Here is a 72,089-nt window from a genome sequence, read left to right as displayed (position 1 = left end):
AAAGGTTAACAGATTTTGCCAAGAGAATGCACTGGTCATAACAAACACCCTCTTCCAACAACACAAGAGAAGATTCTACACATGGACATCACCAGATGGTCAATACCAAAATCAGATTGATTATATTCTTTGCAGCCAAAGGTGGAGAAGATCTATACAGTCAACAAAAATAAGACTGGGAGCTGACTGTAGCTCAGATCATGAACTACTCTTTTGCCAAATTCAGACTGAAATTGAAGAAAGTAGGGAAAACCACTAGACCATTTCAGTATGACCTAAATCAAATCCCTTACAGTTATACAGTGGAAGTCAGAAATAGATTCAAGGGGTTAGATCTGATAGACAGAGTGCCTGATGAACTATGGATAGAGGTTCATGACATTGTACCGGAGATAGTGATCAAGACCATCCCCAAGAAAAAGAAATAGAAAAAGGCAAAATGGTTGCCTGAGGAGGGCTTACATATAGCTATGAAAAGAAGAGAAGTGAAAGTGAAGGTGAAAAGGAAAGATATACCCATTTGGATGCAGAGTTCCAAAGAATAGAGAGGAGAGATACGAAAGCCTTACTCAGTGATCAGTGCAAAGAAATAGAGGAAACCAATAGAATGGGAAAGACTAGAGATCTCATCAAGAAAATTAGAGATACCAAGCGAACATTTCACGCAAAGATGAGCACAATAAAGGACAATAATGTGGTCTGGACCTAACAGAAACAGAAAATATTAAGAAGAGGTGGCAAGAATATACAGGAGAACTATACAAAAAGTATCTTCATGACCCATATAATCACGATGGTGTGATGACCCACCTGGAATGCAAAGTCAAGTGGGCCTTAGGAAGCATCATTATGAACAAAGCTAGTGGAGGTGATGGAATTCCAGTTGAGCTATTTCAAATCCTGAAAGATGCTGCTAAGAAAGTGCTGCACTCAATATGTTAGCAAATTTGGAAAACTCATCAGTGGCCACAGGACTGGAAAAGGGCAGTTTTCATTCCAATTTCAAAGAAAGGCAATGACAAAGAATGCTCAAACTACTGCACAGTTGCACTCATTTCACAAGCTAGCAAAGTAATGCTCAAAATTCTCCAAGCCAGGCTTCAACAGTACATGAACATCAACTTCCATGTGTTCAAGCTGGATTTAGAAAAGGCAGAGGAAACAGATCAAATTACCAACCTCTGTTGGATCATCTAAAAGCAAGAGAGTTCCAGAAAAACTTCTACCTCTTCTTTATTGATTATTCCAAAGCCTTTGACTGTGTAGATCACAACAAACTGTGGAAAATTCTTCAAGAGATGCGAATACCAGACCTGCCTCCTGAGAAATGTATATGTAGGTCAAGAAGCAACAGTTATAACTGGAAATGGAACAACAGACTGGTTCCAAATCAGGAAAGGAGTACATCAGCACTGTATATTGTCACCCTGCTTATTTCACTTATATGCAGAGTACATCATGGGAAAACTTGGATTGGATGAAGCACAATCTACAATCAAGATTACTGGGAGAAATGTCAATACCCTCAGATATGCAGATGACACCACCCTGCAGAAAGTGAAGAACTAAAGAGCCTCTTGATGAAAGTGAAAGAGGAGAGTGAAAAAGTTGGCTTAAAGCTCAACATTCAGAAAACTAAGATCATGGCATCTGGTCCCATCACTTCATGGCAAATAGATGGGGAAACAGCAACAGATTTTATTTGGGGGCTCCAAAATCACTGCAGATGGTGATTGCAGCCATGAAATTAAAAAGATGCTTGGTCCTTGGAAGAAAAGTTATGACCAACCTGTATGACATATTAAAAAGCAGAGTCATTTCTTGGCCAACAAAGGTCCATCTAATGAAAACTATGATTTTTCCAGTGGTCATGTATGGATGTGAGAATTGGACTATAAAGAAAGCTGAACATTGAAGAATTGATGCTTTTGAACTGTGGAGTTGGAGAAGACTCTTGAGAGTCCCTTGGACTGCAAGGAGATCCAACCAGTCCATTCTAAAGGTGACCAGTCCTGGGTGTTCATTGGAAGGACTGATGTTGAAGCTGAAACTCCAATATTTTGGCCACCTGATATGAAGAAGTGACTCGTTGGAAAAGACCCTGATGCTAGGAAAGATTGAGGGCAGGAGGAGAAGAGGACGACAGAGGATGAGATGGTCGGATGGCATCACCAACTCAACAGACATGAGTTTGAATAAATCCCGGGAGTTCATGAGCAGGGAGGCCTGGTGTGTGGTGGTTCATGAGGTCGCAAAGAGTTGGACATGACTGAGAGAATGAACTGAGCTGAACTAAAGGGAATGCTTCTCTTAGAACATATAAAACATACATATCATCAGTAAGTTTGGTGCATATAAAAAGCATTCACCTAAAAGTCTTAATTGACAGAAGAAAAAGATATTCCCTTACCAGAGTAAAAGTAATATTCTCCCAGATAATTCTCTCAGCTGGATGCATGCACAGCGTGAAAGGATGTTATTTAAGCAGCTGGCATATGATGAGTTCAGATGGGATATTTGCTTAGAGAACAAACTAGTTACCAAGGAGGAGGGAAATGGGGGAGGAGCAAGATAAGGGTAGGTGGATTAAGAGGTAAAAACAACATGTGTATAAAGTAAATACACTAACAGTATATATTGCACAGCAAAGGGAATACAACTGATATTTTATAACTTTAAATGGAGTATAATCTATAAAACTACTGAATCACTATGTTGTATACTTTAATACATTTGATTGGCCAAAACGTTCATTCAAGTTTTTCCATAACATGAATTTTTTGACCAACCCAATTGTATTTATTGTAAATCAACCATGTTTCAAAAAATTTCACTAAGCAGATCAAGAACACAAGACCCCAGGGTTCTGAGCTGCCAAGATATTTAAATGTGAGCAGACCAATGAATTGTAGTAGACCAATGAAGATGGCAATAGTCTTCCAATGAGAACTGAGGTTAGCCCTCCAACATGAAATAACACAAAATTAGTAAACTGTGGTAGCTTTAAATTCATTCATTCTCATATTTAATCATTCCACAGATATACATTTTTCATGAACTATAGAGTCTTGCATGAAGTTTGGGGGATAATTTTATGGAAAACAAATCAGGGGTCTCTGTCCTCAAGGAGCATGCATTTTTCTAGCTGAGAACAAATACAAATAGACTAGATGATGATGAATTATATGAAGGTAAAAGGTGTACAGAAGGGGCTTAGAGCGTGCAGCCAGGAAGTTGAAATTTTCAGTAAAGTAGATAGGGATGCCTCACAGAGAAGAAAATTTTAAGACAACTGTCAGAGAATATGAGGAAGCAAAACGTACCAATGTTTGACAGAAGACCTCTCCAATTAGAAGGCACAGCAAGCACTAAGACACTGATGTGGTCTGGAATACAGAGGAGTACCACGGGAAGAAGGGTATTGGGAGGTTAAAAAAAAAATGGAGGTGTTTTTAGGGGCCTCTGGAGGAATCTGGATTTTACCCTGAATGAGACAATAGATAGCAGAGTGTTTACAACCAAGGAGTATATGATCTTCCATGATCTATACCCCTGTTATCATCAGTTTCTGTCTCATAAAATAGTACAGCACCAGGTGGCGCTGGTGGTAAAGAACCTGTCTGCCAATGAAGGAGGTCTAAGAGATGCAGATTCGATCTCTGGGTTGAGAAGATCCCCTGGAGGAGGGCATGGCAATCTACTCCAGTATTCTTTCCTGGAGAATCCCACGGACAGAGGTGCCTGGAGGGCTATGATCCATAGGGTCATAAAGAGTTGGACATGACTGAAGCAGCTTAGCAGCAGGAGCAGCAGCAAGAAATTCTGAAACGGTTTCAAATTTCTGTGCTTGAACTACCAACAACTTAATACATTGTCTGTCTATGTTTACATATCTTGATTCCACAGTGAGCTATCTTAGAAGGGGCACCACTCCAATGAAATAATATTTTACATATCTAAAAGCAGTCAAGATCTTTATGAAATACATCCCATAACAGAAAATACATTCTACTTGTAGTTTGCAGAAAACGAACATCTGGAAACAAGATGTGGGTCATTACTTTGGAGTTTCAAGCTAGTATTAATAATAAATGTTAATAAACCTTGGGAACTTATTCTATTCTAGGTACTACACTTAGTTTTTTATATACAAATGTCATTTAATCCTCACATCTCTGAGGTGGGATGTGTATTGAGCTTTCCACACTTTATGAAAGAAGAGGTTGATGGCTGAATAGTAAATTTTTCCAAATTGCATAAACAGATAACTGTTAGAGCTGGGACAGGAATCTAGTTGGTCTGAATCTAGATTTTCATTCCCCATCATTCCATTCTATCACTTACAAGGATAGAGAGAAATAAATCCAATAAAGAAGCATTGACCTTGACAATAATGACAAACATTATACATCCCTTACTCCTCTCTGTTAAACTATGTTACTTCCTTTCCGGTATTTTTAATTCTGTGAACTTCTACTTATCAGTCTCACCTTACTATGAAAACGAATACATAAGGTGCATATGAGTGAATCAGTAAATTCTGTAAAAGAAACAGGAGATGAGACTAGAAAAATTAGGCAAAAAATTTGTGGATGACTTATATGCCGTGCTAAGATGCTGAAGCAAATGTCCCATCAGGAAATCTTTCTTGTGCACACAGAGGAGCATATCCATTGTGTCTCTCCCTGCTGCTGCTGGCCCAAGCCACTGAGTCTGCCCTTGCATGTGTAACCCTGGGCCTACTGCACCTTCTGTTACTACTATATTTACCTCTCATCTCCCACGTTCTGATTTGGGGGTTCGCAGCATGTGGGATCCTACTTCTCCGAACCGGGAATCAAACTCTCACCCCCGGTATTGGAGTTTCAACCATTCCCTGGACCATCAGGGAAGTCCCTGGATGAACTCTTGGCGTGCTCCATGATAAGTTGCTTCAGTTCAGTTCAGTCGCTCAGTCGTCTCCGACTCTTTGCGACCCCATGAATTGTCGCTCGCCAGGAGAAAGCAATGGCACACCACTCCAGTCCTCTTGCCTGGAAAATTCCATGGACGGAGTAGCCTGGTAGGCTGCAGTCCATGGGGTCGCTAAGAGTCGGACACGACTGAGCAACTTCACTTTCACTTTTCACTTTCATGCATTTGAGAAAGAAATGGCAACCCACTCCAGTGTTCTTGCCTGGAGCATCCCAGGGACGGCGGAGCCTGGTGGGCTGCCATCTATGGGGTCGCAAAGAGTCGGACACAACTGAAGCGGCTTAGCAGCAGAAGCAGCAGCAGCAGCAGGCCTCCCTGTCCATCATCAACTTCCGGAGTTCACTCAGACTCACGTCCATCCAGTCAGTGATGCCATCCAGCCATCTCATCCTCTGGCGTCCCCTTCTCCTCCTGCCCCCAACCCCTCCCAGCATCAGAATCTTTTCCAATGAGTCAACTCTTTGCATGAGGTGTCCAAAGTACTGGAGTTTCAGCTTCAGCATCAGTCCTTCCAAAGAACACCCAGGGCTGATCTTCAGAATGGACTGGCTGGATCTCCTTGCAGTCCAAGGGACTCTCAAGAGTCTTCTCCAATACCACAGCTCAAAAGCATCAATTCTTCAGCGCTCAGCTTTCTTCACAGTCCAACTCTTACATCCATACATGACCACTGGAAAAACCATAGCCTTGACTAGATGGACCTTAGTCGGCAAAGCAATGTCTCTGCTTTTGAATATGCTATCTAGGTTGGTCATAACTTTCCTTCCAAGGAGTAAGCTTCTTTTAATTTCATGGCTGCAATCACCATCTGCAGTGATTTTGGAGCCCCCCAAAATAAAGTCTGACACTCTTTCCCCTGTTTCCCCATCTATTTCCCACGAAGTGATGGGACCAGATGCCATGATCTTCGTTTTCTGAATGTTGAGCTTTAAGCCAACTTTTTCACTCTCCTGTTTCATGTTCATCAAGAGGCTTTTTAGTTCCTCTTCACTTTCTACCATAAGTTGCTTCAGTCATGTCCAATTCTTTGCAACCCCATGGACTGTAGCCCACTAGGCTCCTCTATCCATGGGATACTCGAGGCAAGAATACTGGATTGGGCGGATTGGGCTGCCATGCTCTCCTCCAGGGAAATCTTCCTTACCTAAGGATTGAACCTGCATCCCTTACATCTCTTGCTTTGGCAGGCATATTCTTTACCACCAGCACCACTTGGGGAGCTATTGAATGAACTTGAAATAAATAAAGTTCTAAGTAATTATGATATTTTTATGTTTTTGGTATGTTATGTTATAATGAAAATGATAATAATAGAAATCTCAAAAATAACTGTAAATATCATGCTTGGAATGTGTTGCCTCAAGTCATGCTCCCTGCCACTCACTGCAAGGTTATGAGTTCACAGTGCTTAATTAATTCATTCAAAAATTGCTTATTGAATTCCTATTTTGTATAAGACACTGATATTTTAGAATCAGTGATACAGTGGGAAAAAAATAAAGATGTCATTTTCATGGATCTTATGTACCCTGCCCTATGAAACAATTTGAAAAACTACGAGTGAGGTGTAAGATGGGCTTTAGAAAGAACTCTGTAGAAAAGAAGAAGAATTATATGTGAAAAGACAGGCAAGAGTCTATTACAATAGTCCAAATGCTGAAAACCCATTAATCTTCAGTTCCATAGTGACTCCAATATTAAAAGTGTGATCATTTCAGTATTAAACCTCTCTTGCTCCTTCATTCTCTCTGAAGTCTGGTTGATTCACAGTGAATGTCTTCCTGTTATTTTAGCTCATGATGTTTTTTATTTATCTCCTGTCACTTCCTCCTAAAACCCCTGTCACTCTTTCCCTTACTTCTTTACATTCACTCACATGTACACACATAGAACCCATCTTCATCTTAACATTCTTCCCAGTCATCCTTCAGATGTCACTCCTTCCAGAAAGGCTTAGGCCTTCCCATAATATATGATCTTACTATTCTCAGAATAAGAAATATCAAACTGTGTTATAACTGTCGAATGGATTGACATAGATTGTACATATGAGAGAAGAGTGACCATCTCCATCTTTTATATCTTCATCTCTGTGATACTGGGTGATAACTTATACCTAGTAAGCAACCATTCCATAAGTATTTGTGTCACTAAACCAAACTGGGGTAGAAGCACCAACAATATCATTGGTCATGAAAATACAAGTTAAAAAGAAACACTAATGCATAATGATTGTAATCAAAAAATATAAATAAAGCCATCTTTGTAAGATCATTTAATAGTTACTTTTAAAAAGGGGAATTTTAACACAGAGATAATTTTAATTGGGAATGTGTGGAATTGCCGCTGCTGCTGCTGCTAAGTCACTTCCGTCATGTCCGACTCTGTGCGACCCCAAAGACGGCAGCCCACCAGCCTCCACCATCCCTGGGATTCTCCAGGCAAGAACACTGGAGTGGGTTGCCATTTCCTTCTCAAATGCATGAAAGTGAAGTAGCTCAGTCGTGGCCGACTCTTCGTGACCCCATGGACTGCAGCCTACCAGGCTCCTCCATCCATGGGATTTTCCGGGCAAGAGTACTGGAGTAGGGTGCCATTGCCTTCTCCGTGTGGAATTGCTAAAATAGTACAGTTTCAAAAGGAAAAAAGTAAGCACTTGGAGATACTTCTTGTTCAATCCAGATCCTGTGGATTGTGTTCCAAAGTAATTCAGCTGTAGCCCTGGATTGCTTATTTTTTGGTAACTGATGGGATGATGAACACTGGAAAAAGAGCTAGCACTTCTCAGAAGGTGAACCCAATAGCTGAGTGGATCCAAGCGTTCCTCAGTAGCATCTGAAGCGTGGACATCTGCCACCACAAGAAGGATGACAGAGATTGTAGCCATACCACTCAGAGTCACAGCTGTAAATCACCATAAATAGCCAAGCCAGCCAGTACTGTACCTATAGCCGAAACCATCGTAATAGTAACCTAACAGAACCTGGTGTCAGGAGTGGAGGGCTAATTTTAAGAACAGAGTTATTTCCCGGGGTTTGAATATCATCTGCATATGACCTTTTATATGCTCAGTAGTGGTTGCAGCAAAACACAGACACACCTAGTCTCCTTATGGTAAAACCTGAATAACTCATTATTTCTAAATTCTTCTTTCCTGCCTTAAACAATTCAGCGTGGCACGTTGTAACATCCTGACATCTTAAAATACTATACAATCTTTCTATTGTATGCATTTGCTTATATTCTTGTCTCATATAGGAAACTATGAGCTACTTCAGGGCAAGAGCCTATATTACTCATCCTTTTACCCCACTGTCTCACAGGTGGTTTGACACAAACAGATACTTAAATGTTTGCTAATTGAATTAATAGATGGATATATGGAGGAATAAATCAATTTGCATAAATTGTTAATTTCTCAGAATGGTTTTGGGCAAAGATAAGTTACACTGGATAGCTCCAGTTTGATCCCAGGGTCTGGAAGAAGGAACAAGGGCATGGCAACCCACTGCAGTATTCTTGCCTGGAGAATTCCATGGACTGAGAAGCCCGGAGGGCTATAGTTCATGGGGGTCACAAAGAGTCAGGTACAACTGAGCGACTAACATTTTCACTTTCAACTCATACTAACAAGTTTCTATAGTACAATTCTACCAGTCCAATCATGCCTACAATGAAATTATTTTCCTTGATTAAAAGTCATAGTCACTTAGATTCCAAATTTTAATCCATTACCAACTTGCACACAATCACATGTAACCTGCTAACCCCATTTTGAGCACTTTGCTAATAATATTTGAGATAGAATCAGGTCACAGTTTAGAGCACATGTTTTATTGGAAGTTCAAGGGAAGACATTCAAAGGATAATCTGACAGCTTTGTTGTCTTAGGACAAAAATTGTTCCACAATCAATTCATTAATCTCCCCTCTTATACATTTTAGTAGGTATTGACTGGTTGGCCTGAATTCTACCTATGTGAACTAATCTTTCCAGAGGGTAGGGATTGGTCAAAGACCTAAGTGGCCAATATCTTTACACAGTAGTCATATTTTTTTAGGAATCCAGCAATGCTGACAATGCCATGTCTGTCAAAGGCATCTTTGTTATTGCTGTGAGTATTTTATGGTACTATTTCACGTGGATAATAACATGTTTAGATAAAAGCATTACCTCATGCTCCCAGATCTTGTTCTAAGAGGAAAGTAAGAAGCAGGTATTTGTGCAGCAACATCTGAACAGCTTAGACACTTCAGTAAGTGTTAAGTATAATTATAGAAAAATAACCAGAGAAATAGTGTTCGATGGGTTTTTTAATAAAAATAAAGCAACTTTTAAAAATAAAAGCCATATTTTTTCACTATTTTAAAGTGACTAATAATTGACAAAAAAAAGAAATGTCCAGGATCAATGTAAATATGATTATCATCACATATTTGTTCAATCTTTTCACTCTAGTCTATTTTCTGTTAGCTTCTTAAAGAAATATTCCTTCTGATTCTAACATGCTGGTCAGAATACAGATTTCTCTTCAACCTAGTTACTATATTTACATCACCAAATTTTACTAAGTATAATTCTGTTCTGCAAAGAATTTTCCCTCCAGAGGTATCCACACTATGAGGCTTTGCTTGAATTTATCACTGAGCACTTTCAGCCTGCCATTGTCTTCAGCAACCTCAAGTGACAAGGTAACTCATTCTGGCAAAAAAAAAAAAAAAAAGAGAAAAACGATCTTTTGTTTTAAGAAGTAGGACATATGAGACATCAGACATACATTTGCATTATGTTGTTTGTAAATATAGAATCTTTAGCATAGCTTTTTATACACTCCACAAAACTCTAGCTCTGTGATATTCTCCCACTGATGATGCATCAATATCAAATTAAAACTTATCTATCAATTAGAAGTGGTACAGAAGTGATGCTAGTGGAGCTGACATGCCAGTTACAATGAATCTCACTATTCAGTTGGTTTTGAACTTATTAAGAACCTTTATCAACATTCAGAAATTTAGGGAAACTAACATTTTGGGGCAGTAGTGTGGTGCTTCCCAGGTGGCACTAGTGGTAAAGAACCCACCTGCCAATGCAGGAGACATAAGAGATGTGGGTTCGACCTCTCCGTAGGGAAGATGCACTGAAGAAGGAAATGCCAACCCACTCCAGTATTCTTGCCTGGAGAATCCCATGGTCAGAGGAGCCTGGTGGGATACAGTTCATGGGATTGCAAAGAGTCAGACACAACTGAAGTGATGTAGCACACACAGATTGTATCTTATCCCATTCAGTTCAGTTCTGTTCAGTTGCTCAGTTGTGTCCGACTCTTTGCGACCCCATGAATGCAGAATGCCAGGCCTCCCTGTCCATCACCAACTCCCAGAGTTCACCCAAACTCATGTCCATTGAGTCGGTGATGCCATCCAGCCATCTCATCCTCTGTCATCACCTTCTCCTCCTGCCCCCAATCCCTCCCAGCATCAGTCTTTTCCAATGAGTCAGCTCTTTGCATCAGGTGGCCAAAGTACTGGTGTTTCAGCTTTAGCATCATTCCTTCCGATGAACACCCAGGACTGATCTCCTTTAGAATGGACTGGTTGGATCTCCTTGCAGTCCAAGGGACTCTCAAGAGTCTTCTCCAACACTACAGTTCAAAAGCATCAATTCTTCAGCACTCAGCTTTCTTCACAGTCCAACTCTCGCATCCATACATGACCACTGGAAAAACCATAGCCTTGACTAGATGGACCTTTGTTGGCAATGTAATATCTCTGCTTTTGAATATGCTATCTAGGTTGGTCATAACTTTTCTTCCAAGGAGTAAGCGTCTTTTAATTTCATGGCTGCAATCACCATCTGCACTGATTCTGCAAAACTAAAGTCTGACACTGTTTCCACTGTTTCCCCATCTATTTCCCATGAAGTGATAAGACCAGATGCCATGATCTTTGTTTTTTGAATGTTGAGCTTTAAGCCAACTTTTTCACTCTCCTCTTTCACTTTCATCAACAGGCTTTTTAGTTCTGCTTCACTTTCTGCCATAAGGGTGGTGTCATCTGCATTTCTGAGGTTATTGATATTTCTCCCAGCAATCTTGATTTCAGCTTGTGTTTCTTCCAGTCCAGCGTTTCTCATGATGTACTCTGCATAGAAGTTCTATAAGCAGGGTGACAATATATAGCCTTGATGTACTCCTTTTCCTATTTGGAACCAGTCTGTTGTTCCATGTCCAGTTCTAACTGCTGTCTCCTGACCTGCATATAGGTCTTATCTCATTAGAATGCCAAAAATCCACAGTGACAAAAGTGAAAGTGAAGTCACTCAGTGTGTCTGACTCTGAGACCCCATGTTCTGTAGCCTACCAGGCTCCTGGAATGGAGGGTACTGGAGTGGGTTGACATTTCCTTCTCCAGGGGATCTTCCCAACCCAGGGATCAAACCTGGGTCTCCCACATTGCAGGCAGCTGCTTTACTGTCTGAGCCACCAGGGAAGTGCAGGCATACTAAAAATCAGTCTTAGATAAGGGAGTGCCACTCTAAGTGTGGACAAAAAGGCAAGCAGGCCAGATAGAAAACCATGAGACACATCCCACTTTTTTTAAAAAAATCCTCTTAGAGTTGAAGAAAAATAGCCAAAAGAATGTGAAGCAGAAAGTGTGCATTATAGCCATGGAGAAGCTCAGTATTAAATGATGTGACAGAGCTACAGTGACGGAAAAAGATCCAAAGGTCAAAAATCAGGGGTGGGGGTGGGGGGTGGGTGGAAATGGAGCTACCGTTTTGGACAACTGGTTTTGCTATGACTAAATGAGGTTTAAAGTTTATCATGATCAGGGATGAGAAAATGTGAAAGTGAGAAAGTGCTAGTTGTTCAGTCGTGTCCGACTCTCTGTGACCCCATAGACTGTACCCCACCAGGCTCCTCTGTCCATGGCATTCTCCAGGCAAGAATACTGGAGTGGATTGTCATCCCCTTCTCCAGAGGATCTTCCTGACCCAGGAATTGAAGCCGGGTCTCCTGCATTGCAGGCAAATTCTTTACTATCTGAACCACAAGGGAAACCCAGTGTCAATTACTTAAGTACCCTGCAGAGCTTGCTTCTTAGCAATGCACATTCTGTGGAAAACAACCTTTGTCCATGCATTGGTTTTTAGCTGCGTCATCATCAACAACAGCATCATCACCCTCATTATATATCTGTATAGACATGCTTATGTATATAACTTTTTTGTTTTCTTTGCATTTATGTAGGAGACAGATCTCAGTTATGGAAACTTTGCTGATGATTAGAAATAAGCAAGGCAAAACAAGACATTTAAAGAATTCATAATCACTGTACATATTTCTTGAATAATCGTGTTGTTTGTATATCTATGCCGCTTTATATGCTACTTCCTCTGCCTGGAAAGACTTCTCACCTTGTTTTTGTCTGGATCTTTCATCATTGTCATGGAACACTCAGCCCATGTATCCTTATCTCTGGGTAATTTACCTTATCATCAGCTGGTGTCTGTCTTTTATGCTCCCATGATACCCCTGTGGCCAACTCTCTTGGAACTTCTAAGTATAATGTAGACCCAACTGTCTACTTCACCAGGCTCCAAGCTCCTTCAAGGCAGGAAATAGGTCTTATTTATCTTTTTATGATAGGTGTCCAGTTTATACAGCATATGTGAATTAATGAACTAATAAATCTTATAGAGGTAGACCTAAAGTAAATAGCTACAAAATAAATAGTAAGTCCTATAGTAAAGAAAGTTCAGGTTCTTTGGATGATAAGTACAGAGATAATCTAGGTCTGCCTGACATGACTAAGTAGGTTGTGTGGGAGGTAGACAAGGAAACTCAGATGATGCACTGTTCAAGTTGAGAGTTAACATTTGATTTAGATACAGGCTGGCAGACAGATGGAAGAGGCATTATCACAGATGGCATGAGTTATCCACAGATAAGAAGGTGTAAGAATGCATGTCACGATCAGCAAAGTATAAGAAGGAAACACAAGATAAAATGGCTATTGGTATATGAGAGAATAACTGGGAATAGCATTAGACACTAATGTATCATGAAAGAATTTCATATCCTGCTCATGAAATTAGATTTTGTGTTTTTAGTGATGGAGCCAAAGACCAAGGATGGATTTCCAGCTCCCTCACAGGTAGCCTGATAAGAAGCACCATGAAAGCAAGATAATCAAATTGGGAAAAACATGTAATGGAAACCACGGAATGAGGTGGTCATCAGTGCCAAATGCTGCAAGATAGAGAGGACAAACATGAGGCACGTCAAGGATAATGAGTATTTAATAGGTTGTTGGTGACCTGAGTAACAGTGGGAGGCAAGGTTTAGCGAAAGTAGGAGACAGGTTAGAGTGGATTGAAGACAGAACAAGAAGCACCAGAGGAAACCATTTAAAAATCTTAGATGTCAAAGAAATTGAGAAAAAAACCAGTCAGGGCTGATCTGGTGTTGAGATGGGCTTTTTAATTTCACAAGACTTGAGCATGTTTTGAGACTAAAAGGAAGGTGTCAGTGGAAAAAAAGAAGCTGAAAATATATTAGACAGAGGGGATAATTTTTCAAGCTAGGTGTTGAGGGAGATGGCATTAAAATCAAAGTGGAAGGATGATTTTTTGGACAGGAGGGAGGACATGGTTTCCCTGGAGACTTAGATAAAAGGCTAAAAGACAGGTGCAAATGTAGGTAAGTGTGTGGGAAGGGAGTTGATAGAACTTCCCCCTGATAGATTCTCTTTTCTCCATGAAATAAAGCCCAAGAGTTACAGACAGAGGAGGGAAGACGCAGAAGTAAGCTCTGAATAAGAGGTTTTTGTGATACTTGTGAACGGTTGGCATTGATGCGGTGAAAGTAAGAAATAAAGAGACCTGAGAACAACCAAGAGGATTATCAAGCAACACTGAGGACTCAGCCAAAATGAGGATGCTGAAAATTCATGATGGCACCACTCCATACATTCTGGGATTTTCTCCAGCAGCTGTTCCGAGCCCGTGTTTGGAATAGAGGAGATTGGAATTAACGCAGATGAGAGTTTACAGGGTAGAGGGCTAGAAGGAGAAAAGAGCTTGCCGAAAAGAGTGTGATGGATAAAATTTACAGTAAAGACAGAGGTCTATATATATCATTTATTGTCCAAATTAGTACCCTTGAATGTTAAAGGTGGCATTATTAATAATCATGCCAGGACAGTGGATATACACCAAAGAACATATAGGAAATTAAGTGAATAACATAATAGGTTTTTTAAAGGGAGGTGTTTAAGGAAAAATTGATTTTGTTTGTGTACTTAAAATGGCAGAGCTGTAATAGACCTGTGAGGACCTGGGAGAATAAGAAATGTAAAGATATTGCACTTCATTTTTAGAAAAAGAACATCTTCTAATCTTGACACGTGTGGATCTGGGAGTTGTTTGCTGAAGTAGAACAGAGATGATGGGGGACCAAGGAATTTTGAGTCAGAAATGCTTAAATTAATTGTCTACATAATTCAATATTCTAAATATAAGACTATAGTTTAGTACTCACTGTCATAGTCTTTAAAGCTTTTGAAAAGAGATTATGATGGTGGTATAATAACAGATATCAGAAAGTATGGAGAGTTGCTGGATCAAAAGATTGAGGAATCAGGGACCTAGAAGGGAAGTCTGATGTTTCCTGCCAGGAGGCCAATCCAGAGATGCCAGCTTTGACAATCTGCTAAGTATGGAAAGCACAAAGGCAAACAGCCAAGTAAGATTTCTCTAACCTCTTCCTTAAACTTGATTCAGTATGGGAGCAAAAAAAAAAAAAAAAAAAAAAAAAACCCAAAACCTGAAACAGCTAGTAAACAACTAAAAAGGGTAGCTTCAAAAGTAGAAAATACAATCCTTATCCTCTATCTCCCTTTTCTACCCTAGGCTGCTAGTCTAATTTTTTACTAAGCTGTTTCATCTAAATCATTGTTTCTACATTTGCCCTTTGTTTTTTGCTTACCTGTAAAATGAAAAAGATATTCAAATGCACATTATAGGGTTATATAAGATAGCAAATAGGTTTATATCTGTTAATCACTTAGAGATATGTACAGTACTTTTGTAGGCGATAGTATTCATCACCACTATCAGCATATCATCATCATGTCATCAGAAGCTGAGAGCAGAGTCTCAAAAAGTCTTTCCCTCTCACTAACCTGAAATTTTGCATCTGCTACTCACATTGGGAAGTGTGTTTGAATATCAAAAGTCAGTGTAGAAAGGTCTAGAAGATAACCAGGAGGAGGCAGAGAAGAGACTGAGGAGCAGTGGAGGTTAAGAGGATTGAGACGTTTGCTCCATAAGTGGACATGAATGAAGCTCCTGTGTAAACAAACGCCTCACCACTGTGCAAGGGCATTTAGACGAAACTTTCACCAGGTCAGCATCAATGACAGCCCAGAAAGTTGCAGTGTGGTGAAGTATATTCTTATTCCCTCTCCTCTGTAAAAGGATTATATATTTCCAATTTCAAAACTCAACATTCAGAAAACTAAGTTCATGGCATCTGGTCCGAATACTTCATGGAAAATAGATGGGGAAACAGTGGAAACAGTGACAGACTTTATTTGGGGGGCCTCCAGAATCACTGCAGATGCTGACTGCAGCCATGAAACTGAAAGACGCTTACTCCTTGGAAGAAAAGTTATGACCAACCTAGACAGCATATTCAAAAGCATATTCAAAATTTTGCCAACAAAGGTCCATCTAGTGAAAGCTATGGTTTATCCAGTGGTCATGTATGGATGTAAGTGTTGGGCTATAAAGAAAACTGAGCACTGAAAAACTGATGCGCTTTTTTTTTATTTTATTCTTTCCATGTTCTTTTTAATGTATGATACATTTTCTAAAAATGGTCGTATAGTGTACTAACCTTCCTTTTTGAACTTTTTTTTTTTTTAATTTTAAAATCTTTAATTCTTACATGTGTTCCCAAATATGAACCCCCTCCCACCGCCCTCCCCATAACATCTCTGTGTGTGGTGTTTCAGAAGACTCTTGAGAGTCCCTTGGACTGCAAGGAAATCTAACCAGTCCATCCTAAAGGAGATCAGTCCTGGGTGTTCATTGGAAGGACTGATGCTGAAGCTGAAACTCCACTACTCTGGCCACCTAATGCAAAGAGCTGACTCATTTGAAAAGACCCTGATGCTGGGAAAGATTGAAGGCAGAAGGAGAAAGGGACAACAGAGGATGAGTTGGTTGGATGGCATCACTGACTCAATGGACATGAATCTGAGTAAACTCTGGGAGTTGGTGATGGACAGGGAGGCCTGGTGTGCTGCAGTCCATGGGGTCTCAAAGAGTAGGACACGACTGAGCGACTGAACTGAACTGAATTCCACTGATATCGGGTTTGCTGCATGATGCATGTGGTCAAGGACTACGTGTATATTACATTGCTTTAGTCATGTCCAACTCTGCCACCCCAGGGACTGTAGTCTGCCAGGCTCCTTTGTCCATCGGATTCTCCAGGCAAGAATACTGGAGTGGATTGCCATGCTCTCCTCCAGGGAATCTTTCCTACTGAGGGATCAAAATTGTGTCACTTATATCTCCTGGGCTGGCAGGCAGGTATGATGACCCTGTGATTTACATCATATGTGAACACTCTATTTCAGAGAAATGACAAGTTTTGACAGTGATTCTGTTTTTCTTTCCTCTTTCCAACAAAAATGTTCTCAAGAGGTGTCCTTGTTTCTGCTTAGATTCTGAATGAGAAAACATGAGCAAGTAGACTCAAGGCTGTTGACCCAAACCTGGAAAGGGAGAAAAATTATGATTTGTTTTTGTAATGCACTGTGATGTGAAATGTTCACCTTGGCAAAGCTGACTGCTAATCGAAACTGTTAAAAGAAATAGCATGTTAATCTGTAAAAAGTGAAACTGCGTGATTGGATTCAGCTGTAGGTTGTGGGTAAAAGGGAAAGTTATCAGTGGAGGATGAAACCATGAGACCTGTGTTGTGGAGTGTGAAAAATTATTGTTTGCAATAATTTGGAAGACAGAAAATAAATTTGTGTCTTCAGAGGAAGAGGTCGTGGAGCAGAATGGATTACGGGTCTGTTTTTCAGATTAATCAGCTTCTTTGCAGTGTTTCAGAAATACAAGGAAAATAGTCAATAATAATTTTCTAGAAATGTCATGAATTATGAAGAATTAAATTAGAAAAAAGTATATAATTAACTTCATGTTTGCTTTATCAAATAAAATTCCTTATTTTCTATACTACTATTTCTTATGAAATGGGGGTGAGAGAATATATGGACCACGTACATTTTAGTATCTAAATATTTTTTAACTTAAAATTCCTGAGGAAAATAAATATAAGAAAGTAAATACATGAGTGAAAGCTGACATCCGTTTTGCTGAATTCAGATCATATCAACCGAGAAACTGGTATACAATCAATAGGAATGATCTCACTGAGTGGAGTGAGACCATGGTTCTTCCTGGAGTGGCATGTGTTTTAATTTTAATTCAAATAAACAATTAAGGCTGATTTAGGACTGCTGCTGCTGCTGCTGCTGCTAAGTCGCCTCAGTCGTGTCCGACTCTGTGCGACCCCATAGATGGCAGCCCACTAGGCTCCTCTGTCCCTGGGATTCTCCAGGCAAGAACACTGGAGTGGGTTGCCATTTCCTTCTCCAATGCATGAAAGTGAAAAGTGAAAGTAAAGTCACTCAGTCGTGCCCGACTCTTAGTGACCCCACTACTTTGTCTCAAATGATATACTTTAGAATTAGTAAAATAGTATAGCTTTATTTTAGAAAAATGGAAAATAAGCAAGAAAGAAAGCCTTTACAAATTGACATCAACTTACAATATTCAATACTGGTAGTATGATGTTTATCCTTTGTATATTAAAAATATTATTTTAACAAATTTGAAATTATTTAAAATCTTTGAAAATTATGACACAGCTTTTTTATTGTACCACCTGTTTGGTCTTATTTACATGGTATTTACTGATAGAATCAATTTTTTCTAAATTATCATGTTAGTGATGGTATAGAGTTCCCAAACTATTTCATGTTTGGAATATGAAATACATGTTTCATGCATTTTCATGTTTTTAAATCAATTCTATATTGTGGAACATCATTATGTCTCAGGCCATAAGGAATATCCCTCTGGGAATAAAGACTTACTGTCATCATACCGGGCCATGTTTTCCTGCTTCATTTAAACAGATGAACATCTGTGACAATTTTCTGCTGTTGATTACCCTGCTACCTCAAGATGTGTTTGTCCTTCTCCCAGAAGATAGAAGACAATGTAACACCTGCAAACTAACTTTCTTTTTCTATTAGAGAATTTTTTTAATGCCTCTTCGAATACCAAATGAAACAAGAGTGGTGAAATTTGATGTCAACAAGGGCAGGCAGCATCTGTTCTAAGAGAAGGTAAGGAGAAGGGTCTGACAAATGCCCTTTTTTTTAAAGGAGAATCACTCACTAAACTTACAGAGACTCAGCTGCACAGGAGGAAAGCTTTTCCATTGAGAGACTAACTAGTAAAAGATACATGCTGTTCCTGGACACATTTGGAAGAGCCAATCTTCATGCAGAGTTCTGGGTGTAAAGGTCAAACTAGCTAAATATTGATGATAAATAATGTATTACAGAAAAATTTAAAAAAAAAAAACCTTTGACTTCCCCTCTCTTATTCTAGGAATCACATCTCATAACCATTGAAGAAAGCAATCATTATATTACATCGCAAGAAATGTCAAAGATTGCCTGATTTTTCTTTGCAAAAACGAGATGATTATATACATTATTATTACTCAACTTGTTTTTTCACTTAAAATGCAATGTGATTTTTTTAAAATAGAAATCTATCTCATCATTTTTAAATGTACATAGAAGAGACGCTTTTTCTTCCACCTGTGTCAGAGTAACTAGTATTGGGTTTGCCTTCCTATTATATTAAACTGAAGAAAATATCTGAAACAACCGGTTTCAGAAATTGTGCACTGTACAAGAAATAGTTCAGGATCACAGTGCCTTAAGAAAAGGAAATGAACTATTTAAGGCCTACTTTAGCTTTTTGCCTATTAAAAAAAAAAATCTCTCAGGCCAACAGTTCAGGGAAGAGAACTCCAGGAGATCATGAGGTTAATATTGTGCTGAGTAAAGAAAGATCAAATTTCAAAGTTGAGTGAGAATAAGGAAGAAAGGTGAGCCATGCAGAGAAAGAACTTAGGTATTTTCATACGGTGCTCTTTTGTCTGCTTTATTGAACCCCTAGACATGCAAGCATATAGTGAAATTCCTTGAAGAGGGGCTAAGAACCACTGTACATCTGTAGCTAAATAATCCCCAGAGATCCCACAAGGCCAGGAAATACATGAGTTCCAAAGTAGCCTCTAAAAGGAAAATGCTTTAGTAGTTGGGTAAACTAGCACTGAAGACTCTATTACGTCCATGAAGTAATAAAAAAACTCAAGGGATATACAAGTAACTTAATTGCCTACCAAAACCAATGTCCACACTATATAAAGAAAGGCGACGAAAAGCACATTCACAGCAACATATCCTTAATATTTTATGGTGTGTATTTTAAAAATTACTAGACAAGGAAAGAAGCAGAACAACAATGTGATTAGCAAACAAATTAGTTTAAAAAAAAAAGAAAAAACCTAAGAAATCACAAAGATAATGGAGTCAGTCAGTCAGTCAGTCAGTCAGATCAGTCGCTCAGTAGTGTCCGACTCTTTGCGACCCCATGAATCGCAGCATGCCAGGCCTCCCTCCCCATCACCATCTCCCGGAGTTCACTCAGACTCACGTCCATCGAGTCCATGATGCCATCCAGCCATCTCATCCTCTGTCGTCCCCTTCTCCTCCTGCTCCCAATCCCTCCCAGCATCAGAGTCTTTTCCAGTGAGTCAACTCTTCGCATGAGGTGGCCAAAGTGCTGGAGCTTCAGCTTAACATCATTCCTTCCAAAGAAATCCCAGGGTTGATCTCCTTCAGAATGGACTGGTTGGATATCCTTGCAGTCCAAGGGACCCTCAAGAGTCTTCTCCAAAACCACACTTCAAAACATCAATTCTTTGGCGCTCAGGCTTCTTCACAGTCCAACTCTCACATCCATACATGACCATAGGAAAAACTAGAGCCTTGACTAGACGGACCTTAGTCGGCAAAGTAATGTCTCTGCTTTTGAATATGCTATCTAGGTTGGTCATAACTTTCCTTCCAAGGAGTAAGCATCTTTTAATTTCCTGGCTGCAGTCACCATCTGCAGTGAGCATAAAATCTTAAAAGAGATGTCCAAATGTGATCAAGAACATAAAGAAATACATAAATAAAAGGCAATAACTGAAAAATAAAAAATGGAAAATCAGCATCTCAAAAATAAAATGTGTGAGATTTAAAAAATCACTGGATGGTGTTAAAAATCAAACTTAACCAAAAAAATAAGAAGAAAACTCACTACTAAGAGAAAATATTTGCAAAATACACACCTGATACACCAAATATCCTTTGCCTCGCCTGACTCCTGCTCCAGCACCCCCTGCAGTGGCTGTTCTCTCTGGCCTCCACCCACTTTCTCGCATGTGTAACTTGAGAATGGCTCTTTTTTGGCCAGAGATTATGCCTCTCACCTCCAGACCACATGGTATCCTATCAGTGTTGAGATGTGAGCTGGTGAAACAGAACCTATGGATATGTACCTGAAAGTACAGAAGTGTCAATGCCCCCTGGATCAAATCTAAATTAAATTTGATCACATCTCATAAAACAGATTCATTCAATTTGTAGATTACCTCTGTTTTCTTACAATTGTCTTGAATAGCTGGAGTCAAACCTTGGACAGAACTACTGAAAAAAATTATTGCTTCTGAGAAACATGAGCTTTTGAAAAATGAGAATTGCTGTGGTAATAAGGCCCCAGAGTCTGTGTTGGGTGCTTAACCCATTTTTGGTAGCATATAAATGTTCAGGGCATGGGGTGATATCCATATTTAGAATCTTCTCTAGCGAATTACTGAATCTGCACCTCTAGACACCACGTGTTCCAAACTACTTCAGAAATACATGTGCTAGCTTTGGCCATGGCAAACTGTTCTGGATATGGCTGTATCATGGTCTGTGGATACATGTCTGGTTGTGGTTCTGCCTATTGTAGATAAGGGTCATTTCTGTATGGATGTTTCTTGTAACTAGAACATAACTGCAATGTTTCTTTTCTTCTAAAGTCATCATCCCAAAGTCACTTTGGTTTCAATGTTTCGTAGTCACACCAGATCCCACCAGATCCCACCAAACTGAGACCTATAAGAGCCACTGGGAAATTGATTGTTCTGAAATTCCTGTTTGTAACTGAGGGACCTGAGTTACTCCATAATGTTCCTGAAAGACTGAAGATCTCAATTTGTTCATGACTCAAATATAAACCCACTACTTTCTTAGTCTGTGTTTCTGTATTGGGATTATTTTCCAAATAAACATATTTTATTGACCCTAAATAAGTTGTGTATCTTTTACACCAGAAATGCTACTGACTCTATTTTTGTATTCTATTTCTGTGCTTTCCTCAGAGATTAGCAGGGATAATTCTCAGTTGTCTATTTCAATTGTGTATGTATCCCTGGCTTCCACTCTGATTGGTCAGTACCCATGACATATTGAAAGCTGCATATCTGGAATTTCACCCCCAAAATAATGGCTTGTTATTGGCTGAAACTTGTGGTCTTAATTCAGTCTTTTTAAGAGTTTGTTGGAAGCATTTGTTGTCATGATCCTAGGTCTATTCATTTTTTTCTTTCTGTATTAATCATTACTCAGATACTCATCAACACATGCACACATGTACACACAACAGACAAATGTCTTAGAAAAAAATCTTGGGAAAACAGTAATGAAAAATGTAAGTTGGAAGGAAAGAAGCAGAGGTCTCAATATTTTTTTGTTGTCATTGTTCAATCACTAAGTCATGTCTGACTGTGATCCCATGGACTAGGGAGCACACTAGGCTTCCCTGTCCTTCACTGCCTCCCAGAGTTTGCTCAAATTAATGTCCATTGAGTTGATAATTCTATCTAACCATCTCATCCTCTGTTGCCCTCTTCTCCTTTTGTTTTCAATCTTTCCCACCATTGGGAACTTTTCCAGTGAGTTGTCTTTTCATATCAGGTAGCCAAAGTGTTAGAGCTTCAGCTTCAGCCTCAGTCTCAATATTCAGGAATATAAATAACTTGGAGACTGGCTAACTGATCCTGAATATAGATGATGCCATAGATAATTTTTAAAAATAGAAAAGCATCAGAGAGGTTGTGAAGGTAAAACCTATATGACCTTAGACATCAATTAGCAAAGGAGAATAGATAAATATCTAGTTGCCATTCCCTTCTCCAGGGGATCTTCCCAACCCAGTGATTGAAGCTGGTTCTCTGCATTGCGCAGATTATTTACCATCTAAGCCACCAGGGAAGTCAAAACATGTAGAGGAGATAATTTCTAAAGTATTTATTTTTTTCTTAGAGCTTAGAGTTGTGGGGCTGGAGAAGGCAATGGCACCCCACTCCAGTACTCTTGCCTGGAAAATCCCATGGACGGAGGATCCTGGTAGGCTGCAGTCCATGGGGTTGCTAAGAGTCGGGCACGACTGAGTGAATTCACTTTCACTTTTCACTTTCATGCATTGGAGAAGGAAATGGCAACTCACTCCAGTGTTCTTGCCTGGAGAATCCCAGGGACAGGAGAGCCTGGTGGGCTGCCATCTATAGGGTCGCACAGAATCGGACACGACTGAAGCAACTTAGCAGCAGCAGCAGAATTGTGGGGAATCAGAGTAGTAGACACAATTGCATATTTGAAAGACTTGTATTGCAAAATTAATAATACTGGGATCTCAGATGTATTCTGTGTCTTTCTAAAGACACTAAATGAGTTTGGGGAAAGGATGATGATGACATAAAACATTTTCAACATAAGAGCTCTTTCAAATATGTGACACCATCTGAAGCAAGCATGAATCCCTTATTCAGTGCTCTATCACTAGGTATATCTAAATCCAGGAAGGATTACCCACTGCTAGAATTATGTGGCAGGGCAGGGGGGTAGTGAGAAATTACAAACTCAAGGAGAGGGATGAAATTAACTGATCTTACGTATCCAATCCCATCCCACCCTATTCTAGGAGACTACAAGTTGGAAATGAATTTGAGTTTTAGAGTCTGAGTAAAAATGGTGATGTTGATACCAGGAAAATACAAAACTGAAAATGTGTATGTTGCTGTGTCTGGGAGGAGAGGCCAGTTACAATATGCTTTGGCTTTAGAAATCCAATCTTCATATGGTCTATAAAAAGGCTATAGGAACTGGATCAAGATTCAACCACCCATGGCTAAGTTGATTTATTGTTCCTAGAATCCCTTGAACCTTGAAAGAAATTTCAGTCTTGAGAAGAAGAGTAAAAGGAGATAGATGAAGAGAATGATTGTTATTCTTGAAGGAATAGAATCATTTCCTAAGAATTAGATAATTAGTCATCTCATTCATCAAACACTTAACTTTTAACAGAAGATATTTCATTATATACTCAGAACAGAGAACTTGAAAGACCTCTTGGTTTTAACTGTTAAGAATAAAGTTACCATTAACCACTGTGTGCAAGGGTTTTTTGGTGGACTTTCCAGTTCCTGTGGGTTGATACCAAGGAGTGAAGTTGCTGGACCAAATACTATTTCGATTTACAAAGTGTGAGAAAGACAAAAAATTCACAAGCTACCAAGATCAACATATTACTATAACTTTTATACATAAAGTTTGTGAAATAGAAAAGAAGAGGAGAGGCCAGAACTAACAGAAAGTAGAAAGAAGGGTTAGTAGAAAGAATCTTTCTGGAAAAAGACAAACTTGTAGCTGAAATAGGAAGAATGAATAGGAGTAGATCAATTACAGAAGAGGAGAAATAACTTTTAAGGCAGAAGAGGAGAATTATATTTCAGAAAATGTCCAAATGCTAGAATCTTATTGCAGTAGCTATCATCTATCCTGGAGAAACTATAATTACTGGATGGGCTTAAGGAATAAATTCACAGATATGACTAGGCAGTATTCTAAGATGATCCCCAATGACATACCCCCTTGTCAGATCCTTTTCCCTTCAGTGTGAGAAGGACCTGTAACTTGCCTCTAACCTTGGCAAAGGTGATGGGATGTCACTCCGGTGATTATAATTATATTTGAGTCCTGCACAGAAAATTCAATATAGATAAATCTGAATTTCAGATTTAAAAAATGACTTCTATTTTCTTCATGCAAAATCTGGGCTGTATTTGCAAATCTAGAAACACTGGTTAATTTATACAAAAAAGATATTTTGAATTATCACAGAATTGTTTGTTAATTGGCTATACCACAATGCACAATAAAGAATTTAAAAAAGAAAAAGAAAAGATATTTTGCAGATGTCCTGGCTGATACTTTGTCTGCAATATTGTGAGATGTTGAAATAAGATCCCAGTTAGGCTGTGCTTAGACTTCTGATCCACTATGACCCTGCAGTCCTAAATGGGTGTTGTTCTGAGCTAATTTTGTGGTAATAATTTACAACGGGCTTCCCCTACTGTTCTCTAATATATCTGGAAAGAGGTGTAGTTGATTTGATGACCAGATGTCATACCCACATGGGAGCAGAGACTAGGAGACTCCAAGGATAGGTCACTATGGAGTGAAGGTGAGAGGATCAGAGGGCACTGGAAGCCAGGCTTGATGGGAGGGGCATGTGAACAGAACACTGAGACACATTTTATTCAGAACCCTAAATGACATGGAGAATAATGAGAAACTCCGAAACATGGGTGCATTTTATAGCAGGGTAATTTCAAAATGAAATGGGTTGTCATAAAAAAAACAATAAGCCCCTTATGACAGCAACTGTTCACATCTTCGATGATTAGAAAGGGGCACTTTATGCAGCATAACAAAGAACAAATATTTTATCTTAGTAATGTATTTGCTGTGGTCTTTTAGTAAATTTCCTAACCTCCTGTTATTAACATCTCAATTTCTTTTGTGCATATCCATTGGGATAAAAAAGATAAAAAATTTCTGAAGGAAATTTGTGATTTACAAAATATACAACTGCTATTGTAAAAGATATTATTTTTTGTTGATGCTCTGGTTTGAACTAAATAACAACATAGACATAAAATTTTATTGAGGAATGGTTCTAGGGGTAATGTATTATCAAAATATTATATTCATGGGTATTTGAATTCATAGGAACTCTGCAACAAAAATGTTAAGGACTTTCTCTATAGAGAAGTATTGTATTCCAAAGAAATTCCCTATAAGTAAACTAGTAAAAGTAATTAGTCAAATTGGCTGTAATAGATGCATTCAGAACATAAAATCCCCTACCTTTCCCAGAGCCTTGCTGCTTAAAATATGTTTTACTAATCATATGTTCAGATGATTAGATCATCGATGGAAACTTTCCTTATTGATTTATACTTGGCTTTTATCTTGACAATAATCAGACACTATTTGATATGCAGCAGATTCATAGCTATGAATTTGATATGAAGCACATGTCTAGCTATGATATGACAAGTCCAAAAATTGTCAATTGAGAGCAGTGATTTGCACATATTAAATATTAAATAAATATTTATCACCTAAATGGCAAAATTGATGGTGTACTCTGGCCCTCCTCAACAGTATATAAAGATTTCAGGGTAGTAGGTGACATTTAAGTTTCAGAAACATCTTTCTGTATCTCATTTGAAACTTCACCTTCTGCTACGTGTGTTTCAACTATTAGGGAAACTCCTATGCTGACTGTGGATATGGTTTCAGCTAAAAAAAATAGCTATTGCTTCTTTATATTTTATTTTAAAAATATGATTAATAAATTATAATTCAGAATATTAATAAATGAACAGACTAAAGATGAGAAGTCACCACAAGAAACTTCGTTAAGAGGCACCTAAGATTGCTGCGCCCTCTGCCAGGGGATCTTCCGACCCAGGGGTCAAACCCATGTGTCTTATGTCTCCTGCATTGGCAGGTGGGTTTTTTTTTACCACTAGTACCGCATGAGAAGACCCAAATTGTTAATATCAGCTGTAAAAAAAAAAAAAGTGAGAGTAACAAAGTATCACAGACTATTTTTCTCCCAATTGTTGGAAAATCCCACCAATCAATGCAGTTATGATTCACAGCAGTCAAAGATTAGATTTTGTCAAATTTAGACACACAAAAGCAATATTTGTATAACATTTCAAGAGTGAAAATTCCATTTCTTTTATGGAAAAATTTGCATTGATATGATCAAAATATATTTACTAACAATGCCTCTTTAAGAAGGACACAGTAACATTTTGTCATAATAATGTATTTAAATATTTTGTTACTAAAAGCATACTTACATGACACATAGACAGAAAATAAAACATTTTAAATGAATAAAACATTATTTCATTTATCAATTTGAATATATTAAAATCCTGTTCCCTTATTTGAATTTCTTATCAAGGCAGATGATATCAGAAAAATAAATATTTTGTGTCCTCATATTCATTCAAATATTATTACCTCTGATAATAAGGTGAGAGCTTATTAAAATGCAGACGAACCCCTAGATTATATTTATGCTTTACTTTGATCTTCACTTTAATTCTATAATGTCACCACCATTACATAAGTAGGACATCACTGTTTGGGCTAAAATAAGAGTTAGAACTATGTTATGGGAGGGTGCAAAATTTTAGGAGGTCAAGAACAAAAACGAATTATTTGTGACCAACTGTTAGTCAAATGAAACAATTGAAAATGCTCCCTGTTTATGTAATATCTGATAATAGAATGTTAAAGTGAAGACTTGTTATGAAAGATAGTTTTATAAGTGTGACTATACCATCTTATTAAAAGACTTCAGTTGGTTACAGCAAACCTCCATAATACCTTAAGGCATTATGTTCCAGTCTTGAAACAACACACTAACTATATTAGTCATAAAATTAGCCCACCCACACCTCTGGCATAAAAAGGCTGTGGGCAAAAGGAAATGTCCAGAATAAAGGAATTAACCCTCCTTTCTTACCCAAAGTGGAACAAGCAACACCATGAGTGGCCACTACGGAAGCTACTGTGGGGGCCGCGGGTATGGAAGCTGTGGCTCTGGAGGCCTGGCTGGTGTCTCTGGCTCTTGCTGTGTCTGTGGCTCGGGCTATGGCTCTGGATTTGGCTACCACTATTGAGGTTGCAATGGAAGACGCTCCTCCTGTACACCTGGACATCAGGACTCACCAGTTCTGAACCCTTCATGCTCTGTGCCTTTCCCTTGGGTCATGATAACCCTGTATCATGGAAGTTTAGTGAAGCCTGTCGCTAACCTACCATCTAACCTATACATTCCCTGAATTTACTTCATTAAATGAGATACAGTGAAATTCACCCAAATTCAGAATTCTTTCCTGTTGCTACCTGTTAATCTAATGGGTCTAATGTGTCATTTAGCACCACTGTTACCTAATCAATTTTTTGTGTAAATGATCTGTCCATTGACATAAGTGGGATATTATAGTCCTATTTTTATTGTATTATTGTCATTTTTCCCTTTATGTCTTTTAATATTTGGTGTATGTATTTAGCTGCTCCTATATTTGTTGCATATCAGTAAGCAATGGTATACCCTCTTATATCGATTATATTATCATGAAATAGTGCCCCCCTTTTGTCTCATCTCATGTGAGTAGTTTTACTCCAGTCTTTTGTTTCTATTTGCATGAGATACATTTTTCCACCCCTCACTTTCAGTTACTGCATCTTTAGCTCTGAAGTGATTTATCTTGTAAGCAGCATGTAGGCGGGTCGTGAGGTTTTTTGTTTGTATGGTTTTATCCATTTAGCAATCCTGTGTCTTTAATTGGAACATTTAACCCATTGATATTTAAAATTATTATTAATAAGCATGTACTTGTTATTTTGCTACTTGTTCTCTAGTTTTTTGTAGCTCTTTTCTGTACTTTTCTTCTATAAATTTCTTCCCTTATAGTTTACAGTTTTCATTAGAGATACATTTGTGTTCTTTTATGTCTAGTTTTTGTGTATATATTGTAGGTTTCTGATTTGTGGTTACCATGGGATTCATATATGTTGACCTATATGTACTTGTTTTAAACTGGTAGTCATTTAATTCAAACACATTTTAAAGATCTACATTTTTGCTTACTCTCCTACCCCATATATTGTGTTTCCATCATATTTTATATCTTCATGTTTATCTATTAACTGTTTATTGTTTTTATAGTCTATTTTACAAATTTCTGTCTTTTAATCTTTGTTGTTACTTATTTAACTGTTTGACCCATATACCCTTACTATATATTTGACTTTACTAGAGAGAATTTTATTTTCCTACAAATTCTTACTTCTCATTGTAACCTTTTCTTTTCCGTTTAAAACTGACCTTTTAATGTTTGTTTCAGGGTTAGTTTGTTAATAGTATTGATGAACTGTTTTAGATCTTGCTTGTCTGAGAAGTTCTTTATCTCTCCTTTAATTCTGAATAATAATCTTGCTGGGGAGAGTGTGCTAGGTTGTATGTTTTTCTTTCCAGCACTTTAAATACATCATGACACTCAGTTCTGGTCTACTAAGTTTCTGCAGAAAAAAATCAGAAACTGACAGCTTGCAGCCATATCAGGTCTCCCTTGTACATCACATTTTGTTTTTGCCTTGCCATCTTTAGAATCCCCTCTTTATCTTTAACTTTTGCCATTTAATTACGATATGTCTTCATGTGGATCTCTTTGAGTTCATTTTGTTTGGGACTCTGTGCTTCCTGTGCCTGGATATCTGTTTCTTCATGTTTAAGTATTTTTCAGTCATAATTTCATCAAATTAATTTGATCCCCCTTTTCTTTCTCTTTTCCTTCTGGGATCCATATTATGCATATATTAGTATGCTTGATTTATTGCTTTAATTTTTAATTTGTTTTCTTGTTTTCTGTTTAGACTAGGTTATTCCCCTTTTTCTGTCTTCCAGATCATTCATGTGTTCTTCTGTATTATTTAGTCCGCTGTGATTTCTTTCTACTGTGTTTCTCATTTCAGTTATTGTATTCATCAGCTCTCACTGGTTATTTTTTATATTCTACAGTTCCTTATTAAAGTCATCACTGTTTTCATGCATTATTTTCCCTACTTCAGGTTCTATTCTCATTACTAATACTTTAAAATATATCTATGAATCATTTATCTCTGTTTCATTAGTGATTCTTCTTCTGTTTTATTGTTGTTATTGTTGTTTCATTTGAAACAAATTCCTCTGTTTTCTGATTTTGCTTAACTCTCTCTGACTCTGTGGAATTATGTGAAATAAATAACCCTCAAAGCCTTGAAAGTGTGTCTACACAAAGACAAGGATGTGTTGGTTTACAGTTTGTGTGTGCCCAGGGTCTTTGGTGGGAGAGCTGGATATGAAGTAAGTACAACTCATGTCTTTCCCCAATGTGTGCCAGCAGTTATCATCTTGATCAGAGGTGGGGCTAGAGATGAAGAGGCTAGAGGCAGGGCCAGGGGCAAGCAGAGGCTTCTCCTGTATGCAATGTCCTACAACACCCTATTGGGGCAGGATCGGGTTCCAAAGCTCCAAGGGTCAGATCTGAGCAGAGTTCCTCTAAGTGCCACCCCAGCATTGGTATACATTTGCTCAAAAGAGGGGATAAGAGGGGCCAGAGCAGACCCCTAGGATGGGCAGGAGCCCACTTTGTGGTGGACCTAGCATAAAAGTCAGAGTTGTGATCTACCACCTTGAGAGTGCCAGCAATGTCTACTCCCATCCTGTTCAGATGTAGTATTGGGTCCAAGTCAGCTCTGTCCCCTTCAATGGTACACTCTTCTCAGCAGTGGTAGCCTTTGCCCTAGTGGGGAACTGCTGGCAGAGCAAGGGGGACTGGATCAGGCACTTTGTGTGGGCTGGAGAGTACACTGCTGTGGTCATGGGAAACCAGTCACAGTCCTAGGCACTCTCCATCTTGTTTCATGAGTAAGCAAGAGTATGCATCATCTTCACAAGCAGAGACCAGTTTCCTCACAACCTCACTGCCAGTCCCACTGGCCTTCAAACCAGCCAAATGAATGCATTTTCCTGGTATCAAACACCAGTGCTGGGTGCCCAGTGTGTGGTTCAAATTGGTTGGTCCTCAGGGAGAAACTATGTGCCTGTAGTAACCACTCTTCTTCTGTGTTCCCTCAAGAGACACAGGTGCTGAACTAATTGTTTTGTTCCCTCACCTACCCAACTCCTTTGGGTCATTCTTTACAGCCTTAATTGTATAAGATGCTTTCTGCCAGTCTCCAGTTGATTCCACTGAAAACTGTTCACATGTAGGTCTGCTCTTGGTATGTTCCCAGGAAGAGTCAGGGTCCTCTGTTCTACCATCTTGATCTCCTCCTTGAGGCATGCATGATTGTAGTCTACCCAAGCCACTGCCTGATTATGAAACACAACAGATCTCTTTCCAAAACTCAGATTGACTGATCCTTTCAAAGTTTCAGTGAAACAAACCATAAATTCTGTATTTTCTTGTGAAAAAATGAGAATGACAGAAAGCCATTCTCAGAGAAAAAGTGTACAGCTTCAATACATGAGTTCAAGTACATATTCTCAGTGAAGAAAAGAAAAAGCAGTAATATAAAATTAGAACAAAAAATTACATCTGTCCAGAGACACATTCAAATAGTAAGCATCAATAAAGAATAAGATACTAAAATAGTATCATTGAGTGGTAAGAAGAGGGATACTACTTTCCCAAATCTTTAACCAAACTAGATATACCAAAGATATGGCTTTGGTTAGATCAAGGTAGTTAATAGTCCTTGGATATCCTTCAGTTCAGTCACTCAGTTGCATCCAACTCTTTGCAACTCCATAGACTGCAGCCAGCCAGGCTTCCCTGTCCATCACCAACTCCCAGAGCTTGCTCAAACTCATGTCCTGTGAGTCAGTGATGCCATCCAAACATCTCATCCTCTGTCACTCCCTTCTCCTCCTGCCTTCAATCTTTCCTGTCATCAGTGTCTTTTCCAATGAGTCAGTTCTTTGCATCAGGTGACCAAAGTATTGGAGCTTCAGCTTCAGCATCAGTCCTTCCAATGAATATTCAGAACTGATTTCCTTTAGGATTGAATGGTTTGATCTCCTTGCTGCCCAAGGGACTCTCAAGAGTCTTTTCCAACACCACAGTTCAAAAGCATCAGTTCTTCAGTGTTCAGCTTGCTTTATAATCCAACTCTCACACCCATACATGACTACTGGAAAAACCATAGCTTTGACTAGAAGGACCTTAGTTGGCAAAGTAATGTATCTATTTTTCAATATGCTATCTAGGTTGGTCATAACTTTTCTTCCAAGGAGCAAGCGTCTTTTAATTTCTTGGCTGCAGTCACCATCTGCAGTGATTTTGGAGCCCCCCAAAATAAAGTCTGTCACTGCTTCCATTGGTTCCCCATCTATTTGCCATGAAACACACATATTAGAAAAGTAATGGTTGAATATACCTATTCACCCATACACCTAAATTGTTGACTATAGATAGCCAATTCCATACAGAAACACACATACATACACATATTCACAAGAAACCTATATAATTATACACAAAAGCATAATAATGTGAAAAATTGGTTACCTTTCATGAATAACAAATTTAGACATTTTCCCAAATGTAAATGGTCAAGATTGTTTTCATTCAATTATGTAAGAGTAATAAAAGATCAAATGAGTATTTTTTTTAATTGTTAGAAGCTCAGGCAATTCAATCAAGAAAGGTCTGATGTGGCATGGTAGTTTAAGACTTAGTAGTAACTGTTTACAGAGAAGACAGTGGCAACCCACTCCAGTACTCTTGCTTGGGAAATCCTATGGATAGAGGAGCCTGATAGGCTGCAGTCCATGGGATCGCTAAGAGTCAGACATGACTGTGCGACTTCACTTTCAGTTTTCACTTTCATGCAATGGAAGCAACCCACTCCAGTGTTCTTGCCTGGAGAATCCCAGGGAAAGGGGAGCCTGGTAGTTGCCATCTATGGGGTCACACAGGGTCACGCAGAGTCGGACACAACTGAAGCGACTTAGCAGCAGCAGCAGCAGTAACTGTTTAAACAAATAAGAACATATTTATTATAATTAATGAAGGAGGTAAACATGGGTCTCATAAGATCACGCCCTGAATAGATGAGCAGTCTAGAATTTCTCAGAAGAAGCCAGAAGACTAGTGTCTTCCATAGCAGCATGGACGATAGCAGGTATATCCGCAGCCACTGTAGCCCATCCATATTCACATCCCAGGTTTGCCATAACCAGAGCCCAGGCCACCATAGCAGTTGCTGCAGTAATTCACAGTGTGAGGAGAAGAAGGCTCAGTTGAAGATCAGATTCTGTTTCAAGATTTTTAAATTTATAATCTGCATAGCACCAAGTATACCAACTAAGTGGCAACCCCAGCCACTGTTGCACTCACATTCCAAACTAACTGGCATTAAAACTATCTCAAGGATTCCTCATAACCAGTGTATCCAAAACAAGACATCTATGCTCTGTGTCAGGATGCATGAATGAAATCATACTCTAATGAGTGGTTCTTCTCCTAATTCAGTGGCTTGTTTATTTCTGATTCCAAATTTAACTGTGTTACTAACTACCATGAGATCATATAACTCATGCATAGCATACCTGTTGAAAACCTTGTTGTTTTTCAGTCATTAAGTCATGTCCAACTCTTTGCGGCCCCATGGACTGCAGCACGCCAGACTTCCCTGTACTTTAGTATTTCCGAGAGGTTGTTCAAACTTAGGCTTATTGAGTCAATGATGCCATGCAACCATCTCATCCTCTGTTACCCTCTTCTCCTCCTGCCCTCAGTCTTTCCCAGCATTAGGGTCTTTTCCAGTGAGTCGGTTCTTTGCATCAGCTGGCCAAAGTATTAGAGCTTCAGCTTCAGCATCAGTCCTTCCAATGAATATTCAGGGTATATTTCCTTTAGGATAGACTGGTTTGATCTCCTTGTTGTCCAAGGGATTCTCCAGAGTCTTCTCCAGCACCACAATTTGAAAGGTTGAAAACCTTAGTTTCTTTTAATAATATCCTCTTTCTGTCTGCCCATGTGTAGTCTTAGAAGTATAAGGATGGCTTTAAAGGGAAAGAGAAGGGTGGAGAGTTTGTGGGAGGAAAGCCATGGTGTCAGAATTCACTTGTTTAACATTGAATAACAATGATAAGTGTTTTATCATTTTTTGAAGAACAATGTTATACAATACACTTTGGTTTATACTTCACATAGACAAGTATCTATAATTTTACAATGGACACAAAACGAGCATAGGGAAGCTAAAGTTAAACCCTATTAACTATAATTATACAGAAAGGAAGGAGCGTTTTTTCTATCAGAAATCTGAGTTTAAAAATGACTCCCAAAACTCTCAATGATTTACTGACTAATGTGCTCCCCAGTATGTGGCACTGAAAATGGCACACTTCTTCCAGAGTTCTTGCCCAAAAAGGTGACCTCAGCTGAGGCATGAGAAAACTTCAGACGAACCCAATTTGTGAAATAGTCACAAAATACCTGACTCTTCATGAAATTTCCAAGGAAAGCAAGAGGAACTGTCACTAATTAGAAAAGACTAAAAATATACACAACAGAAAATGAGAACTGGGACCCAGGACAATAACAAAAGACACCAATAGACAATAACAATAAAGCAAAAATCCATACTAAGAGTATTATACAAAGTTAATTTCTTTAATTTGATGAATGGTCTATGATTATGAAAGAAGTTAACACAAAGAGACACTGAGTAATGATTATATGTGAATTTTTTTGTGTGCTTTTGGCAACATTCAGTAAATCTAAAATTATTTCAATACATGAAGTTCAAAATAAAAAGTTAATAAAAAGAGGATACTGAGAAGAAGCAGTTGCTGAGGCTAGAAATGAACCAAAGGTGTGTATACAGGGTGAAGCTAAATGTTGGAACCTTTTAGGATTGAAAAGAGAGGCTGGTGGACATAAATGTATTCAGAGACTGAGTAAAATAATAACTTGACCTGTGGATTTGACAAGACTGAGGTCTTGAGGTCTTGATTTCTGCATCTCAGTAGAGTAGCTGAGGCGAAAGACCAAAAAAGATGATTGAAAAAGTAAAGAAATATTAAAATGCCTCAATGGAAATATACTTGTGATTTTTTTTTAATGAAGCAGAATATAACAATAGGGCTTACTTGAAGGATATTCAGAGTGAAATAAAGCTTGTTTTATTTTTAATTTCAGAATATGTTTGAGAATTGAGTATACTCAAAATGACACACCAGAAACGAATGGGCAAAAAAACAGTGATGCTTTACAAAGCTCTTACTGCTATGATCAGAGAGGACAATTTAGTTATTCAAGAGAAAGAAATTCACTCCTTGAAGTAAATATCAGGAGAAAAAACTTAGTAAATGTTGTAATTTGGAACTTGTTTTGCACACACACAAAATGTATCCTCATCCTATTTAATCAAATACAAAAAACAAGTTAATTATAGGTTTTATTTTTATTTTTTGATTAACTGGAAAATTCACACATCAAAATTAGGCAATGTTCTAAGACTTAAATATTCTTAAAGAAGAATAATCATCATGTTGTTTCAACTAGTTTTTACTAAAAACATTGTTTGATTGACTCTGAACTGTGGGAGCTGAACCTACTATTATTTTCTGTATGAGAAATTTGTATATGATGTAGTGAAGAAGTTCTCTGCTTATAATATCTCGATCCAGTAATAGTGAACTGAATGTCACAATAGCATGTTTACTTTATAAAACTGCACCGAACATAAAACACACATAGAAAGTGCATTTAAAAACTACATAATGACTGAACAAATGAATGTGTTGGTCTGATCATTAGCAAGACAACATTTTTCTGTTTCATTAAAATATGATTTTATTTTGACTTCTTTGAAATAGCTATGATGTTAAGTGAATCAGGCGATTTGAAAAATCTGTATCCATACTCTAATACTCTGCAGAGAGAGTTGATTAAAATGTATAGGATGTCCAACTTCTCAAACCACCTTCACTGCAATGCAAACCAGCCCCAAATTCCACTCTCTAAACCCTATCTAAATCTAGGTAAAGAGAAAGTGAAGTCACTCAGTTGTGTCTGACTCTTTGTGACCCCATGGACTGTAGCCTACCAGGCTTCTCCATCCATGGGATTTTCCAGGCAAGAATACTGGAGTAGGTTGCCATTTCCTTCTCCAGGGGATCTTCCCAACACAGGAATTGAACCCCGGTCTCCTGCATTGTAGGCAGACACTTTACTGTCTGAGCCACCAGGGAAGTCCAAAAACCTGGGTAAAGAGACATATATAAATATTTTGAATAACAGTTATCATAGAATATCAGAAATCCAGTGGATGTATAAATAATGCTGCTTTCCCACATGCATTTTGCTAAAGATGCAGAAATACAGTTTTAAACTATAATACTACGCTTACTTTGGTACCCAAAATGTTGAGCTGTCTCACTGATTTGAATGAAGATAGGGGGCTTCCCAGGTGGCTCAGTGATAGAAGAATCCACCTGCCAATGCAGGAGACATGAAAGACATGGGCTCAGTCCCTGAATTGGGAAGATCCCCTGGAGTAGGAAATGGCAACCTACTCCAGTATTCTTGCATGAAAAATCCCATAGACAGAGTAGCCTACCAGGTCCATGGGGTCACCAAGAGTTGAACATGACTGAGCACACACACACAGTTGGAATTCAAGCATTATGCAAGATAGCTAAGCAGGTTACAAAGCTTACTGATCGAATGTTTTGAGAGAGAAACAGTTTTCTATCTAATTATCATTATTAGCACAAAAAATGGTGCTAATCCTATTGGATACTTATTTAGAGTATTAGAATATTAACTAATATTAATATTAACTAATACTAACTAATCACAGTATACACAATTACAGAAATTGGATTCTAGAGAATGACTTCTATTTTCACATCCTTCAGTGGAAGCTGAACTTAAATGAAAGTTAAACTCATTGATATAAGTAAGAAAATAGAAGATATTTTGTTCAGAACTGATTGCCTTGAAATTTTATTTCAAGTAACTTTATTAAAATTATTGTCAATATTATGTCATGAAAGACAAAATTGCTTAAATATCTGAAGAAAGTAATAATTTTGATGAAGAGAGAAGAAAAATGTATGAAACGATAGAAATATTATTCTTTGTGAAAGGTTATAAAATAATAAAATTATTTGAAAAGTCCTAACAAAGTCTTTTTTTCTTGACATGAAGGATGGTTCTAGAAGCTTAAAATGAACACATATAATACTTTGGGGCAGGACTGTGTAGGTATGAGTGTGTCTCCTCTCATCCAAACACTCAATTAAATAAGAGGAATACAAGCTGGGATGTCAGCACAACAGGCCTGCTGAATTTCCCTGTTGTTTCATGCTATGGTTGTGAGCAACAAACTAATTAGATCAGTCATAAAGTTAGCCAATGGCATGAAGGTGTGGTGGGTCACACCCACATTGAGGGCATATAAAAGGCCCTCTGCAGGGAGAAATGTCCACACGCAAGTGACATTTTTACTCTCCTTGTCTACCCGAGAACAACCTCAACAACCAACACCATGTGTGGCTACTACAGAAACTACTATGGCGGCCTCGGCTGTGGAAGCTATGGCTATGGAGGCCTGGGCTGTGGCTATGGCTGTGGCTATGGTTCTGGCTTCCGCAGGCTGGGCTGTGGCTATGGCTCCTGCTACGGCTCTGGCTTCCGCAGGCTGGGCTGTGGCTATGGCTGTGGCTACGGCTATGGCTCCCGCTCTCTTTGTGGCTGTGGCTATGGATGCGGCTATGGCTCTGGCTTTGGCTACTACTACTGAAGACGCCAAGAAAGACTCTCATTCTCTACACCTGAACACCAGGATTCACCAGTTCTGAAGCCCTCATGTTCTGTGTCTTTCCCCTGGGTGATGGTTAGGCTGCATCACGGAAGTTTAGTGTGGTCTATTGTGGACCTACCGTCTAACCTCTACATTTCCCAGAACTTACCTCATTAAGTGGATAAAGTAAAAGTTTCCTGTGAACTCAAGAGTTCTTCTTTCATTAGATTGATGATACCATAGTAATTACCTTGATGCTTTCATCATGGAGCTTGTTTGTTGGTTGATCTAATAAAAGTAAGCAATCCAAAGAGCAATCCTGGTTTTTGGGTCAGTTATTTGACATTCAGTATTACCTACAGACTTATCTCTGGCTGAATTCCATTCTGTGTGCTTGTGTAACTGGGGGGTGGGGGGGGGGTGGGGGGGGGTGGGGGTGGGCTCAACAGTGACTTTTGGTGGGAGGCACTTGTAAGCTGACTGCTAGAGGCCGCTCTCAGCTTCAGGAGCCTGCCTATAGTTTCTTACATGCTTGCTTGTTTTTTCAAAGCCTGAAATGGAGGGAAAACACTCCAGTAAGATGGGCACTATGGTGGTGGTGGTTTAGTCGCTAAATCCTGTCCAACTCTTGCAACCCCATGAACCCTCTGTCCATGGGATTTTCTAAGCAAAAATACTGGAGTGGGTTGCCATTTCCTTCTCCAAGGGATCTTCCTGACCCAGGAGTTGAACCCAGGTCTCCTGCACTGCAGGCAGATTCTTTACCAGTTGAGCTATAAGGAAAGCCCAAGATGGGCACTATAATCCCATACAGTTTTGTGTAACATAATCACATAAACAATCAAATGTTTCATCACTTATTCTGTATAGTATTCAGTTCAGTTCAGTCATTCAGTCATGTCTGACTCTTTGTGACCCCATGAATTGCAGCATGTCAGGCCTCCCTGTCCATCACCAACTCCCGGAGTTCACTCAAACTCACGTCCATCAAGTCAGTGATGCCATCCAGCCATCTCATCCTCTGGCATCCCCTTCTCCTCCTGCCCCCAATCACTCCCAGCATCAAGGTATTTTCCAATGAGTCGACTCTTCGCATGAGGTGGCCAAAGTACTGGAGTTTAAGCTTTAGCATCATTCCTTCCAAAGAACACCCAGGACTGATCTCCTTTAGAATGGACTGGTTGGATCTCCTTGCAGTCCAAGGGACTCTCAAGAGTCTTCTCCAACACCACAGTTCAAAAGCATTAATTCTTCAGTGCTCAGCTTTCTTCACAGTCAAACTCTCACATCCATACATGACTACTGGAAAAACCATAGCCTTGACTAGACAGACCTTTGTTGGCAAAGTAATGTCTCTGCTCTTGAATATGCTACCTAGGTTGGTTAAAACTTTTCTTCCAAAGAGTAAGCGTCTTTTAATTTCATGGCTGCAATCACCATCTGCAGTGATTTTGGAGCCCAAAAAAATAAAGTCTGACACTGTTTCCACTGTTTCCCCATCTATTTCCTACGAAGTGATGGGACCAGATGCCATGATCTTTGTTTTCTGAATGTTGTGCCTTAAGCCAACTTTTTGCTCTCCTCTTTCACTTTCATCAAGAGGCTTTTTAGTTCCTCTTCACTTTCTGCCATAAGGGTGGTGTCATCTGCATATCTGAGGTTATTGATATTTCTCCCAGCAATCTTGATTCCAGCTTGTGCTTCTTCCAGCCCAGCGTTTCTCATGATGTACTCTGCATAGAAGTTAAATAAATAGTGTGACAATATACAGCCTTGACGTACTCCTTTTCCTATTGGAACCAGTCTGTTGTTCCATGTCCAGTTCTGTTGCTTCCTGACCTGCATATAAGTTTCTCAAGAGGCAGGTCAGGTGGTCTGGTATTCCCATCTCTTTCAGAATTTTCCACAGTTTATTGTGATCCACAGTCAAAGGCTTTGGCACAGTCAATAAAGCAGAAATAAATGTTTTTCTGGAACTCTCTTGCTTTTTTGATCATCCAGTGGATGGTGGCATTAGTTAGAAGTAAAGAGGAGGGCATCACACCAGGCCATTGACATCGAGAGGAAGAAATCATAATGGCATCTTGATTGTTTACCTACCACTGATATCAAATGCTATGCATCCTTTCTGTTGGGAATCAAGCACTTTCCTCATTTGCAGTACTCTGGAACAATTTATAGGACATCAAATCATTTTATCTCTGAAAATTTGGTAGAATTTCCATGCATAATTATCGAGATCCAGAATATTTTGTAGGGTATTTCTATAATGATTTTTTCTGTTTCTCCCCAGGAAATCAGTCTCTTTATAACTGCTCAGTGTAAATGTATCAGTTCTAGTCATCTATATTCCCCTAAGAAATTATTTTTTGCATCCAGGGTTCAAATTTATACCTACAAAGATCTGCAAAGTAGATTCATAACATTTTTTAAACTTATTTACTTGTTTATTTTTCATTATTTCTAATTTTGTATAGACTTTTTCTTTTTCTTTTTTTTTCTTTTTTTCTTTTTCTCTTTCCCCCTTTGATCAAATTAGCAAATGATTTATAAATGCCAATCTTTTCAAATAATAATATTTTGAGTTTATTAAAAGCCAATTGCTTTTTTTCTGTTTTCTGTTTCATTAATTTCTGCTTAGCTGTTTATTACCTCCTTCTTTGCATTTCCTTTGCTTTACTTAATTGTTTTTATTTAAGGCTCTCTTAACCAAGATAAGTGACTTCCCTGGTGGCTCAGATGGTAAGGCGTCTGCCTACAATGTCGGAGACACAGATTCAATCCCTAGGTCAGGAAGATCTCCTGGAGAAGGAAATGGCAACCCACTCTAGTATTCTTGCCTGGAGAATCCCATGGATGGAGAAGCCTGGTAGGCTACAGTCCACAGGGTTGCAAAGAGTCGGACACGACTGAGCGACTTCACTCACAACCAAGATATTTTTTATGCTATTTCTTTCATCTTTCACTGACAAAAGTAGTTAGTGTTATAAATTTTCCCCAATTAGTGCGTGAATATTTTTCATCAATTTTCTTAATTACTATTTCCATTACCATTATTTATTTTGATATTCTGTGATCTCAGATTATATTCACTCTTTTTTCTGAGAGACGTTTAATCAAAGATTTAGTCACTAGGTGGACAGGATTTTCTGTCCCTTGTTTTGTTAACAACCTCTGCTGCTGCTGCTGCTGCTGCTGCTGCTAAGTTGCTTCAGTTGTGTCTGACTCTGTGCGACCCCATAGACTGCAGCCCACCTAACAACCTCTATCTTCATAGCAAAACAGTCTAAAAATATTTTCTGCATCACCTCTATATTAAAAATGGACAAATTTTTTTCCTTTTAATCAATTTTTATATATTTCTATGGAAACTTGAGAAGAAGGTTTTTTCTCTACTGTAAGTACATAGATGGACATATATCCATAATATCTACCTTATAAATTAAATTGTAGGTGTTCTCTCATTTCACTTATTTGTTTCTACTAGATATGCTTGTTCAGAGAGTGGTATATTAAAGCTTTTCATTGTTGATATGTTTCTATCTATATTTCCTAGATAGATAGATACATAGGTAGACAGATAGATATGAATTCTGTGTTCTGGTACAATTAATAAAATACCTGTGGGTATATCCTTTTTTAGGCATTGCTTTGGAGAATATATTTGAGGAAAGCTCCTAGACCACTCTCTTTTTCTTAAGTTAATGATAAAAATGCTGTTTAAATATTTAATGAAATTTACCATTGAAGTCATCAAAACCTAGAGTTTATTTTGTGGAAAGCTGTTTTGAATAATGTATTCACTTTCTTTATTAGATAAAATGCTGTTCAGATTTACTGATTAATTTTGGTGTTTTTAATTAAAAGAAACTTTCTATTTCATCCATGTTGTGGAATTTATTGGCATAACATCCTTTGTACTTATTCACCTATTATTTTTAGAGTCTGTTAGATTTTAAAGATGTTGATTCTATCATTCTTCAGATTGGTAATTTGTATTATCTCTCCTATATTCTTGATCAGTTTGTCCAGAGTTTATCAGTTTGGCCTACCAAACTTGTGTACTATTTTCTTTATGGCATGTCCTTTTTCTGTTGAATTGTTTCTACTTGTGTTTATTTTTCCTTCATCCTTTATAGTTAATTTTATATTACTTTCTAGCTGTTTAAATAAACTTTTATTGATTTTAAATATCTTTTTTCATAATATAATATTTTAAAACTGTAAATTTCCCTCTAATCACTTCTTCATTGGTAAGCCATTAATTTGGTACATTGCATTTCTTTATTAATCAATTTAAAATGTTTTCCAGTCTTCCATGTGATTTATTTTTTATTAATATACTTTTTGAAGGGAGTTTTTCTGAATCCCATAAGACTTTGCCCTAGGTACCTAGGTACCCAGGACTCTCCTATCCCGTCCAAGAGTCATCTTGGTAGTGAGGGGGGTAGGTGGGTGATCTCACTATGCCACTGCTCCACCAAGAGAAACACAGAGCCTGAGCCAGTGAAATTCTTTCTGCCCTTTCAAGTATCAGGAACCAGTGGGACAACCAGTGGTCAAGATAAAGCAAAGACATTAAAATAATGCTGCAGCAGTTCTGAAATTTATGAATCATAGTCCACAGAACCCCCATGTTGAACCTGAACAAGGTGACTGCCAACTTCAAAAGAGAGAGAGATTTAAATAGAACCGAGATGCTCTAAAAAATTTTCTCTCATACCATCACACCAAGAATCAACAAAATGACAACTTGAATAGAAAAAGATAGCCAACTGACTCTAACACTAAGTTAATCAAATTATCTAGCACAGATTTTAGAGTAGCCATCATAAAAATCTTTCAATAATTAAATGCTCTTGAAACAAACACAGACAAATGCACATATATATGCGCACATGTATACATATGTATAATGCAAACAGCTACCATTAGAAAGCTGGAGTACATACACCAATATCAGACTAACTAGACTTTAAAACAAAGAATTTTAATAGTGATAAAGATGAACCCTTTTTATGATAAATAGGGCAACCTATCAAGGAGATATAACAATTTAAAATTCATATGTACTAATAACAGAGCTAAAAAATTCATAAATCAAGAATGGACAGAACTGAAAGAGACTGCAATAAAAGTACATGGTTTTTCTAATATTCCATTTTGAATATTAGATAAAATAACTATATAGAAGATCATAATATAAATGGTTGAAGAAAATTATAAACCAACTAGACCTAACTATCAAAAGAATACCCAACTACACAGATTTCTTTCAAGTACACATATATAATATTCTCCAAGACAGACCATGTGTGTGGAGTGTGTGTGTGTGTGTTAGTCACTCAGTCATGTCTGACTCTTTGCAACCCCATGGACTGTAGCCCACCAGGTTCCTCTGTCCATGGAATTCTCCAGGCAAGAATATTGCACTGGATTGCATTTCCGGGCTCCAGAGATCTCCCTGACTCAATATTGAACCAAGTTTCCTGCATTGCAGGCAGATCCTTTACTGTCTGAGCCACCAAGGAAGTCTCAAGGTAGACCATGTGTAAGGACAAAAAGAGCCAATAAGTTTAAAAAAAATAAAATCAAGTGCATTTCCATGCATTTTTAACTGATGAAGGAAGGCATACCCACACAATTCTTCCCTCTAAATGCTTCCAAAAAATATGCATTTGGGACAGTTTAAGATTTTAGCAGTCTCATACTTTGACCCCCTATTCAGAAAGTAACTGTGAACAGACAGTTGTGCATATGTCATTTAAGCTACTCTAAATTCCAACATTAGTTACTAAAAACATATTTAAAACTCACTAATTTATATTTTATCATTTTTGATATTATTATTTATATCTAATAAATGGAGTGAATTAACTAAAGTTACCATAACAGATTTGCTGAACATTACCCAGACTATTAGGATCGAGGATACACTTTTCAGCCTGTATTCTTCATCTGGCCTATGTTTGAATGGTTGTAGCCTACCAAAGCCACTGCCTTGTTATGAAAAAATAACAGGTCTCTTCCCAAAAGACATGCAAAATATAGAATCTCAAATTCTATATTTTACTGTGACAATATAAAATGAAATTAATGAAATAAAGCCCTTTGTGCAGATACAATGCATAAGATGAGTTCAAGCACATAGCTGTTAATGAGAAAAAGACTAGTAATAATACAAAATTGAGAAGAAAAATTACATCTCCCAAAAAGTATCTTAAAATAGTATCAAGAAAGAATAGAGTTCTTAAGAATTAGCATGAAGTGGTGAAAATAGAGCTATCACTTTGCCTATATCTTTAGTGAAATTTTAGTTGATCAAAGACTTTGATGATATCAAAGTACATAATAGAAGCCCTTGGATATGCTCATGAAAACATATATTAGAAAAGCAGTGGTTGAATATAACCATCCATGCACCAAAATTGTCTACTGTAGATAGTGAAAGTGTCAACAATCTCATATATTCATATGCTCACATACAATCTGAAGAAAGCTAGATTAAAGAATATATATGGAAATGGTAAAGGTGTGAAAACAGAGTATCTTTAATGAAAAATGAATTTAGATATATTTTACCAAAAGCAATTGCTCAAAAATTGTTTATATTCAATCATACAATACTAACATGGATTACATGAATAACTTTATAATTTTTGGATTCATGCAATTTAATCATAAAAGATCTAATGTTGTATGGTAGTCTAAGACTCAGTAGTCATTGTTTGAATATCCCTCCTTGTTATAAATAATGCAGGAAGTACACACTGTGCCTTATAAGACCATGTTTTGAATAGACAAGCAATTTCAAATTTCTCAGAAGCCAGAAGACCAGTATCTTCCATAGCAGTATGGACAATAGCAGGTATATACACAGCCACCATAGCCACATCCATAGCAACATCCCAGGCCACCGTAGCCAGAGCCTAGGCCACCATAGTAGTTGTTGTAGAAGCTCATGATGTGAGGAGAAGCCTCAGTTGAAGAACAGATTTTGTTTCAAGAGTTTTAAGTTGACAATTTGCACAGCACCTTATACACCAACTAAGAGGTATGTGGGGCAACCACAGTCACTGTTGCACTCATATTTCAAGCTAATTAGCATTAAAACCATCTCAAGAACTCTTCATAACCAGTATATCCAAAACAAGACAACTGTGCTGTGTGTCAAGATGCCTATCATGAAACCATATGCTTTTAAAAGAAGATTTTTTTCTAATTCAATGGCTTATTTCAGGTTTCAAGTTCTAACTATGTTGCTAGACATCATGAGATCATGTAACCAACACAGATTCTACATGTTAAAAATTAGTTTCATTTAATAATACCCTCCTTCTATCTGCATACACACAGATATACTTGGGAACAAAAACAAAACATACTTGGGAACAAAAGTATGGCTTCACAGTGGTAAGAACAATGGAAAAGTTGTGGAGGAGACTTGGAAAAAGACATACGGAAGATGTAGATAAGACAAGTTCATTTCTAAATCCTTGAGTGATTAATATATTTTATTACTTTTTGTGGAGCAATATTATTCACTTTGATTTATACTTCATATGAAAAAGGCCATGGTAGAATCCCTGAAGTTTAAAGCCATGAACCATAATTATGTAGAAATAGAAATACTTATTCTATTACTACTTTAAGATCAAAAATCTATTCCAGAGACTTTCAAATGTTTACTGATATTATGAAACTCCTCCTACACCCAATATAATACCCAATCTCTTCTGACATCTTGGCTTAAACATATAACTTCAGCTTTGTTATGAGCAAACAGACAAACTAAAATTGAAGAATAAACTACAAGACATTTGGCTCTTTGAATCTGTCAGTATCATAAAAGAAAGACTGAAAAGCTCTCACCAATTGGAGGAGATGAAAGAAATAAGATCACCAAAAGCCATGTAGGAACTGGGACTGGATCCTGGAGCAGAAAACAGACAATAATGGCAAAAATGTGAAATTCAAGTAAAATATGTAGATTACTTAAGAATATTGTACCAGGTTAATTTCCTAATTTTGTACTTGGTTATTAAAGATATTACCATAGGTATAACTGGGTAAAGGGTATATTTTTGCTACTTTTGATAACTAAAATTATTTCAAAATAGAAAAGTGACAAAGAATTTTTAGATGTCCCAGATTATATTGATTTGGAAATTTGTTAATTCTATTGTACATAAAGCTCTTGAGTATCAATTGTATGTTAGGGATTGTTATGAGCAAAATGGATGGTGCAATGAACAGGACAGACAAGATACATTTCATTGTGGATCTTACTCTCTGGACTGAGCATCAGCAGAAAATAGAGGCAGATATTTGAAAGCAAATTCTTAAGGTGAATGAGATCATTTCTGATAGGGTTAAGTCTATTTAAATAATGAGGCAAGGAAAGGGGTAAGGTAAATTTAAGAACTCTTGGTAAGAGAGTTTCCAGATTAGATGGTCAGTTCAGTTCAGTTGCTCAGTTATGTCTGACTCTGTGGCTCCATGGACTGCAGCATGCCAGGCCTCCCTGTCCATCACCAACTTCCAGAGTTTACTCAAACTCATGTCCATTGATGGAGAAGGCAATGGCACCCCACTCCAGTACTCTTGCCTGGAGAGTCCCCTGGATAGAGGAGGGGGACTGCAGTCCACGGGGTCGCTAACAGTTGGACACGACTGAGTGACTTCACTTTCACTTTTCACTTTCATGCATTGGAGAAGGAAATGGCAACCCACTGCAGTGTTCTTGCCTAGAGAATCCCAGGGATGAGGGAGCCTGGTGGGCTGCCGTCTATGGGGTCACACAGAGTCGGACACTACCAAAGCGACTTAGCAGCAGCAGCATGTTCATCGAATTGGCGAAGCCATCCAACCATCTCATCCTCTCTCGTCTCCTTCTCTTCCTGCCTTCAATTTTTCCCAGCATCAGGGTCTTTTCAAATGAGTCAACTCTTCCCATCAGGTGGCCAAGTATTGGAGTTTCAGCTTCAGCATCAGTCCTTCCAGTGAATATTCAGGGCTGATTTCCTTTAGGATGGACTGGTTGGATCTCCTTTCAGTCCAAGGGACTCTCAAGAGTCTTCTCCAACACAACAGTTCAAAAACATCAGTTCTTCAGTGTTCAGCTTTCTTTATAGTCCAAAATCCATACATGACTATTGGAAAAACCAGTCAGGGAAATCCTATTGGAAAGATCCAAGGGAAGAGAAGATTCTAGCCTTTTGCTATTATTTGCAGAGGATCAGTGACCCAAAGGCAGAGATTTTAAGCTGGAAACAAACTGGGTACATCTGAACAGAAGAAAGGTTGTTAACTTATGCATACTGTATGGAGAAGAGTGCCCTCGAGACTAAAACAGGGCAGATCATAAAGGCTGTGCTTTCTGTGGTTCGGGTTTACAGATACAGCAAATACAGGCACTGGACACTCAGATACATTTAATTTTCAGATAAATTATTTTTTGTACATACATATACTGTGTGATACCTGGGAAATTCAATATTCTGAGGTTTAATAATTCAAAATTCAAATTTAAATGGTGCCTGGTATAGTCTAGCAACCTTAATGCAGAAAGACATGAATGGATAAACCACTGGGAGAGGTCTAACCTGACTTAGGTCTTACATGCTTTAAAATGTAGCAAAAAACCAAAGGGGCTTTGAGGGTATGAAGAAACAGGAACTCATTTTCATTCTGTTAAATTACGATGACCATTAACAATCAAAGGAGATGTCAAGGGATCGTTTGAATATATACCAGAACTGAAAATGTCAATTGAGATTAATTGGCTAAAGTAACATTTCCAGTTATGCACGCAAAGAGAATTTAAATAGAAACTATAAAAGGAGCAAACAGCTAACTGGGCACCTTCATATTTGAGAAAAAAATAGTCTGAAAAAGTGAAAAGAGAAAGGCTATGGAAAAGAAGCAATTGGGTATACTGCAATTGAATCAGATGTGAGTGGTAGGGTATAAGTAAGGGTTGGAGAGTGCTTTAGGAATGAAAACGGAAGCTGGGGAACCCGAATGCTACTCAGAGACAGTGAAAAGAAGTGGACCAAGAAAAAAAGGGATAAAGAGAATAAGAACAACCATAGAAATATTGATTTATGGGATATTTTGCCAAGAAGTAGAACAAAATAGGATATCAGCAGGAAAGGACTGAGGAGAGAAAGAGGGCTTTTTATCTGTTTTTGATTTTGAGATGTACTTAAGAACAGAATAGAGTACAGAAAGTTACACCAGGAAAAAAAAAATTTAAGAGGAATCCCATAGAGTACAATGCTCTCTGTTGTGACTAGAGAGAAAGGAACTCAGTGCTATTAAAGAAACAAATTAAATCCAGGAATTAAACTCTATGAAGAAGCAACACAGTAGTTGTTATTGGGGACATTATTTTGTCCAAAATAACGATGTCTTTTGTAACCCACTTTAATCAAATACCTTCCTTTTTAAAAAGTTAATTGTATTTTTTTAAAAACTGAGAGACAATTTTAGTCATATCAATTTCAGATGATGTTTTAAGAACTTAGATAACCTAGAGAAAGACTGATCATCATTCTATTTTAATGAGCTTTTTCTGGAAACTTATTTTGTTATCTCTCGATTGACTCTGCATTGTCATAGTTGAGGTTACATTAATCATTTGTTCAGGAAATTTGAAAATGATATAGTAAAGATGTTTTGTAATACCAATATCTCAACCCAGCAAAAGGTGAACAAAAGTCACAATCAATTCAGTTCAGCTAAGTCTCTCAGTTGTGTCTGACTCTTTGTGACCCCATGAATTGCAGCACGCCAGGCCTCCCTGTCCATCACCAACTCCCGGAGTTCACTCAGACTCACGTCCATCAAGTCGGTGATGCCATCCAGTCATCTCATCCTCGGTTGTCCCCTTCTCCTCCTGCCCCCAATCCCTCCCAGCATCAGAGACTTTTCCAATGTGTCAACTCTTCGCATGAGATGGCCAAAGTACTGGAGCTTCAGGTTCAGCATCAGTCCTTCCAATGAACACCCAGGACCGATCTTCAGAATGGACTGGTTGGATCTCCTTGAAGCCCAAGGGACTCTCAAGAGTCTTCTCCAACACCACAGTTCAAAAGCATCAATTTTTTGGCTCTCAGCCTTCTTCACAGTCCAACCCTCACATCCATCCATGACCACTGGAAAAACCATAGCCTTGACTAGATGGACCTTTGTTGGCAAAGGAATGTCTCTGCTTTTGAATATGCTATCTAGGTTGGTCATAATATTCCTTCCAAGGAGTAAGTGTCTTTTAATTTCATGGCTGCAATCACTATCTGCAGTGATTTTGGAGCCCCCAAAAATAAAGTCTGACACTGTTTCCACTGTTTCCCCATCTATTTCCCATGAAGTGTTGGGACCAGATGCCATGATCTTCGTTTTCTGAATGTCGAGCTTTAAGCCAACTTTTCACTCTCCTCCTTCACTTTCATCAAGAGGCTTTTTAGTTCCTCTTCCCTTTCTGCCATAAGGGTGGTATCATCTGCATATCTACTGTATTGATATTTCTCCCGGCAATCTTGATTCCAGCTTGTGCTTCTTCCAGCCCAGCATTTCTCATGATGTACTCTGCATATAAGTTAAATAAGCAGGGTGACAATATATAGCTTTGACATACTCCTTTTCCTATTTGGAACCAGTCTGTTGTTCCATGCCCAGTTTTAACTGTTGCTTCCTGACCTGCATATAGGTTTCTCAAGAGGCAGGTCAGGTGGTCTGGTATTCCCATCTCTTGAAGAACTTTCCACAGTTTATTGTGATCCACACAGTCAAAGGCTTTGGAATAGTCAAGAAAACATAAATAGATGTTTTTCTGGAACTCTCTTGCTTTTTTGATGATCCAATGGATGTTGGCAATTTGATCTCTGGTTCCTCTGCCTTTTCTAAAACCAGCTTGAACATCTGGAAGTTCACGGTTCATGTATTGCTGAAGCCTGGCTTGGAGAATTTTGAGCATTACTGTACTAGAGTCAGATGAGGGCAATTTTGTGGTAGTTTAATGCTATGTCTATTTTACATAAGTGAGCCTACCAAATATACACATGGAAACAACATTCAAAAACACATCTTGAATGAATGATAATTGTGTTTGGCTAGACTCTTAGTATAAAAACACTCCGTTTTACTAAGAAGCATTTCTGACTCATTAAATGTACCTCTCAAGAATAAGAATGTTTTTAAAAAATCTCATGGTTTTATTCTTTTCATCTCCAGAGGAGATTTTACTAAAATACAGGGTGTGTCCAATATCTTATACTCTCTGTCCTTGCCTAAATTTATGAGAGGATTATAAAAATAATATTTTGACTCAGAAATATCATTTGAATAATAGAAATCCACTGATAGATTACACATAGATGATGGATCATGTTACCTCCCAATGCACATCCTTTTAAGGATACAAAGTACAGTTTAACTATAATAAGAAACTTTTCTCACTTTTCTTGTGCCTCCCAATGGGAGGAATTGTCACACTAATTTTAATTAAGTGAGCAATAATACTAGGTATATGCAAGGGAACTCAGTATGACTGGTTCAAAACAAATTTAATAATTGAACACATTGATGGCACCCCACTCCAGTACTGTTGCCTGGAAAATCCCATGGATGGAGGAGCCTGGTAGGCTGCAGTTCATGGGGTCACTAAGAGTCGGACATGACTGAGCGACTTCACTTTCATGTTTCACTTTCATGCATTGGAGAAGGAAATAGCAACGCACTCCAGTGTTCTTGCCTGGAGAGTCCCAGGGCTGGGGGAGCCTGGTGCACTGCCATCTCTGGGGTCACACAGAGTTGGACATGACTGAAGAGACTTAGCAGCAGCAGTAGCAGCATGTTGATTAGGGACTTGGTTTAGCACGTTAATAAACATAAATATGTTAGTATATTGGATATTTTCTTAGAATATTAATCTAATACTAATGAACAAACTAATTTGTATAACTGTATATTCAATTTAGAAAAACAAGTGGAGAAATCAGATTTCAAGAAATAACTCCTTTTTGCAGTCCTTCAATAGAAATTGAGCATAAATGTGAATTAGTCATTGGCATAGACAGAAAAATATAATACATTTTGCTCAGACTTGGTTTACTGGAAACTTTAACTGGTTGAATTATGATCAACATCATGGGAACAAAAGATACATTATAGTTTCAATATAGGAAAGAAACTGAATCACTGAAGAGGAAAATTTGGATCAAGAAGATAAGAATCTTTGAGTAAAAAGAAGTTGTTAGTCTTAAGAAAAAAATTTTAACGTTTGGTGAAACAAATTGAGGTCAAGAGCAAATAAGATTAAGACCAACAAATAGATTTCTCACTATACTGAAGGTGCTAGGTGGTTAAAATGAAATGTGTGATCTGGGACAGGACTGCGTAGGTGTGAGTCTCATTCAACTCCTTAACTGGATAAGAGGAATCTAAACTGAGATGTCAGCACAGCAAGCCTGCTGAATTTCTCTGAGGTTTCATCTTTGGTTGTGAACAACAAGCTAATTAGATCAGTCATAAAGTTAGCCAATGGCATGAAGGTGTGGTGGGTCACACCCACACTGAGGGCATATAAAAGGCCCTCCGCAGGGAGAAATGTCCACACTCAAGTGACACTTCTACTCTCCTTCTCTACCCGAGAACAACCTCAACAACCAACACCATGTGTGGCTACTACGGAAACTACTATGGCGGCCTCGGCTGTGGAAGCTACGGCTATGGAGGCCTGGGCTGTGGCTATGGCTCCTGCTACGGCTCTGGCTTCCGCAGGCTGGGCTGTGGCTATGGCTGTGGCTATGGCTTTGGCTCCCGCTCTCTCTGTGGAAGTGGCTATGGCTATGGCTCCCGCTCTCTCTGTGGAAGTGGCTATGGATGCGGCTCTGGCTATGGCTCTGGCTTTGGCTACTACTATTGAGGATGCCACGGAAGACTCTCATCCTCTATACCTGGACACCAGGATTCACCAGTTCTGAATGAACCTCATACATTCTTCATCCTGCTAAAGACTTGCCTTCCGGTGCCCTCTACATCTGATACACCAACCCTTCCCTTTTTGCATTTGATGTCAAAAGAGTGGAAGAATGTGAAATTCATTTGAGAACTCTAGTCATGATCTCTCATTAGAATGATGCCATCACAGAAACTCTCTTTTGACTTCCATGCAGAAGACTTTTCTCTATTTTCCTAATAAACTTGTTCAATATGGAATCATAAACCTGTTTGTTTGTTTGTTTCTTTTTTTTTTTCTCATTTTAAATGCATTATTTATCATTTGGGGCTTCCCTGGGTGGATCAGTGGTTAAGAACTCACCTGCCAATACAGGAGACATAGGTTCAATCCTTGGATCAGGAAGATCCCCTGGAGAAAGAAATGGCAACCCACTTCAGTATTCTTGCCTGGGAAATCCCATGGACAGAGGAGCTTGGTGGGCTACAGCTCAAAGAATCATAAAAGGAGTCAGACACAATTTAGCAACTAAGCAACACAAAACAATGTGTCTTTTTGGTTTTCTTTTTTTTCCTTTTTTGAATTAAAGAAAATAATTTTCTTCTTTAGAGAATAGCTTCTTTTAGTATTTCTACTTTAATTGCTTTACCAAAGTTTTGACTTGTAACATAAGAATGTAGTGGTCTTAAAGCCTTCAGTGTTCTGCTCTGGTAAAGCAGTGATCTGTGCTGCTGGTCCATCATGAGGATTAAAAAAATTGACGTTTGCCAATGTAGGTAAGCATTGCCTGGATACAGTGTGTATTCCAAGCGAATTATTCCAAAATCTACATCTATGTGGAGTCCTTTAGAAAATACAATGCTGATATATAGTTATCAAACTCTAATTTCAGTTTTAGGTATATTTAAACAAAAAGTGTTTCCTATGCTTGTCCAGCACAAGAAGTAAAGAAATTTTAACCTACCCTGCCTTCACCAAACTTTTAAATGCCTTGAACTATAATTGTGTGTTGTTTTTTTTTTAAGTGACACCTTTTCTAACATCCACTGTGTATTTCAGTTTACAACCATTTAATAGAATCTGATATTCTTACTATCTGACATATATTAATTAATATATTTTATTTATCCCCTCTTTGTTACCCAGAGTTTGCACACTTTTTGCATTCTGTTATTTAAATTTTTTTTTTTTTACCTTCTATGTTCAGGTTCACATTTTCAGGCAGGAAATTTAGGCTTTGAAAAATAAATCACTGCAGATTTTGGTACTCCAAGAATAATATTTTTTAGATATAAATTCATTTCTCTTAAAATTTAATTTTAAAAAATTTAAATTCCTCAATTAAGTATAGAAAGTAATATTATGAGTACCTAAAACTGTCCACCTAGATTGATTTGGCAGTTTTTAATATTTTGCTAGTTTTGTTTCCTCTGTCTTTCTCTTTCTTCCTCTATCTCTCTCTTTCTCTGTGTCTCTCTTCCTACACACACATACACACACATTCACGTGCTCAAGCACCCAAACATTATTTCTGAAACATCTGAAAATAGGTTGCAAACTTCATGACACTTCATTCTTAAATGAATACAATAAGATATGTCAGTGTAGTTGTGACTGACTCTGCCACAAAGATGAGCCTCTCCTGCCAGGCTCATCTGTCCATGGGATTTGCCAGGCAAGAAAAGTGGAGTGAGTTGCCATTTCCTTCCCCAGTGGTAAGATATGGCTCCTACATAACCAAAATACCATTATCACAAAAAGAAATATAGTTCTGATACAATTCTGTTATCTAATTCTTAGTCTTCCCGACCCAGGGATCAAATCCGAGTCTCTGGCATCTTCTTCATTGGCAGGTCAGGTGGGTTCTTTACCATTAACGCCACATGGGAAGCCCATATAATTCATAATCTAAGTTTAATTTTTTCAATTTTTGTAGCTTTATTTTTGATACAGAATCCAGTTTGTACAAATCATCATATTTTGCAATTTATGGTCTGTTGTAATCTAACAGTTCATAAAACCTAGAGCATTTCCACAGGCTTTTGTGATTTCATGGTGTTAATACATGAATACATTTTTTAACATTCTGAGACAATCATTCACTAATGGTTAGATGGCATCACTGACTCAATGGAGATGAAGTTGAGTAAACTCCAGAAGTGGTGATGGACAGGGAAGTCTGTCGTGCTATGGTCCATGGGGTCGTGAAGAGTTAGACACAACTGAGCGACTAAACTGAACTGAACTGAGACTATGTCACCATCAGTTTTTCTATGATTGTATCAATTATAATAATCATATATTTCTTAAACCAATATTTCCAAAAATAAACTTAAGATCATTACACATGTCAAAAATTAAGCTTATAGTTCAATCAAGTATTGAGTGTGTATAATGTAGAATGCCCTCAGCTAACAAACAACCCTCACAAGAGATCATGCCTGCTTCCAGGCCCCAATGATTGATTAGAGTGGGGGTATAATAACATTCCTTGTTCAACCCCAGTAACTGTTGGGACACCCCCTTTCCACAGTCCCACAGATGGTTTCCTGAGGTTTCCACTGACTGCCATGTCAACTCAACTTTCCCCTCTATCAAAATCTGCTTTTTTCTCTTTCTTTTCACAATATTCACTCAAGAATAGATTGCTCCAATAAAGCTCTTAGAGAAAACTAATCTACTTAAGGTCCTGTAGTGCATTCAGTTATCATGCTGCCTAGTATTTTTGATAATCTTAAATTTTTTGTAGATTATAGGAATTTTTTTTCTTTTAGAGTATTCTTCAGTTTAGCTTTAAAGTATCTCATGATGAGAACAAGATTATGAATTATGTCAAAATAGTGAATAGGTTTGCTTTTATTTAAATCTATTTTTTGGCACTTGATTTCCTTCATCACTTACAGTAACTTTGCAACTTGATCAGTTGTAAATATTAGATTCTTCTGCTCAAAAGTTACTTTTATTACTTTTTTTCAATTAAGAAGTATTTTGGTAGAGATGTTTTGTGACTGTATAAATATTCCATTCATATGCCAAAGTTTAAATTTTATCATTTATTTTCCTTTATTGCCTAATTATTTATTATGATGGATTGCAAATGTTGGTTTTTCTGATTTTCATTGTATTTTTTCAAATGCATTAATTAGCATTCTACTGAAAGCAAGTTTTTCTTTCTACTCGATTGTTCAATTACATGGGTCTAAATTCATGGATTTCTATTATAAATAATCCATCATTATTATAATAGGGATAGCAATTCCCAGACTGTCTCATCAATTAAAAAGTACATATAATTATGTCGCACTAAGATTTAGGTGGTGCCTATAATATGTTGCAAATGATGCAACTTCTTTGAACTTGGCATTCTTACATAAAAATTACAAACTAATCTAGGATTTTTGTGAACACTAAGTGGGTTAAAACATGTAAAGCACTTAGCTCATGCTTGGAATTTAATAAATGCTTTGTATGTGCTATCATTTACTATTGTATGCACTATTTTCTCTTTTTTTTCTATGTCTTTGATTATCTAAGAATATTCTGTTTATCTCACCTGATATTATTCATAGAATTCTACATCAAAACTTTGAATAACTTTTTAATTATTGTGTTAAAGTCATATTAACTAAAGTTTCAGTTATTTACCATAGGGCAATCACTGCGCAAAATACCTTATGTGCATTATCTCACATTACTCTCAGAACAACCATAAGATGTGGTAAAACTCTCCATTTTACAACATTCAAAAAGGAAGGATATAAAGTAACTTACTCAAGTGGCAGGTCTCATAACTAAACTTTTTTTCCTCATTGTATATAAATATAAAATATTATTTTCTGGCCTAGATATTTTCTCCAGAAAAGGCAAAGGAGCACTCATCATTTCCTTTTATTTTTGAGTGTAAAACTTGAAACCATGGGGAAAAAAATTTATAATTTAAACAAAGAATTTTTAAAATGTACAAAATATTAATATAAAAGAGAAAGAAAAGTTCAGTCTTTTTCAGGCCTAGTGTTCCAGAATTTCAAACTATTTGTTGCTAGTCTACAGTCTCATGAAGCTCAGTGATAACATTTGGCTTTTAGCAGTAAGCAATCTCTCACATGAAAATGAGATAAATCCTTAAAGAAAAAGAATGGATTGAGAGAAGCAGTAATATTAATAAAAAGAGAAGTTCAAGGTCAAGATGTAATACTATGATCTGTTGAATGTCAATAAAAAAGAAGGCAAAATTATTGTTTTTCTGGAGCAGGCCAGAGTTTGTCAATAAAAATGGTATTTACTGCCATAAAGATTAGTTACAAAGGGCAATTTAAAGAAACTATGAGTAAGGATTTGAGGATGAGATAAATGAGTCTGTTAATGACCCACTAACTGGCTCAGATGTGGTGAAACAAAGCATATCTCCTCAATGCTTGTGAAGTCATCCCTAAAACCTATAGTCAACAGATTACTCCTATTGGTCCTGAAAAATTAGCCAATAGCATGAGTGTTTATGGTGGATCACACAAACAATGAGGACATATAAAAGGCCTTCTGCAGGCAGAAATATCCACGATCAAGTGACACCTATACTCTCCTCCACCCAAGAACAACCTCAACAACCAACACCATGTGTGGCTACTACGGAAACTACTATGGCAGCCTCGGCTGTGGAAGCTACGGCTCTGGAGGCCTGGGCTGTGGCTATGGCTCCTGCTATGGCTCTGGCTTCCGCAGGCTGAGCTGTGGCTATGGCTGTGGCTGTGGCTTTGGCTACTACTATTGAGGATGCCATGGAAGACTCTCACCCTCCAATTTTCCAGTTCTGGACCCCAAAATTCTCTGCCTCACCCTCAGATGATGCACAACACTACAGACTTCTGATATGATTTGCTAAAGGCCTGAATGTCACTTGATATCTGGAAGAATATGAAATTCACCTTATGAACTCATTTTCCTCTTCACATTGAGATGATTTTGGTATAGATTCATTTTCATAATTTTATCCTAAATTTGTTTCTATTTTCCTAATAAATTGTGAATAAATGGGCAAAAGAAAACTTTTTATCATTTTTGTCTATTTATTATGCACAATCTACCTTTTATTTTTTGGTTGTTATCAGGGTAACAATTATTTTCCTTTGGCAAATACTTTTTCTCAATATTTATTTATTTTTGCTGTACTAATATCTAGATTTGTAACTTCAGAAAAGTCTGTGATGCTAACAATGAGAAACAGAGAAGTTAAGGAAATAATTCCATTCACCAGTGAGACAAAAAGAATAAAATACTTAGGAATAAATTCACCAAAAGAAACAAAAGACCTATATATAGAAAACTATAAAACACTGATGAAAGAAATCAAAGATGACACAAATAGATGGAGAAATATACTATTTTCATGGATTGGAAGATTCAATATAGTGAAAATGAGTATACTACCCAAAGCAATCTGTAGATTCAATGCAATTCCTATCAAACTACAAATGGCATTTTTCACAGAAGTAGAACAAAAAATTTCACAATTTGTATGGAAATACAAAAGACCTCGAATAGCCAAAACAATCTTGAGAAAGAAGAATGGAACTGGAGAAATCAACCTGCCTAACTTCAGACTATACTACAAAGCTACAGTTATCAAGACAGTATGGTACTGATATGAAGACAGAAATATAGATCGAAGGAACAAAATAGAAAGCCCAGAGATAAATCCACACACCTATGGACACCTTATCTTTGACAAAAGAGGCAAGAATATGCAATGCAGAAAACACAATCTCTTTAACAAGTGGTGCTGGGAAAACTGGTCAGCCACCTGTAAAAGAATGAAACTAGAACACTTTCTAACACCATACACAAAAATAAACTCAAAATGGATTAAAGATCTAAATGTAAGACCAGAAACTATAACACTCCTAGAGGACAACATAGGCAAAGCACTCTCTGACATAAATCACAGCAGGATCCTCTAGGACTCACCTTCCAGAGTAATGGAAATAAAAGCAAAAATAAACAAATTGTACCTAGTTAAACTTAAAAGCTTTTGCACAATGAAGGAAAGTATAAGCAAGGTGAAAAGACAGCCTTCAGAATGGGATAAAGTAAAGTTATTAACCTCAAATTAAAATTAATTATATATATATTATATATATATATTTATATATATATATACATATATAATTATTTATATATATATAAAAGAAAAGTCTGTGATGACCTAGAGGAGTGAGATGGGGAGGCGGGTTTGGACAGAAGCTCAAAATGATAGAGATATATATATACTTATGGCTGATTCACATTGTTGTTCAGCAGAAACCAACATAACATTGTAAAACAATTATCCTCCAATTAAAAATAACTCGAAAAGAAAGTGAATTTTGTAAATCTCAGTTTCTTGTCTGAAAGGACTTTTTTTCTTATTATGAATTTAGCTCTTCATAATTTTTGCTTCATAGATGGATATAGTTTTTCAATTGGTACTTCAGGCTGCCTCCAGTCTCAAGAGAAATCTAGCATATTGGGCTGAAGTTGACATTCCCCTATATGACCAGAGAGCTGAGAGTGCTCAAGAATTTTCATTTATATGGCTTAGATAGGATATATGGGGGCTTCCCTGGTAGCTCAGCTGGTAAAGAATCTGCCTGCAATGAAGGAGACACTTGTTCAATTCCTGGGTCAGGAAGATCCCTTGGAGAAGGGATAGGCTACCCACTCCAGTATTCTTGGGCTTTCCTAGTGGCTCAGACAGAAAGAATCCACCTGCAATGTGGGAGACCTGGTTTCTATCCCTAGGTTAGGAAGATCCCCTGGAAGAGGGCATGACAACCCACTCCAGTATTTTTGCCTGGAAAACTCTCACGGACAGCAGAACCAGGCGGGCTACAGTCCATGGGGTCACAAAGAGTCAGACATGACTAAGTGACTAAGCACAGCACAGCACAGAGTATATAAGATGATGAATTTCAGGTGCTTGCCAACACACAATGCAAGAAATCCTATACTAATTCTCTCCAGTGGAGCCCAAATGGAGTCCTAGTCATCATTTAGCTGCTCAAATCAAAGATTTTATCAGCCATTTAGATGAGGAAAGGATAATTACACTTAGGAATGGAAAGGAAGGTAACATGATTCAGGTTACCCAATTGCCCTATTCAAACGATTTAGAATCTGCCACAGATATGGGTTCAGGCCAATATTTCAACAAGTTTATTGACATTAATTTTTATGAGTTCATCATATATAGAAAATATTGCAACCTTGTTGTTCAGTCATTCAGTCTTGTCCCACTCTTTGCAACCCTATGGACTGCAGCACACCAGGCCTCTCTGTCCCTCACCATCTCCCAAAATTTGCCCAAGTTCATGTGCGTTGCATAAGTGATGCCGTCCAGCCATCTCATCCTTTGAACCCTCTTCTCCTTCTGCCCTCAATCTTTCCCAGAGACAGGGACTTTTCCAACGAGTCAGTTGTTTGCATCAGATGACTAAAATACTGGCATTTCAGCTTCAGCATCAGTCCTTCCAATGAGTATTCAGTGTTGATTTCCCTTAAGATTGACTGGCTTGATCTCCTTGCTGTCCAAGGGACTCTCAAGAGTGTTCTCCAGCACCACAGTTTGAAGGCATCATAGCTGAAAATACAAAATCCTACTGTCAGGTTTCATGTTTCTTCTTTGTCTTTATATATATAACAAGTCCAATCATGAATTTGGGACAGAAAATGTGTGAATCTTTGGGACTAATCTATTGCTAAAAGAAAACAACCACAACATAAATAACAATCTCTCAAGATTTATAACAAAATTCAGAGAATGTCAACATAATATTCAAATGTCCAGGATATTATACAAAATCATATTAACATAAAAAGTACTGGCCATTGTGATAAGTTCTCAAGGGAAACAACCACTGAGAGATGCTGTGGTGTATAGACCAAAACAGTCCCCAATTCTTATCACTTACTGGCATTCACATCCTTGCATTTTCCTCTCCCCTTGAATATAACAAACTCATGATGTGCTTCTAACCAATAGAGCACAGAAAAAAGAATAGAAGTTCTCCCATGATTAGGTCATGTAGATCATGGTTGTTGTTGTTCAGTGGCTAAGTCACGTCCAATTATTTGTGACCCTATGGACTGAAGCCAGCCAGGCTTCCTTGTCTTTAACTATCTCTCAGAACTTGCTCAAACTCATGTCCATTGGGTTGGTGATGCCATCAAACCATCTCATCCTATGTTACCCTCTTCTCAACCTGCCCTCAGTTTTTCCCAGCATCACAATCTTTTCCAATAAATCAGCTCTTCATATCAGGTGGCCAAAGTATTGGAGCTTCAGCTTCAGTATGAGTCTTCTCTAACATCACAGTTCGAAAGCATTAATTCTTGGGCACTCAGCCTTTTTTATGGTAAAACTCACACATTCGTACATGACTATTGGAAAAACCATAACTTTGACTAAGGACATTTGTTGGCAAAGTGATGTCTCTGCTTTTTAATACACTATCTGCATTTGTCACACTTTTCTTCCAAGGAGCAAGCATCTTTCATGACTGCAGTCACTGTCTCCAGTGATTTTGGAGAACAAGAAAATAAAATCTGTGACTGTTTCCAATTTTTACCCATCTACTAGCCATAAAGTGATGGGTTGGATGTCATGATCTTAGTTTTTTAAATGCTGAGCTTTAAACCAGATAGTGTAGGTCAAAATGTCCACCTTTTTTTTTTTTGCATACTTCATTCTTTGAAGGTGTTGATTATGCTAACAGTTAAATTGTGAACTCCCAATTAAACGATCCATTTGAGAAGGAATTGAAAGCAGCCTCTAGTCAGCAGCCAGCAAGGAACAACAGGCAACCTTCAGCCCAACAATGTGCAAGTAACTGAGCCATCGTAACAAACATGTGGGATTAGAAATGAATCTTCCCCAGACAATCCTTCAGATGATACCACCGACCCTTCTGGCATATTGATTGCAGCTTCTTGAAAAATTCTTAATAGAGGACTCAGGTAAGTTGTGTCTAGAGTAGAGACCAACAGAAAATATGTGATCATATGTGGTTGTTAAGCTGTTAAGTTTTTGCTAATAACATTCTATAACCATTACAGGCACCAATTCCAAAATTATTGAGTTAGGACATTTAAGCCACTATTATCACAATAATCCATGAGGTAAAGACAAACACTCCTGAACTAAATGGGAGAAAATTATATCTACAGAGAAACAGAAATGTAGAAAGTAACAAATGGCAATTTTGTAAACAAAACACAATATCTGAATTTTAAAATACTATTGAATTAGTTTAACTGCAGAATTGAGATGTCAGGGGAGTCAGACAACTTGACGATAAATGAATAGAAATTGTTGAATTTGCAGAGGTAAGTAAATACAATTTTAAATATAAATGGAGTCTCAGAAATGTGTTGAGTGTACCAAAAATTCTAACATTTATGGCATTGGAATCTCAAATGGAGGGAGAAAGTATTTTGGTGCAGAAATCATATTTGAAAAATAATGGTTGAAAATTTCCCAGATTTGATAAAAAGTCATAAATTTACAGTAAAGAAGCTATAACTCTCAGTTAGAATAAACTCAAAGGAAGTTATCTCCAAATGCATCATAATCAAGCTTCTATTAACAAATAAAAAGGGAAAATTCTTAAAAGCAACTGGAGATAAACCACACATTACTTATAGAGAATAACAGTTCAAATTACTGTTGGATTTCTCATCTGACATAATGAAGTCCAGAAGACAGTGGAAAACATGCCTAAAAGTGCTTATAAAAAAGAATCCAACATTCTATCCCCAATAATATCTTTCAGGAATTAAGGTGAAATAAGAAGTTTTATCAGATGAAGAAAACTGAGAAGTTGTGTCCAGGATAAATTTTCTAAACAAAGGAAATATTTTCAGGTTAAAGGAAAATAATAGCAAACAGATACTTGGTACTTCAGAAATAAAGGGAAGACATAAAAATTAGCAAACATTTGTGTGAATAAAATAATTATTTTTTGCCTCTTAAATTCTTTAAAGTATATATGATTGCTGAAAGCAAAAACTTGTAGTAATGAATGAAGAGGCTTGAAGGTAGGTCAATATAATACACATCAGTGTAAGAAGAAGAGACAAATGGTAGAGGGAATTACAAACTTTTAAGACTTATGCTTTTTAGTTTAAGTAGCAAAATATTAGCTCTGAGAATGCTGTCAAAGATTAGTTGTATAAGCCATAATCCCTATCAGTTCAGTTCAGTCGCTCAGTTGTGTCCGACTCTTTGCGACCCAATGAATCCAGCATGCCAGGCCTCCCTGTCCATCACCAACTCCCAGAGTTCACTCAGACTCACGTCCATCGAGTCAGTGATGCCATCCAGCCATCTCATCCTCTGTCGTCCCCTTCTCCTCCTGCCCCTAATCCCTCCCAGCATCAGAGTCTTTTCCAGTAAGTCAACTCTTCTCATGAGGTGGCCAAAGTACTGGAGTTTAAGCTTTAGCTTCAGTCCTTCCAATGAATACCCAGGACTGATCTCCTTTAGGATGGACTGGTTGGATCACCTTGCAGTCCAAGGGACTCTCAAGAGTCTTCTCCAGCACCACAGTTTAAAAGCATCAGTTTTTCAGTTCTCAGCTTTCTTCACAGTCCAACTCTCACTATACTAACCTCTAAAACTTACAAAGGTATACCAAACAGTAAAGAATCTGCCTGCAATTCAAGAGACCTGGGTTCAATCCCTGGGTTGGAATATCACCTGGAGAAGGGAATGGCCGCCCACTCCAGTATTCTTGCCTGGAGAATCCCATGGACAGAGGAGCCTAGAATACGGGCTTGCAAAGAGTGTACACAACTGAGCAGTAAACTTTCACTCTCAGCCAAAAAGGCACTAGGTGAATTGAAATCCGATATTAAATATATTCAATGAACACAAAATAAGACAGAGAAGTAGAAACTGAGAACTAGAAACCAGATACAGTTAATAAAATGATAGAACTAATGCCAGTCATGTCAACATTAAATTACATGTAAATATGTAAATACACAAATAAAAGACAGATTATCAAACTGACAAAACCAGATCCAGCTGTATATTGTGTATAATAAATCATTTCAAATGTGTGTGTGTGTGTGTGTTTGTGTGTGTTTAAGGGAGATTTCCTGGGAATACTGAAAATATTTTGAACTAAATAAAAATGAAAATAGACGGTATCAAAATTTGTTAAGTGCAAATAAGTAGTGTTTACGGAGAAATTTATAGCAACCAATTTTACACTGAAAAGAGAAGAAAGGTCTAAATTAGCCATTTAAGCTTCCTCTAAAAATAATTCCTAAAGAAGCACCAATAAAGAAAGGAAGGAAATAATACAGATGATAACTGGATGAATATATTTTGAAATGAGAAATAGAGAAAATAAATGAAACTAAAAACTGATTCCATGAAAAGTTCAATTAAATTGATAAACCTCTAGCAAGACTGAAAAAGAAAAAAAAAGAGAAGACATTTTAACAACAGTAAGAATTAAATACTCTGAAGGAGTATCACTAAAGACTTTACAATAACCAAGATAAGAAACAAACAAAAAAAAACAATATCATTATCATGCTCATAAATTTAATAACTTAGATAAAATGGATCTATTGCTTAAAAGGCAGAATGTTTCAAAGCTAGCTTAAAAGGAAATAGATCATCTAAATTGCCAAATATCTAATGGAAAATTATGTTTTCTGATTAAAATCATTCTAATAAAGAAACAGTTAAAACTGGACATGGAACAACAGACTGGTTCCAAATAGGAAAAAGAGTACGTCAAGGCTGTATATTGACACCCTGCTTATTTAACTTATATGCAGAGTACATCATGAGAAATGCTGGACTGGAAGAAACACAAGCTGGAATCAAGATTGCCAGGAGAAATATCAATAACCTCAGATATGCAGATGACACCACCCTTATGGCAGAAAGTGAAGAGGAACTAAAAAGCCTCTTGATGAAAGGGAAAGAGGAGAGTGAAAAAGTTGGCTTAAAGCTCAACATTCAGAAAATGAAGATCATGGCATCTGGTTCCATCAATTCATGGGAAGTAGATGGGGAAACAGTGGAAACAGTGTCAGACTTTATTTTGGGGGGCTCCAAAATCACTGCAGATGGTGATTGCAGCCAGGAAATTAAAAAATGCTTACTCCTGGGAAGAAAAGTTATGACCAACCTAGATAGCATATTCAAAAGCAGAGACATTACTTTGCCAACTAAGGTCCGTCTAGTCAAGGCTATGGTTTTTCCTATGGTCATGTATGGATGTGAGAGTTGGACTCTGAAGAAGACTGAGAGCCGAAGAATTGATGCTTTTGAACTGTGGTGTTGGAGCAGACTCTTGAGAGTCCCTTGGACTGCAAGGAGATCCAACCAATCCATTCTGAAGGAGATCAGCCCTGGGATTTCTTTGGGAGGAATGATGCTAAAGCTGAAACTCCAGTACTTTGGCCACCTCTTGCGAAGAGTTGACTCATTGGAAAAGACTGTGATGCTGGGAGGGATTAGGGGCAGGAGGAGAAGGGGATGACAGAGGATGAGATGGCTGGATGACATCACGGACTCGATGGACATGAGTCTGAGTGAACTCCGGGAGTTGGTGATGGACAGGGAGGCCTGGCGTGCTGCAATTCATGGCGTTGCAAAGAGTCGGACACGACTGAGCGACTGAACTGAACTGAATAAAGAAAACTCCTGGTTTATGTAATTTCATCTGTAAATCCCATCAAACATGTAAGGAAGAAATAATAACAACCTTTTGGACTCTCTTCAGAAAAAAAGGAGAGAGTATTTAAAAAAAAAAAAAAAACAGGGAATGAACAGGTCTTCACTCACTCTATAAAATCAGTGACACCCTGACACTAAATCTGAGAATTAGATTTCAGCAGAGTTCTCATCAATCCCTAACTGATAAGGTGGCTCACTGCATCTATACTGCTCGTACAAATAATAGAGTCATTTGCTGAACTTGGCTTTTCCTTCTAGGGGTCTGGAATTTTGCAGGCACCTCTTTGACATTATACAGGAGGCAGTGATCAAGACTATCCCCAAGAAAAAGAAATGCAAAAAGGCAAAATGGTTGTCTGAGAAGACCTTACAAATAGCTATGAAAAGAAGAGAGGCAAAAGGCAAAGGAGAAAAGGAAAGATATACCCATCTGAATACCGAGTCCAAAAGAATATCAAGGAGAGATAAGAAAGCCTTCCTCAGTGATCAATGCAAAGAAATAGAGGGAAACAATAGAATGTAAAAGACTAGAGATCCCTTCAAGAAAATTAGAGATACCAAGGGAACATGTCATGCAAACATGGGCACAATATGGTATGTCTTAGGTATGGACCTAACAGAAGCAGAAGACATTAAGAAGAGGTGGCAAGAATACACAGAAAAACTGTACGAAGAAGATCTTCAAGACCCAGATAATCATGATGGTGTGATCACTCACCTAGAGCCAGACACCCTGGAATGCAAAGTCGAGTGGGCTTTAGGAAGCATCACTATGAACAAAGCTAGTGGAGGTGATGGAATTCCAGTTGAGCTATTTCAAATCCTAAAGATGATGCTGTGAAAGTGCTTCACTCAATATGACAGCAAATTTGGAAAACTCAGCAGTGGCCACAGGACTGGAAAAGATCAGCTTTCATTCCGATCCCAAAGAAAGATAATGCCAAAAATGCTCAAACTACTACACAGTTGCACTCATCTCACACGCTAATAAATGCTCAAAATTCTCCAAGCCAGCCTTCTGAACAGTACTTGAACCATGAAATTCCAGATGTTCAAGCTGGTTATAGAAAAGGCAGAGGAACCAGAGATCAAATTGCCAACATCCGCTGGATCATCGAATAAACAAGAGAGTTCCAGAAAAAAAATCTACTTCTGCCTTTTTGACTGTGTGCACCACAACAAACTGGAAAATTTTGAAAGAGATGGGAATACCAGACCACCTGACCTGCCTCCTCAGAAATCTGTATACAGGTCAAGAAGCAATAGTTAGAACAGGACATGAAACAACACACTGGTTCCAAATTGGGAAAGGAGTACATCAAGACTGTATATTGTCACCCTGCTTATTTAACTTATATGCAGAGTACATCATGAAAAATGCTGGACTGGATGAAGCACAAGCTAGAACCAAGATTGCCGGGAGAAATATTAATGACCTCAGATATGCAGATGACACCTCCCTTATGGCAGAAAATGAAGAAGAACTAAAGAGCTTCTTGATGAAAGTGAAAGAGGAGAGTGAAAAAGCTGGCTTAAAATTCAACATTCAGAAAACTAAGATCATGGCATCTGGCCCCATCACTCCATGGGAAGTCCATGGGGAAGCAGTGACAGATTTTAATTTGGGGGACTCCAAAATCTCTGCAGATGGTGACCACAGCCATGAAATTAAAAGATGCTTGCTCCTTGGAAGAAAAATTATGACCAACCAAGACAGCATTATAAAAACACAGAGACTTTACTTTGCCAACAAAGTTCCATCTAGTCAAAGCTATGGTTTTTCCAGTAGTCATGTATGGATGTGAGAGTTGGATTATAAAGACAGCTGAGTACTCAAGAATTGATGCTTTTGAACTGTGGTGTTAGAGAAGAGTCTTGAGAATCTTTTGGACAGCAAGGAGATCCAATCAGTCCATCCTATAGGAAATCAGTCCTGAATATTCATTGGAAGGACTGATGCTAAAGCTAAAACTGCAATACATTGGCCACCTGATGCAAAGAGCTGTCTCCTTTGAAAGGACTGTGATGCTCGGAAAGATTGAAGCCAGGAGGAGAAGAGGATGAGATGGTTGGGGATGCTGAGAAAGACTGAAGCCAGGAGGACAACAGAGGATGAGATGGTTGGATGGCATCATCAGCTCAGTGGACATGAGTGAGTAAACTCTAGGAGTTCAGGATGGACAGGGAGGCCTGTCATGCTGCAGTCCATGGGGTCACAACGAGTTGGACATAACTAAGGTATTGAACTGAACTTTTGATCTATGCCCAGTTAAAAATTTGGGCAGAAAAGTCATATATATATATAATGGTTTATTTCTTTTGTTAGGAGAAGGTTAATTTCTGCACGGATCCTCATGGACAAAAAGAGCACACAAATTAGCACACAGGTTAAGCACACAAATGCCTCCTGAATCTTCCTGGATCTCTTTTCTATGTGATTCAGCTGTGTACCCTTACTACTTTGCTGTGATAAATCTTGCCCATGGGCACAATTATATGCTTAATCTCATGAGCCCTTCTAGCAAATATCAATAATGCAAGTGCCCTTGGGGACCCCCAGCACTCTGTGATCTTCTGGAAAAGGCTGAAGTATAGGAATTTAGAAACAGCAGTTACTTACAGGGTTTAGGAGTATGAGGGAAGGATTGACTGCAAAGGAATTTTAAAAAAGCATGAGGGATTATATGGGGAAAGTGATGGCACTGTTATCCCTTTGTGGTTGTGGTGGTTGTACCACAAAACCATGCATTTTTCAAAATTACAGAGCTCGAGTGAATCACAGAACCAAATGAGCAAATTTCTGTCTGTGTAATTGAAAAATAAAGCATAGAAAGAAAATTTGGAAAAGTGTGAAACTTTGTAGTTGATGGTTTGTGAAGCTAAAATATGCAGAATGTTTACTATATGCTAACCCATGAAATCAAAAGACACGTACTCCTCGGAAGGAAAGTTATAACCAACTTAGATAGCATATTCAAAAGCAGAGACATTACTTTGCCAACAAAGGTCCATCTAATCAAGGCTATGGTTTTTCCGGTGGTCACGTATGGAAGTGAGAGTTGGACTGTGAAGAAATCTGAGTGCCAAAAAATTGATGCTTTTGAATAGTGGTGTTGGAGAAGACTTGAGAGTCCCTTGGACTGCAAGGAGATGCAACCAGTCCATTCTAAAGGAGATCAGTCCTGGGTGTTCATTGGAAGGACTGATGCTAAAGCTGAAACTCCAGTACTTTGGTCACCTCATGCAAAGAGTTGACTCACTGGAAAAGACTCTGATGCTGGGAGGGATTGGGGGCAGGAAGAAAAGGGGACGCCAGAGGATGAGATGGCTGGATGGCATCACTGACTCGATGAACGTGAGTTTGCATGAACCTTGGGAGTTGGTGATGGACAGGGAGTCCTGGCATGCTGCGATTCATGGGGTTGCAGAGAGTTGGACATGACTGAGCGACTGATTCTAAACTGATTGACGTTATCTCATTTAATCTGAGAATTCCCAGCAGCAAAAACATGATCCCCTCTTTAACAAAGGAGGAAATTTACAGCATTAAAATAATTTTCAAAAATCACAAACCTAGAACCGGCAGAGCAGCTGAGGTTGAAATATCAAGAAACTATATGTCATAAAAAGTAACACAGTATTTTTTTGAATCAAGATAGTTAATAATTCAGAGAAGGCAATGGCACCCCACTCCAGTACTCTTCCCTGGAAAATCCCATGGACGGAGGAGCCTGGTGGGCTGCAGTCCATGGGGTCGGTAAGAGTCGGACATGACTGAGCGACTTCACTTTCACTTTTCACTCCATGCATTGGAGAAGGAAATGGCAACCCACTCCAGTGTTCTTGCCTGGAGAATCCCAGGGACGGGGGAGCCTGGTGGGCTGCCGTCTATGGGGTCGCACAGAGTCAGACATGACTGAAGTGACTTAGCAGCAGTTAATAATTAAAATAAATAAATTTAAATTAAAAAAATAAATACATAGTTGCAACATTTTTAATAAATTCTATTATATGTAATCAGTGGCAAGAAAACCAAGATTTTTATTTCAGGATAACCGCATTTATTGAAAACAGTTTAAAGCAGAATACATGAAAGTGATCAATGTAGCCCGAAGACTGCTTCACTCTGGTAAAGGGAAACAAGAAACTCACACTGAAATGTGAATCCACATGAAGTAGGTGGATATCACATTCTCTTACTTCTCATGAGGCAAAGCATGGGGATAAATTACTGTGGGTTTTAGATCCAGATGGTAGTAACCAGATTGCAGGTAATCGGCAAATCACATCAGGAGTCTATGGCATAAGGTTTATCTCAACCTACAGTGGGCATTTAGTATTGGAGCCTGAATGTGTTCTTGCTTACAAGTTAATCCTTGACCCATTTGATCTCAGAACCTGTTGCAGCCCTTCCTAAGCTCTGCCCTATGCCATGGGGAGTTGATCCCTGTGGGCTTTTGTTGTCAAGCTCCCATATTCACTGCCTTCTGACTGGATGTGGCCCATCTGAGGTGAGAAATTGGAGGACACAAGGAAGCCAGGATGTTTCTTCACTCTCTCTACCTCCAGCTCCTACTTTCAGGCCCACTTTTCTAGCTTCTAGAGGGAAACCTTGGACCCCTGAACTCCAGCAATGCCATCTCCTCTCTTCATCCCATCATTAGTTTTGTCATTTATATGAGGGCCTCAGGTACAGTGGCTTAGCTGGTAAAGAATCTGCCTGCAATGTGGGACACCTGTGCTCAGTTCCTGGGTTGGGGAGATCCCCTGGAGAAGGGAACGGCTACCGAGTCCAGTATTCTGTCCTGGAGAATTCCATGGACTGTATAGTTCATGGGATGGCAAAGAGTTGGACATGACTGAATGATTTTCAGTTTCACTTTTTTGTTTACAGAAGATTGAATTAATAACACAGTTCTTGGTATAAGATATCACTGATCAGTGTCTTATCTTGTGTTTTTCAATAATAATAATAATTTAAAATAGTTAAACAATTATTATTTAAATAATAATAATTTAAAATACTAATTTAAATAATTTAAAATAATAATTTTTAAAAATTATCCTCTTTTATTACCATATCCATTTTTAATTTGCCTCCTCTCAAAAACCTTCCATTCCAATGCATTTAAGGTTCCCTTTTGTTTGTATTCTTGCAAAACATGAGTTGGTTTATGAGCAGGTGGCTCAGTGGTAAAGAATCCATCTACCAAGGCAGGAGATGCAAGAGATGTGGGTTGGGTCCCTGGGTCAGGAAGATCCCCTGGAGAAGGAAATGGCAGCCCACTTCCAGTATTCTTGCCTGGGAAATCCCATGGACAGAGGAGCCTGGTGGGCTGCAGTCCATGGGCTTGCAAAGAGTTGGACATGACTGAGCACAGCACAGCAGTGTAGTGACACAGGATGTGGGATTCATGTCTGGTGAATCATGATGTTATATGCATCTGAGATAAAAAAAAACATCCTATGGTGTCCTCAATAAGAGTAGCTGGGCCATCAGTAGCCATATCCACAGAGAGAGTGGGAGCCACAGCTACAGATTAGGCCCCCAGAGGAACAAATTCCGCAGCCATGGCCCCCATAGCAGTTTCTGTAGTAGACACACATGGTGTTGGTTGTTAAGATTGCCCTGCAGTAGAGAAGGATGTGGAAGTGTCCTTTCAGTGTAAACAACACCCCTGCAGAAGGCCTTTTATATGCCATCAAGGCGGGTGGGAACCACCACATGTATCATGCCATTGGCACACTTTATGACTAATCTAACTAGTTCCATGTTTCTCAACCATAAGATAAAGCCTCAGAGGTATTAAGGAAGCTTGTTTTATTCAGCTACTTGGGACTCTTCTGAAACAATTCAGTGCCAATAATAGAGGAGATGGCTGTACAAATAAATTCCTTCATTACACTATGTCTTTTTTTTAACTTCAATAAACATGCATCATTTCAAGAAGTAGCATTTGTAGGAGGCCCATTTTGACTCTCTCGGCACAAAATAAATTCTATATTCTCCTTATCTTTCTGTAACCAAAAGTATTCATTTTTAACCAATGAGTTTTGCTTCTATTTTGCTTCAAAACAATTTTTCCTCTTTAGGACTTTAGTTTTTTCTTCTATGAAAGAATACAGCATAGAAAATCCCAATTGTCACTCATCTCTGTGATGCAATTAACAAAGAGCCAGCTTATTAAATTTTTCTATAAAAAGGTTGAGCCAACAGTATCTTTTGGATTTTTATATTAACAAATTATTTTTTATTTTTATATGCCTAATTCTTTTTCATATCACTAAAAATGGTTATTCCTATGAATTCAAATTTCTATTCAGACCCTACCTGAAAGAATGGTAATACAGTAATGGATTCCATTTTATTGAAACTTCTTTCAATTGTCATTTTCAATATATACCATTTTTTAAACTTTTAAGACATTTGTGAACTGCTGCCAATTATGGGCTTATAGTATATGCAATGTCAGTGTTTCACAAGGCAAGACTTTTTCTTTTTTTTTTTTGGTAATCTCATTCTAGTCAACAGAAAGATTTGGTCAAATTTGGAGATACAAAATAATCAGTTAATACTCTGATGAATTGAAATTTTTTCTTCAGATATTTGATTTTATCAATGTCTTAGACAAAGATAAGTTCATTTGTAAAGGCACACAATGTTAAATAGATAATCTATTTTTATCAACTCCATGGAACTCTCTTAAATAATCATTTAAATATCATTTTATGTAGTTTCTTTTCATTATGATAATTCAGACTACTAGGAGGCACAGAAAAGCCAAGAAAATCTTGTTATTGTCAAAAAAAAAAAATAGGATATGATGTCTCTGGGAGGATCCAGGAATAATGTGTAATTATGGACACATCTGTAATCAATGACCAAGGTGTTGACATTTCATTCCTATTCTGTGTTCCAAGATGGTTCTTACAAATCTCTTCATGTGATTTACAAGCATAGAGGAATTGGTTATGCAGCAATGGTTTTCAGGACAGGAAACCACCCGCATTTCAGCTAACCTTCCCCTGGAATTCAGAATACAAAATTTTTGTAATTCATTCAACTTATCTGCTTTGGTAAGTAATTTAAATTAATTTTTAAAAATAGACTTTTAATATAATAGAGAATGTTTTCCTAAAATAGTAAGGTCAGATGCAATTATTTATTCATTTACCATGCATTTTTAAATGTATTTTCTCTTTATTTTTACTGATAAGTGTATATCTATAAACTAGACCCCTCATCATGGTTAATATTGAAGTCTTATAGATAATAACTGTTAAGAAATCATAATGGTGTCAAATAATTTAAATTTTTCCCTACAGAAAATGTCAGTTGCTTCAAATCATCATCCCTAGATTCCATCAATTGGTTATCATACATTTGAGGATTATGTTTAATGACCACTTGTTAAAATAATGTGAAAGCCATTTTATTTTGAGAGATAAGTTTTACATATTGCATAAATTCATGGACCAGAAGGGGATATGACTAAATAATAGTTAACAAAGTAATCATTCAGCAGATAGTTTCGTAATTGGTTAAAATGATTGTGGGAGATACTGTCTGCCATATAACCCAATGCTCCCAATATAAACAGTTATGAAACAAGTTCTCTTAGAATTTGTTTTCAGAAATTATTCATCTCTTAGAAGGAACTGATGTTTACTTTTCTGGTCAGACAATGAGTGCATTATGTGTCATAGCATTACTCTTAATTAATAAGCAATATTTTTAGAGTAGTTTTAAGTTCACAGCAAAACTTAGCAGATAGGACAGAGAATCTCCATGAATTCAATTTCTACATACACACAGCACATTCCCCTCTGTCAACATCTGACACCATAGTAGTGTTCTTGTTATGAACTAAACCTACACTGACACATTAATATCACTTGAAGTTTGTGGTTTAAATCAGGGTCCATTCTTTATGTTATAATTCTATGGGTTTTGACAAATGTATAATGGCATGCATCCATCATTTTAGATACATGTAGAATACTTTTACCAACCAAGCCAAATAGTTGTAAAATCCACTGTTTCTTGAGATGTAGGAGTATAAATCATCTAATTGTTACTTAATATTAAACAAAAATTCCAAAATTTAAGAATAAAGTAAATAAGAAAGACAAATTGTCATACAGGCATACTTAAAGAAGAAAAAAAAAATGCTCTGTTGAGGGATTTTATCTTTCCAGATATCTTACTCCATTCTTGGGAGGTCAACAATTTCAAACTGTGAAATTGCACATGAAGTGAGGCATATCCCTCACCTTAAACTAAATAGAGCAGTTGAACTCACTCATGTCTGGGATTTAGAAATCTCATTTCAAAACAAAAGATAATTAAAAATTTCCCAAACATATGACTCACAAAAATTATTGGAAAGGCAAATAATTCCAATTAAAACTGTGAAGCCACACAAAAACCAAGAAAAGAAATAACTCAGGACAAATAAGAACATAGAAATTTTATGAAATA

The 72,089-nt window shown here is 37.8% G+C and overlaps 2 protein-coding genes across 2 annotated transcripts; both read left to right on the top strand.

The window, feature by feature from the left end:
• The first annotated feature begins 27,131 nt into the window (after positions 1-27,131).
• On the top strand, positions 27,132-36,914 carry LOC128052132 (keratin-associated protein 6-1-like). The gene is made up of 2 exons (XM_052644575.1): positions 27,132-27,277; positions 36,638-36,914. Exons 1-2 carry the CDS (start codon positions 27,132-27,134, stop codon positions 36,912-36,914), a joined length of 423 nt encoding a protein of 140 aa, XP_052500535.1.
• Positions 36,915-43,768: 6,854 nt separating this feature from the next.
• LOC128052121 (keratin-associated protein 6-1) lies at positions 43,769-50,841 on the top strand. The gene is made up of 2 exons (XM_052644567.1): positions 43,769-43,782; positions 50,568-50,841. Exons 1-2 carry the CDS (start codon positions 43,769-43,771, stop codon positions 50,839-50,841), a joined length of 288 nt encoding a protein of 95 aa, XP_052500527.1.
• The last annotated feature ends 21,248 nt before the right edge of the window (positions 50,842-72,089 follow it).

This window comes from Budorcas taxicolor, chromosome 1 (genome assembly GCF_023091745.1).
Source record: "Budorcas taxicolor isolate Tak-1 chromosome 1, Takin1.1, whole genome shotgun sequence".
In the NCBI taxonomy this organism is placed as follows: domain Eukaryota; kingdom Metazoa; phylum Chordata; class Mammalia; order Artiodactyla; family Bovidae; genus Budorcas; species Budorcas taxicolor.
The sequence above is the reverse complement of the archived record's forward strand: the minus strand, read 5'-3'. Positions and strand labels throughout refer to the sequence as shown.

Bases quoted from the DNA above. Each gene is read 5' to 3' on its own strand.
- LOC128052132 (XM_052644575.1), top strand. From the start codon at position 27,132: ATGGAAGCTGTGGCTCTGGAGGCCTGGCTGGTGTCTCTGGCTCTTGCT. The intron at 27,278-36,637 runs GTTCTGAACCCT...TGTCTACCCGAG, and splicing joins CTGGACATCAGGACTCACCA to AACAACCTCAACAACCAACA.